We start from the raw sequence: 72,089 nt of genomic DNA, 5'->3' as shown, positions 1-72,089 counted from the left end.
CTGGCAAGTCTGTGAACATGTAGCAGGATATGCAGCTCACCAAATGGCTCCTGGACTCTTCCATGTTCTTATTGTTAATGTTCTGAAAACAGTGAAAAAAGCTTAAAAAAAAAGCTTCAAAATAGTGACATCAGCCCTTTTTAAAGGTAGGTTTTTAGGATGCCCCTACACTGCATTTCCCTGGTCACCCCATGCTTTCTGACTTCAGCTCAATTGAGAGTGTAAAGCTTGTCCGGAAAGACTTGAGATGGACATTTTTATTTAGCAGAGTTGCATGGGCCACAATAAGGATACTGTAGTTAGTACAGCGATTCTCGTAGTTTATATTGAGTATCTTCAGGAGGCAGACATGAACGTAGATAGTGAAAAGTATTTGTATAATGATAAAACCTTGTTTGCCGTCTGTTTAGATAGTGAAAGGATCTTTTTACTTTCATTTGCAGTGGACAGCTTCATTCATCTGGTCTGTAGTTGACTCTGTAAACTGTTGAATTTGTTAGAGCATCTGAGTTTAGTTAGGAAGGATCTTCCAAACGACTTTCTTACTGATGGAGTCATAGGGCTTGTTCAGCTCTCAGCAATATGAGACTTTGATGTTGCTCATAACATTTCTCTTGGATTTTCCATTCCTTGTAGAATGTAGTTCACCAGTTTCCAGTGGTGCTTTTCTTTTGTCAGTAGCCCCTTTCTATTTTTATGTGTATTGACTTGCTTTATCTGTATTAGATGTTTGCTAATTTTGTCTCCATCTTCCTTTTTTGAGGTGTGGCAGGGGTTCAATTGTGGAGGCTCTAGAACTGATTTGCAGTTCTCATAGACTTACAATTTCAATATACTAAATTTACAAAATACAGTAGTCGCTTCACAAACAATTAATATTGCTTGCTAAGGGACCACTGTAATATTAAAATTATATGTGTTCTGGATATATAAGTCTAACCACTCCTGTTAAAATGCTAGATTTTAGTTATGTAAAAATATCATACCAAGAAGAATCATTTCTGAGCTTTTTACATGTGTAATCTCACCTATAATCTGCACAATTCAATTGAAAACAAACTGAAATGACATAGTTATTTACCGGTAATGGGATTTCTCAGAGCTCATGACGGCACCACGGAGAGAGGGGATCCGCCATTCAAGGACAGGAAATCTACAAATAAAAGGGCGGTACCTCTCTCCCGCATCAGTCGTTTACAGAGCATGAGAGGACCACCAGGTTAGTAACACAAAATGTAACATTTTAAGAACTTATAAGAAACACCATGTGGCTACAAACAGGCAACTAATAAGTGTGTGCACCCACACGTGAAGGGAGGGAATGTACGGGTGCCATCATGGGCTCTGAGAAATCCCATTACCGGTATGTAACTATGTCTTTCTCCTTCCCCCATGACAGCACCACGGAGAGAATTGACTCATTAGGGGGGGACCACAGCTTCCAGAACCCTTCTCCCGAAATTATGGTCTGAAGAAGAGGTTAAGTCTAGCCGGTAGTGATTGAAGAAGGTAGAGGGGGAAGACCACGTTGCGGCTCTACATATCTGCTCTATTGTGGTACCGGCCTACTCCTCCCAGGAGGCTGCCGCCGCTCTTGTTGAGTGGGCCTTCAGTTTCTCCGGGGCAGCTTCCCCACATGAGGACTATGATAGTGTGATGGCTTCCCTTATCCATCTGGCCAGCGTGCCCTTAGAAGTTTTTTTCCCTTTACGAGGACCCTGAAAGCAAACAAAAAGAGAACTATTCTCTCTACACACTTGTGACAACACTAGGTAACAGATTAGGCACCTTCTGACGTCTAGCGTATGCAAGTCTCTCTTTTTCGTGTTCCTAGGATTGGGGCAGTGTAGCATCGGCGTCTCTGCCTCCTGCCCGGCAGAGACTCCGCCCTCCGCCTTACCGCCGCCGTCCTGCTCCGCTGTCTTCTGGCCTCCCTGCAGCTGCTGCTGGTGCACACAGCTTCCCCGGCTCTGTGCTTAGGGCGCGCGCACACTTCCTCCCCCTTAAAGGGGCCACGCGCGTCATCCAAAAAGTCCCCAGCCAATTGCCGGAGGACTTCCCCTATAAAAGGCACCTCCTCCAATATGGAGGTGCCCGTGCAAGGTTGTAGCTTTGTGTTTGATACTCTGCTTCAGCCCTCAGGTCCCGCTGCTAGCCTGACTACTAGTCCAGCCCGCCAGCCTGACTTCAAGTCCAGCCTGTCAGCCTGACTTCAAGTCCAGTCCGTCTGCTTGTCTACTCTCCAGCCCGAAAGTCTGTCTACAGTCCAGTCCGCCAGTCTGTATATGGGCTCGGTCCGCCTGCTTACCTGGAAGCACCTGCCTGTTACTTGCCGTGACCACCTGACAGCCTACCTAGAGGCTCCTGCCTGTCACTTGCCGTGCCTGCCTGACAGCCTACCTAGAGGCTCCCGCCTGTTACCTGCCGTGCCTACCTGTCTGCCTACCTGGAGGCTCCTGCTTGTTCCAGCTGTGTTAGCCTGCTTGCCATGCTCATCTGCTGAACCGGTCAGTCCTTGCCATCTGACCCGTGGGAGTCACCTGCTCTCTTGCAAGGTCGTCCCTAGATCCCTAGAGTAGCACCTGGTCCCTCTACTCGGTCCCTCCCTGGACACGGAGTCGATTTAGCCACCGTACGACCTTGGTCGGTCCGAGTTGATACCTAGTTAAGCCCCTCTGGGTCCCTCCTTGCACCGCAGCACAGAGGTTCCACCACCCGGATCCGTAACAGTTTGCACGGGCCATGGAACCCGGTGGCCCCCAGGCCCCTTTGCTTGCTGACCTGTACCAGGAGGTTTCTCGACAGAGATCCCAACAGGAAACCATCCTGAACTACCTGCGGTCTGTCAACACTCGCCTGGACACGCTGTATGTCCCACCTGTGTCCGCCTCAAGTCGAGCGACACCCGCTCCGGCAGCGCTTCTACCCACCAAAACCGTGGCATCCAGCTTAGGACCCCGGCTTTCTGCGCCTCCTCATTTGGGAGGTGACCCCATCCTATGTCGGGGCTTTCTGAACCAGTGCACGCTGCACTTTGAACTTCTGCCTCATCAGTTTCCTTCCGAACGGGCCAAGGTGGCGTTCATCATGTCTCACCTCACCGGGGAAGCATTGGCATGGCTAAACCCTCTATGGGAGAGAGGGGATTCCCTGGTGTCTGACCTTCCGGCTTTTCTCACTGCCTTCCGGAGGGTCTTCAATGAACCCGGACGAAGGATCTCTACTGTCTCCTCATTGCTCCGTCTCCGACAAGGGAGTCTCACCGTGGCCCAGTATGCCATACAGTTCCGTACCCTCGCTTCTGATCTTGCCTGAGACAACGAGGCCCTGGTGTCCACCTTCTGGGAAGGCCTTTCCGGTTGGATTAAGGACGAGTTAGCCGGCCGGGACATTCATACCACCATCGATGACCTGGTGTCACTAGCAACCACAATTGACCTCCGCTTCCTTGAACATGCTAAGGAGACTTCCCGGGAGAGAAGATTTCCTCATCTTGCTCCTGCTTTCCAGAAACCGGCCTCCCAATCAGCAACTCCCCGAGCACGCTCGCCCGAACCTATGCAGATCGACCTGACCAAGATGGTCAAATTTCACCAAGAAACACTCCGAGCCGAGGGGAGCTGTTTCTACTGTGGTAGTAAGGAGCACCTGATTCGTTCCTGCCCGGTGAAGCCCGGAAACTCCAGTGTCTAGGACCGCTCGGAGAGGTCATCGTAGGAAAAAGTAAATCCTCTCCATCCTTGACTTTATCCATCTCTATTTCCTGTGGCGAGAATCGCTTCTTTGAAACCGCAGATCTGGATTCCAGAGCCGCTGGGAATCTCATATCCCAGTCCCTTGTAGAGAAGTATCAGATTCCTACCAAACCTCTGGCCGAACCACTGGCAGTCGCTTCCGTGAATGGAAGGCTCCTTCCGGTGACCATCTTGCTCGTCACAGAAGCCGTAATCCTGCAGGTGGGAATGCTGCACTCAGAGAGGATCTCCTTCCATGTGCTCTCCGGACTCTCTCACCCCCTTTTGCTTGGTCTACCCTGGCTACAGAAACATGAACCCATTCTGAATTGGCAATCCAGTGAGGTGCTCCATTGGGGACAGGATTGCCATGAGACCTGTCTGATCCTGGTTCACCCGGCTCGACCCCCATCTACTCCAACTTATTTACCCGGTCTACCGGCACTCTTGTCTTCGACAAAAAAGAGGCAGAGACTCTGCCACCCCATAGGCCATATGATTGCCCTATTGACCTGCTACCCGGTGCCACTCCACCCCGTGGGCGTATCTACCCATTGTCGTTGGCCGAAACCCGGGCCATGTCGGAGTACATCGAAGAAAATCTGGCTAGGGGATTCATCTGGAAATCTTCCTCCCCGGCTGGGGTCGGATTCTTCCTCGTTAAAAAGAAAGACGGTTCACTACATCCATGTATCGATTATAGAGGATTCAACCAAATCACTGTCAAAAACAAATACCCCCTGCCGCTCATCTCTGAGCTGTTCGACCGCCTTAAAGGCGCGAAGATCTTCACCAAGCTCGATCTTCGTGGGTCGTATAACCTGGTCCGGATGCGCTAAGGAGACGAGTGTAAGACTGCATTCAATACCCGGGATGGTCACTATGAGTACCGTGTGATGCCCTTCGGTCTCTGTAATCCTCCCGCCATCTTCCAAGAATTAGTTAATGACATCTTCCGTGACCTCTTATATTCTTGCGTGGTGGTATACCTGGATGACATCTTGGTCTTCTCTCCGGATCTTCCCACACATCGGAGGGATGTTCGTCAGGTCCTGCTTAGGCTCAGGCAGAATCACCTATATGCAAAATTTGAGAAATTCCTCTTCGAGCAGTCCTCTCTTCCGTTCCTGGGCTATATTATTTCTAAGACAGGTCTATGGATGGACCCTGAGAAGGTCTCTGCCGTCTTAAAGTGGCCCCGTCCGGAGAGCTTGAAGGCAATTCAGTGATTCCTGGGCTTCGCCAACTATTACCGTTTCTTCATCCCACATTTCTCCTCCCGGACTGCTCCCATCTCTGTGCTCACCTGAAAGGGAGCAAGTCCTAAGGAATGGCCGTCCGAAGCAGAGGAGGCCTTCCTCTCCTTAAAACAAGCCTTCTCTTCTGCCCCAGTGCGGCACCGTCCAGATAGCAACAAACAGTTCTTTCTGGAGGTTGATGCTGCCTCTTCCGGAGCCGGAGCGGTGCTCACCCAGAAATCTCCATCCGGGAGGATGGTAACCTGCGGCTTCTTCTCCAAGCTCTTCTCCTTGTCTGAGCACAACTACTCCATAGGGGACTGAGAACTGCTAGCCATCAAATTGGCGCTGTAGGAGTGGCGTTACCTGCTCGAGGGGACTCTGCACCCGGTGGTCATCTAAACTGACCACAAAAACTTGGCATATCTACAGAATGCCCAAAGACTCAATCCACATCAGTCCCGGTGGTCTTTGTTCTTCGCCCGCTTTAACTCTACCCTACATTACCGCCCGGCGGACAAGAACGTTAAAGCAGACTCCTTGTCCAGATCCTTTCTGTCTTCTGATGAAGAGGAGGAGTGTATGCATATCATCGACCCTTCCAAAGTGATGAACGTGGCCCCCTTGGACCTGTCTCGTCTCCCACCCAGTAAGATGTTTGTAGCGGTTCCGGATCGTAAGAAGGTTCTTCACTGGGGTTATTCATCCAAATTAGCCGGCCATGCTGGCCAGAAGAAGACCTTCCTGCTCATTACCCGGCATTACTGGTGGCCTACCCTGCACCAGGAAGAGGTGGACTTCGTCACGGCCTGTTCGCCCTGTGCCCGCAACAAGGTTCCCAGACATCTTCCTGCCGGCCGTCTCCTGCCTCTTCCCGCACCTGCTGCCCCATTGCAAAACATTGCTATGGACTTTATTACGGATCTCCCTGTTTCTGCCGGTTGTACGATCATTTGAGTGGTCGCTGACCGCTTTTATAAAATGGCCCATTTCATCCCTCTGCCTGGTCCCCATCTGCATCTGTGCTGGCTAAGGACTTCATCCATCACATCTTTCTTCTCCACGGCCTACCCCTCCACATTGTGTCTGATCGAGGGGTCCAGTTCACTTCGCGCTTCTGGAGAGCTACGTGTAAGCTGCTGGATGTCACCCTGGATTTCTCCTCCGCTTACCATCTGCAGTCCAATGTCCAAGTGGAACGTATCAACCAGATCCTTACCAGCTACCTCCGACACTTTGTCAACGCTCACCAAACCGATTGGGTGGAGCTCCTACCATGGGCTGAGATCTCCTACAACAACCATGAGAGCAAATCTTCTTCCAAGTCCCCCTTCTTTGTGGTCTATGGTGAACATCCCCGGATTTCATTTCCCGTCTCCACTTCAGTGGACAACCCGGCCACGGAGTCTCTGGTCAGCGAATTTTCCACTTTTTAGGAGGACACTAGATTCGCACTTCTTCTATCCTCCTAGCAGATGAAGAAACATGCATATAAGAGACGTCTGGATCCGCCTGTTCCATCCGGGAGACAAGGTTTGGCTCTCCTCCAAACATCTTCATCTCAAGATACCCTCCTATAAGTTGGGTCCACGGTTCATCTGTCCATTTGAAGTCCTCAAGCAAATCAACCCCATAGCCGACAAGTTAAAGCTCCCGGCCACCTTATGGATTCCCAACTCCTTCCACGTATCTCTCCTCAAACCATTTGTGCTTAATTATTTTTCCGACAATCCAGGTACCTCCCCAGCTCCGGTCTCCGCTGAGGACGTCTATGAGGTAGAGAACATTCTGGCCACCAAGAGGGTAAGAGGAAAAACCTTTTTTCTGGTGGATTGGAAGGGGTTTGGCCCAGAAGAGAGAACTTGAGAACCCAGGGAGAACATCCACGCCCCGCTTCTCCTTAAAAAATTTCTTGCTGGCCTGAAAAAGAGGGGGCGTAAAGGGGGGGGGTTACTGTAGCATCGGCATCTCTGCCTTCTGCCCGGCAGAGACGCCGTCCCCCTTTCCGCCGCGGCCCTGCTCCAGTGACTTCTGGCCTCCCTGCAGCTGCTGCTGGTGCACGCAGCTTCCCCAGCTCTGTGCTTATTGCGAGCGCGCTTCCTCCCTCTTAAAGGGGCCACGTGCGTCATCCTAAAAAGCCCCCCGGCCAATGGCCGGAGGACTTCCCCTATAAAAGGCACCTCCTCCAATATGCAGGGGCTCGTGCAAGATTGTAGCTTTGTGTTTGATACTCTGCTTCAGCCTTCAGGTCCCGCTGCTAGCCTGACTACTAGTCCAGCCCGCCAGCCTGACTTCAAGTCCAGCCCGCCAGCCTGACTTCAAGTCCAGTCCATCTGCTTGTCTACTCTCCAGCCCGACAATCTGTCTGCAGTCCAGTCTGCCAGTCTGTCTATGGGCTCGGCCCGTCTGCTTACCTGGAAGCACCTGCCTGTTACTTGCCGTGACCACCTGACAGCCTACCTAGAGGCTCTTGCCTGTTACTTGCCGTGACCTCCTGACTGTCTACCTAGAGGCTCCTGCTCATCACTCGCCTTGCCTGCCTGACAGCCTACCAACAGGCTCCTGCCCGTCACTTGCCTCACCTGCCTGACAGCCTACCTAGAGGCTTCTGCCCGTCACTTGCCATGCCTGCCTGACAGCCTATCTAGAGGCTCCCGCCTGTTACCTGCTGTGCCTACCTGTCAGCCTACCTGGAGGCTCCTGCTTGTTCCAGCCGTGTCTGCAAGTCCGTCTGTCCGGACCACCCGTCAGCCTGCTTGCCGTGCTAATCTGCTGTACCGGTCAGTCCTTGCCATCTGACCCGTGGGAGTCACCTGCTCTCTTGCATGGTCGTCCCCAGAGTAGCACTTGGTCCCTTAGCTCGGTCTCTCCCTGGTCACGGAGTCGATTTAGCCACAGTACGACCTTGGTCGGTCCGAGTTGATACCTAGTTAAGCCCCTCTGGGCCCCTCCTTGCACCGCAGCACAGAGGTTCCACCACCCGGATCCGTAACAGGCAGAAAAAAGGGAGGGTGATTTCCTGAGACGTGTTGAATCTTGACGCCACTTTTGGCAGGTAGGCAGGGTCCGTTCTCAGAGTAACCCTATTCTCCATGATTTGTGTGAAGGGAGGGCCTGCAGATAGGGCCTGAATATCACTAACCCTACGTGCGGATGTGAGAGCTATTAAAAGCGCTGTCTTGAGGGATAGGATTTTTAGGGACGCTCCTGACAGAGGTTCAAAAGGGGCCTTTGTTAAAGCTGAAAGGACCAAGTTTAAATCCCAAGGGGCAGTATTTCGAGAGGGGATGGGTCGGGATCTGGATGATGCTTTAATGAACCTAGGTGCCCATCTATCCCCAGCCAGATCAAAGTTGTAGAGGGCTCCCAGGGCCGCAACTTGGACTTTTAAGGTACTTGTGGCCAGGCCCTGTTCCAAACCCCTCTGTAAGAATTCCAGGATAGCTGTTAATGGAACCTCCCCTCCTAGCCTGAAACCTGAGACTGAAAGGAACTTCCTCCAAGTTTTCCAGTAAAGTTTGATGGTCATGGGTTTCCTACTTTGAAGCAGTGTGGTGATGAGATTTGGGGAAAAACCTTTGTCCTTCAGAAGAGCCCTCTCAAATTCTAGGCTGTCAAGTGTAAGTTTGATGCCTGAGGATGAAGTACTGGACCCTGTGAAAGAAGGTCCGGTAGCTCCGGAGGAGCCCATGGGTCGAAGATTGACATCATCCTCAGCCAAGAAAACCACGCCCTCCTTGGCCAGAAGGGGGCTATCAAGATTACACTCGCTTTCTCTTCCCTGCTTTGACTCAGAACAGCTGGAATCAGGGCGGTCAGAGGAAAAGCGTAAGCTAGAGGGTGATCATAAAGGCATCTAAAGCTATGGGGTTTCCTTTGGGGTCTAGAGAGCAGAATGAGTGTGTTTTCTTGTTCCGACTGTTGGCGAACAGTTCTACAGAAGGATGTCCCCACATGTGTACAATCTGACAAAAACTGACTGATTTAACTCCCGTTCGCCCTGCTTTTGCTGTGTCCGACTCAGAAAATCTGCCGTGCGATTTTCTATCCCTTTTATGTGTAATGCTGATAGGGACTGTACTACGTTTTCCTTGGCTAAATGAAAGATGACCTCTGTCACCTGCATCAGAGAATGGGACAGGGTACCCCCCTCGTGGTTCAGGTACCCTACTACTACTCGGTTGTCCGAGAACATCCTCACGTGCTGGCCTTGTAGTGCATGTATGAATTCCCGGAGTGCCCACTTTATTGCTAGAAGCTCCTTCATGCTTGAGGAAACTGGCTTCAGATGTTCTGTCCAGACCCCTAAGCTACAAGATTGTTGAGGTGAGCCCCCCAGCCCCCGGGACTTGCGTCTGTGGTAAGGATTTGCGGTGTAGGGATTGTCCATGGAATAACCCGCCGGGTTAGATTGTCTATCTTCCCCCACCACTCTACGGAAGGTGTGGTTTCTGCAGATAGCGTTAGCTGCCCTTCTAAATGCCCTTTTAGGGATTTTTCTGCCTTTAGGTTTTCCCACTGCTGGCCCCTGGTGTGTATTTGGGCCCACTGTACGGCCGGGAAACATGCCGTCAGGGAGCCTAGAAGGGACATGGCTTTCTGTAGGGACATAGATCGGTGGGTCTTTGCCCGCGATATTTGGTCTATGATTTTGTGAATTTTCCCTGTGGGGAGACAACACTCTTGTTTTTTAAATCCAACACGATGCCTAGGTATTCCTGTATCTGGCATGGTTCTGTTTTGGATTTTTTCAGATTCAAAAGCCATCCCAAGTGTGTCAAGGAATCCATGACCTTTCCCAGATGGGTTCTGCAGTTTAGGAAGGAACTGCCTATTACCAGAAAGTCTTCCAGGTATGGAACGACTAGGGTGTTCTGTTCCCTTAGATGTGCCATCACCTCTGCAATTACTTTGATGAATACCCTTGGGGCTATGGCGATGACGAATGGGAGGGCCGTATATTGATAGTATTTGACCACTCCATGTATGGGAACTGCTGCTCTAAGGAATTTCTGGCAATCTTTGTGTATTGGGACTTGATACTGTAATAGGCGTCTTTTCAATCCAGAACGGCCATGAAACATTCGGGAAACAGCATTTTTACTGATTTTATTGTCTCCATTTTGAAGACATCCACCTTCAAAAGCCTGTTCAGCTTTTTTAAATTTATAATCGTCCTGTAAGTCCAATCTGTTTTTTTTCTTAGGAATAGCGGGGAGTAGAAGCCTTCACCTTCCTCCCCTTTCGGGACCTCCTGAAGGACCGCTTTCCCTACCAGTCCCCGGATTTCTTGCTCAAAGGCCAGCTGCTCCTCATTTGAGGACCTTTTGGGGCTTAAAACAAAGTTCGGCTGTGGAAATGAGAGGAACTGAAATTTCAGGGCTGATTGTATTAGGCTCAGAATCCATGAGCTGTTGGATATTGTTTCCTAGGCAGGGAGAAAATCTGATAGCCTTCCCCACACCCGGGGCAAATCCTCATTGGGACGGCTTTCTGCTATCGTTGGGGGGTTTGTTGAATAGGAACACTTTGGTTTTCCTTCTCCTGTCCTCCCACTTATCCTGCTCTTCAGGGAGCTTTCTGTGGATAAACCTTTTGCTCTGAAAAGGCTTCCTGTAAGCAGTGTAAGACAGGATAGGGAACCGCATTTTATTGTCCCTCACTTTCTCTAAGATGTCATCAAGGGTGGGCCCAAAAAGAAATTCGCCCTCATAGGGGATGGAACACAATCTCAATTTTGTTTGTAGATTCCCGGGCCAATATTTAAGCCAGAGGGCTCGTCTGGCCGCGTTATCGAGCCCTGTCGCCCTAGCTCCTAATCTGACGCAGTCCGCCGAGGTGTCAGCCAGGAAGGCCGCTGCTCCTTTCATTACCGGGATGGTTTCTAGTATTGTGTCTCTAGATGTTTTCTGTCGCAGTTGCGTTTCAAGCTGGTCTAACCAGACCATTAATGACCTGGCCGTACATGTGCCAGCTACCGCAGGTTTTAACCCCCACCAGCGGCTTCCCAGGAACCCTTTTGGAAGGTGTCTGCTTTTTTATCCATGGGATCTTTTAAGACGCCCATGTCCTCAAATGGGAGGGAGAACTTCTTTGAGGCTTTGGCAATCGTGACGTCCAGTTTTGGCACTTTCTCACAAAAGGAACCCACAGGGTCATCGAACGGGTACTTCCTTTATGGAGAAAGGAGGCTCTTCCTCGCCGGTCTTTTCCACTCTTTTTTAATTAACCCTAGAACGCATACCTGGGGCCTTTTTGGCCCGCCCTGTTAATTGTTTTCTATTTTCTGCAAGATTACTTTAGTTCGAATTTTGAAACTCTAGGTATTCCTCAGGTATATAGTTGTTTGTCATTTTTGTTTGAGTTATTCCATGTTATTTGCACACGGGCCAAAAAGGCCCAAGGTATGTGAAAAAGTAGATATTTATGGTCATGCGTTCTAGGGTTAAAGAGTGAACTTGCTCATTAAATGGAAAAGATCTCCTCTTTTTTTGTTCTAGACCGCTGAACATTACATCCTGGATAGATCTCTTGGACCGGGGATCTGCTAACCCCATGGTGGACCTGATGGCCTTAATTAGGCTATCTGTTTCCTTGATAGGGGAGGACGGAGCTGTTTCCCTGTCTGTAGATAAGGAAAAGGATGCTGAAGAAATGGACGTGTCCGAATCTCCGCCGTTCTCAGAACTGCTAGACCTGGACTCGGGGGATATGTTTTTAGCTTTTTTAAGTTATACTTAATGGTATGTTCAACCTGCGACTTTATCAGGTATCTAAGTTTTGGGCAAATTTCGGAGATTACTCGCATATGGTCTGCTCAATACAGGAGCTGCAGAGTCTCTTATCCCAAGTAGCGGATAAGACTTCTGTGCATATTGCACAATTCCTATTTTTTGTTTTTCCTGTACTCTTTCTTCCCTAATAAGAGAAAAAAAGAGAGGGGGGTCCTAGTTACAAAGTGGACTTTTGCGAAGATCACTTACCAACCAGACGGAAGAGAGGGTTCCGGTTCAGGAGGCGGAGCCATCTATGTAGACGGAGTCTTCCTGGAAGACGCTGAAGTGGAGTCTTTGCTGCGCTGCGACGATCTGCCGGAGTGCCTGCTTCCACTGTTACAATCCTGGTGTCCTGTCTCTTCCAGTTTCTTCTTGCGCTGAGTTGGCGGCGGCGTTGGCGACTGAGGATGCAGCTCTTGCCCCTCAAGTAACTCCTGGTCACTTATTTCCCCAGAGAGCGTGCCAGAGCTTCAGAGAAGCATTTACTGGTGCCCCGGCTGTCTTTTAAGGCAGTGGGAGTCCCTACCATAGTGCCTGCGGTGTTCTGGTGCACCCCTCCTCTCCTGCACCTGCGGGGGGACGCTCGCGCCTACGCAGACTGGTTTCCCAGTCATGCATTGCGGTGCCACATCATCAGGAGGCGCTCGGCACGGTCGCGCATGCGCGGCAGACCCTGAAGTCTTTTAGATCGCTGCCAGGCAGCACCAAAATCCCACATGCCGCAACCAGGGGGGTCCAGTGCAGCAAGCCTCAGCGGACCCCGACATGCACTGTCCTCTTCGTCTGGACCCCCCGCACACCCTAAAGGCCTCTGACCCCAGCGGTGGCACTTCAGGGCACTACACCTGCCGAGGCAGGGAACCCCTGCTGCCTGAATTCGGACTGGCCAGGCCTGGCATCCCACGACGTCCATCTTCTGGCACCCCGCAGGTATGCCTCCTATAGGAGCTGTAGTATCCCGTCAAGGACAGGAAACCAACTGATGTGGGAGAGAGGTACCGCCCTTTTATCTGTAGGTTTATTGTCCTTGAAGGGCGGATCCCCTCTCTCCGTGGTGCCATCATGGGGGAAGGAGAAAAAAAGAACTAAAACAATGTTGTTGCTTAAATATGCACACCATCAAGCTAATACTTTGTTGAAGATCTCTTCGAATTTATGAGAATTGAGCATTTTTGCCCACTCTTCCTTGCAGTAGCGCTTCAAATCTGTCAGATTGCAAGGACATCGCCTGTGTACAGGCCTCTTTTGGTCAACTCAGATTTTTAATTGGATTCAGGTCAGGGCTCCTGTTGGGCTATTTCAAAACTTTGGTCTTCTTCTGGCAAAGCCATTCTATAAAGTGTTTAAGTACATAAGTGATGCATATACTTAAAACTGAAAAGACCAAAGTGTTTTGAAAATGTTAGTTTTTTTATGAGTTGCATATTTTTAACAAGTCTATCAATCCTATGATTTATTTAATTCCACATCTTTTCCTTCTTGGTGTTGCAGTTTCAATGTTGAGGCAAGTATGTCATTTACATGTTTATCTAACTTACATAAATATATTTATGGAAAAATTACCGTATATACTCGAGTATAAACTGACCCGAATATAAGCCAAGGCACCTAATTTTACCAAAAAAACCTGGGAAAATGTATTGCTTCAAGTATAAGCCTAGGGTGGGAAATGCAGCAGCTACTGGTAAATTTCCCCATCCTGGTATGCATGGCCCCCTCATCCCCAATCCTGGTATGCATGCCCCCCTCGTCCTCAATTCTAGTATGCATGACCCGCTCATCCAAATCCTGGTATGCATGTCCCCTCATCCCAAATCCTGGTATGCAAGGCCCCCTATCCTGGTATACATCGCCCCCCATCACTGCACACATGAAAAAAAACCACTTCTACTTATATTCCTCCCCTCTTCTCCAGCGCTGCATCCTGTTCTGCCAGCAGCTGATTTAAGCATCTGAGCAATGCATGACGTTAGTGCCATGCGCATTCAGATGCTGAGGTGAGCTGTGGGGATATTCACTCCTCTCCACCCCGGGACTATGGGCGTGAAGAGAAGTGAATATTCATTCTCTTTAATAGCTCGCAGTGTCAGCAGCGGCTGCAGCTCCTGCTGCGGCTCAGCGATCCTGCGTGCCTGCTACGCCTGCTACTAAAGAGAATGAATATTCATCTTTCTGCATGCCCATGGGAGGGGGAGTGAATATTCATACTCTCTAATAGTGGGCACAGAGGATCACTGAGTCGCACCAGGAAGCCGGCTGCTGCGACTGATACTGTGCGCGCGATTAAAGAAAATGAATATTCCCTCCTCTCCACTCCCATGGGTGAGGAGGGGAGTGAATATTCATCTTCTTTATAAGCAGGCACACGTGGTAGCTGCAGCAGCCGGCTACTGCCTGTGCACTGCTCCTCTGCCGCCGCAACTACCCCACCACCTTCGACAGCCGGAATGTAAGTATATACTCAAGTATAAGCCGAAGGGGGCTTTTTCAGCATAGAAAATGTGCTGAAAAAGTCAGCTTATACACGAGTATATACGGTAATCAATATTAGAAAGATATACATCTACATGTATTTGCACAATTTTGGGGTAGATGCTAGAGATGAGCAGATCTCGTAAAAATTTTAATTCACCAAACTGTAAGTTATTTACCATGACTTGATGGTTCTTTACAATTCTCTGGTGTCTTTCCAGGCCTAATAAACAGATCAAAATATATACTCTACTTACCACTCATCTTTTCCATCATCCCGCAAGCCAACCATCCGGTCCTCAGCACTTCTTCTTTTTATTTTGATCTGCAATGTGATTTCTTGTCAGCCTTTATCACTACAGGCTGGGGTTTCCAGGTTTGCTAAGCCTCAAATATAACTACATATGCACACCAAGTCTTCATTTAAGCCAAGCATCATAATGTTATGATTAGGGATGGTCGGATCCATGGATGTTCGTCGGGTTCAGTCGAACTGCAGTCAAAAGTTCAGTTTGGGTACCAGTACTTGATCCGAACGTGATCCCAAACCCTAACCCCATAGAATTCAATGGGGAACCGAACTTTTGTGCTACAAAATGGCTGTAAAATAGTCATAATAAGGGATGTTCTGGTGCAAAAGGAAGCAACTTGGGGTTAAGAGCAGGAAAACTTCCCCGCAAGCAAATATGGATAGGAAAATGACTTACAACACTATTGAATAAAAAAAAATAAAATAATAATGTTGACTCAGTAGGCGGAGGTCCAAGTGGAGGAGGAGGTTGAGGTGGAGGTAAACGTGGCGGTGTAGGTTGAAGAGGCAGAGGAGGAGGTAGCCAACACTTATTTGTGTTTTTTTTTGGGGGGGGGTACTCTGCAAAATAGCCTTGTTAGGGGTAATGTGAAAACAGCCTCATTGAGGGTACTCTGCATAACAGCCTTGTTGGGGTACTCTGCAAAACTGCCTCTGTGGGGGTATTCTGATAACTGCCTCGGTGAGGGTACTCTGAAAACTGCCTCTGTGAGGGTACTCTGAAAACAGCCTCTGTGGGGGTACTTTGAAAACAGCCTTATTGGGGGTACTCTGCAGAACAGCCTCTGTGCGTTACTTTGAAAACATCTGCCTCTGTGAGGGGTACTCTTCAAAACAGCCTTATTGGGGGTACGCTGCAAAACAGCCTCTGTGGGGGGTCACTGCAAAACAGCCTCTGTGGTGGGTACTCTGTAAAACAGGCTCTGTGGACGCACTGTGCATAACGGCTGTGTAATAATTGTTTGGCCACTTTCTCTCTGTATACAGGGTGTGTAATATTCTGTACTCTTTGCATAGAATCTGGAGAACATCAAATAGTGGATGTGACCATGCTGTTGCTGGTTGGGTAGCTGCTGCAGGGGGAAGACATTGTCAATCTGTGCCTTTTACATGAGATAATGAAACACCTTCCTCTGGTGCACGCCGGTGAAAGGATGTTCTAATTTTGTAGGTACAAGTACTGCTGGACGAATGGTGTGGCCAGAACAAGTAGAGGCGGTTTTAGATTAGATGGCCCAGCTACTTATTTTGTTTGAGGATGAGTACTTGGGAGGGGTAGTGCAAACGATCAGTGGACAACCGCAGCACACCTCTGATAATGATGATGAAACACAGGTGCCAACTGTTGCAGCTTTCTGCTGTGTGAAGACCGGCAAAGAGGGCAGGGATGAGGATTGGGTGGAAGATCATGGTGGGAATGATGAGGTCCTAGACCCCACATGGAGTCAAGGTCATCGTAGTGATGTGGGCAATTCAGAGGAAGAGGTGGTGGTCACACTGCCTCAGCAGCACAGCAAAGGAGGGAGCAGGGTGCAAAGGCAAATTGAGCAGCCCCTAGCCAGTACGTTGGCTGCTTCTGCCCACCACACAACGAACTGAGCACACCAAAGCCAGCTCAAAGGAGCACCCTGACATAGCATTTCTTCAGGCAATGTGCTGATAACAAGACATGGGTGATATGCACGTAAGTGCTGTCAGAGACTGAAGCAAGGCATAAATGTTCTTAACTTGAGCACCACCTGCATGACGAGGCATCTGAATGCAAAGCATGAGCTGCAGTAGATTACACACCTGAAAAACCAGGAAAGATCTGAGGCTCCTCTTGCTTCCTTTTTTTGCATTGGTCTTGGTCTCCTCCTCCAACAGGGCACCTGGCTCCTCGCAAATAAAGGATGTGACAGAACCACCAACAGCAGTGTCACCGAGTATCTCCACACCATCCCATGGAAGCATTCCGCTGTCCATCCCCCCAAACGCTAGAGAGAAAGAGGAAGTACACCCCTACCCACCCACGAGCTCTCTGGTCATTAATGACAGCATTTCAAAAATTCTGGCCTTTAAAATGCTAGCATTCCGGCTGGTGGAGATGGACACTTTTAAAACGAAAAACTTATTGCGGTGGCTGTCCCACAGTACATGGTTCCCAGCCATCACTACATTTCCAGGCAGGCCATCCCTGCCCGAACATGTTGTGGACAAAATCAGGTATGCACTGTGCAACGCCATCAGTGGGAAGGTCCACATAACCTACAGTATGTGGACCAGTAAGAATGGGCAGGGATGTTATATCTCCCTAACTGCCCACTGGGCAAATGTAGTGGTGGCTGGGCTTGAGGCAGAAAGTGTTTTTGTGCATGTCCTACCATCATTGAGAATTGCTGAACATTTCTCTGTCCATTTTTCCGCTTCCTCCACCATCTCCTCATCTGGTCAGTGTAACACCTGCTTGACCAGCTTCGGCACAGCCTGGAGAAACTACAGCAGGCTGTTCTGACATTCATCTGTTTGGGGGAAATATCCCACAACCGTCAGGAGGTGTGGACGAAGATCAAACAATAGACAGATGAATGATTGGTGCCGCTAAACCTCAATCCCGGCCTAGTGGTGTGCGATAATGGGCGAAATCTTGTAGCAGCTCTGGGTTTAGCCAGTTTGATGCATATTGCTTGCTTGGCACATGTGCTGAATTTTGTTGGTGCAGAGCTTCCTGAAAAATTACAGACTTGTCAGAGCTGCTGCAGAAAGAGTGGGTTGTCTGTGCGCGCTTTTGGTATTCTCACCCTGCTGCTGTGATCTCACTTTTTCCTTCCCACTCATATGCGACGTACCCACAAGGTGGAACTTAACTTTGCATATGCTGGAAAGACTGTGTGAGTAGCAGCAGGTGATAGTACAGTTTCATTTTCAGCACGCATGGCTGAGTTGTCTCTATGCGAGACGTGTGTGCCATGTTGTGCTGGTTTGAGTACTCCACGAACATGGCCAGCGCTGATGACACCATCATTAGCATTACTATCCCACTTCTATACCTTCTTCAAAAAATGCTTCAGAGGATGTTGGATGAGGTGGTGTCACAGAAGGAAAAGGAGGAGGAACCAGGAGGAGGCATTCACACCATTATCCGGCCAGTCATCCACACATGGCTCGGAGGGTGGGTTCCTGTACAAACAGTGGCCAGGTGCACAAATATCCAGCCAGGGGACAGTTTTGGAAGAGGAAGAGGAACCATGTTTTCAGCAGGGTGACAGTCAAATCAGCCCACGGGTATTACCGGAGTGTGGCTGGTAGGATGCAGAAGACACAGACGATACACCTCCCAGTGAGCGAGGAGCACTCTTGGCAGTCTGGCACACATGAGCAATTACAGGCTGCTGTGCCTGCACAATGACCACCGAGTTACTCAGATTTTTATTAGTGCTTATTACTGGGTGCCCATCCTGCTTGATCACTATTACAATTTCAACGTGCCATCTTTATTTCCATCACTGAAGCATGAATGGAAAATTGGAGAATACAAGCTGATAGATGCACTAATGATGTTGTCCCCATCTGACAGAAAGGGCACAGTGGAAGCACAAGGCAGAGGAGGAAGTCGACAATGCAGCTGGGGCACCACCAGCACCACATCGGAAGGGAGGATTAGCATGGCCAAAAAGTGGAAAACCTTCCTCAGCACGCCACAACATCCGGCACCACCATCTGATACGGTTCATATTAGCAGGAGGCAGTGTTTCCACAGCACGATGAAAGAGTATATATCCACACTTCTCCCTCTACTGAGTGATGGATCTGCCCCATTTAACTTCTGGGTCTCTAAATTGGACACATGGCCTGAGCTTGCCCTTAACACCTTGAAGGTGCTGGCCTGCCCTGAGGCAAGTGTGCTCACGTAATGTGAGTTTTGCATAGCAGGGGGTATGATCACAGACAGGTGCATCAGCCTGTCCACAGCCAACATGGACAAGCTCACATTCATTTAAATGAACTAGGCGTGGATCCCACAGAACTTTAGCTGAAGAGCCACACCCAGTTATTATTATACTCCACTGCAGTCTGTTCATTCTCTTTTCCATTCCCAATGTTTTGAGGCATCCCTAAATTAAAAAAAAAACAGCAAGGCTGTTTTGCAGAGTACACCGACAGAGGGTGTTTTGCAGACTACGCCCTCACAGGCTGTTTTGCAGACTATGTCCACATAGGCTGTTTTGCAGAGTACCCCCACAGAGGCTTTTTTTCCGAGTACACCAACACAGGCTGTTTTGCAGAGTACATCCACACAGGCTGATTTGCAAAGTTTTCCCGCATAGGCTGTTTTTCAGAGCACACCCACAAAGGGTGATTTTCAGAGTACAACCACAGACGCTGTTTTGCAAAGTACCCCCACAGAGACGGGTGCAAGTCACCCTCACAGAAATGGTTGCAGGGCACGCCGACAGAGATGAGTGCAGAGCCCCCCCACAAGGGCGGGTACAGATTACCCCCACAGAGAAAGGTGCAGAGTACACTCACAGAGGCTGTTTTGCAGAGTATACCCACACAGGATGTTTGGCAGAGTACACCCACACAGGCTGTGTCACAATGCTGTTGTCTGACAACCTGGGATCAGAGGCTCCCACCCTATCCCTGACATTAGGGGCGCCCTATCTATCACTGTTCCCCAGGTTACATCAGATGGTGAAGATGCTGGGGCCACATACCATGCTGCTCTCCAGAATCAGCCCTTACCCCACCCAGAGAAGTGGGGATGATAGTGCATGTAAATACACCAACCAGACAAATAAGGAAGGATGTACAGGGATAAAATAAAATACCAAACACACAAAATATGCATTCACAGACAACAGAGGAAAACATCAAAGATATGAGGAAGGTAAACAAAATTAGAAGATGATTGGAGTATGCACACAACTAAAACACCAAGCAAACAGTCACAGATCAACTCTCCTTAAACACCTCTACTGAAAACCAAATCCTCCACTCCTTCACCAGGCAGTGCAAGACTTAACACTGACAATAAAGATTTCCAGAGCAGAGACTATATAGGAGAGGGGAGTGGCTGATACTGCTCAGCTGAGAATGTCCAAAAAGGAAGCTACAGAGACTCAAAGCTGAGCAGATTACCTCCTGCAGTGCTGAAAGAAACTAGCACCATTTAATAAGAGGGAGAAGTGCTTCTACTCAATGCAGGCGTATTTAAATTCAGATGCTGCGGTCTTCTTGCTCCTCTCTGTCGTGGTAAACCCGTTACAGGCTGTTTTGCAGTGTACACACACACAGACTGTTTTGCAGAGTACACCCACAGAGGCTGCTTTGCAGAGTGCACAAACAGAACCTAACACTGTCCCTCACTCGAGCTGCATCCTATCTCTATGCTAGTCAGAGCAGAATAGCGGCGCCACCCATGATCCTGTGGTTATATAGGCCGGGTCAAGTGGTGTGCCAGCTAATCACAGCCATGCTCATACTCGGTATGATTGTGAGGGCTGCAGAAGTTCCCACAGCCAAAAAACTGGTTAATTTAGCCAAAAAACTTGTTAATTAAGTCTGCAGCCTTTCAACATGCTTTATTGAGCATTCAAACTCCAAACACTAAAACGAACGTCTGGGAGAAATCCGTTTTCAGAGTTCAGCACCGGACGAGTGTCCGGTATGAACCCCAAACTTTACAGTTTGGGTTCGCTCATCTCTAGTTATGATGTCACGACATACAGTAGGCAGTGATGTAAGAAGCCTACTGTACCGAAAGACAAGGCCTAGAATAAAGAGGGCCAAAGAGAATGCGAGCAATGAAAGAAGAAAAGAAGAAGACGTATCGAGAACTGGATGGAGGTCTAAAGGGAAGAAAGCTACATATGAGCCTTAGGGTATTATATTTTTTGTGTTTTTTTAATTTTTGTCTGGCACTCTACATTTCAGCAAAGAGGCAACTGCAGCTGGCTGATATTTGGTGAATTCATGCAAAGTAAATTGCAAAAAAAATCTGCATTTTAGAGAATACTGATTTTTGTAAAATTTAAGCTAAATTAAATTACACTAGAAAAAATGTGCTCATCTCTTGTAGATTCCAAAAAAGTTGAAGTTTTATAGATAAGACTTTGTGTAAACATCATGAAAGAAGCCAAATTCCAACAAGGTATAACTGTTTATAACATGCGGATATTCCCCTTTATTATATTCTATCAATTGTCACTAAATATGTTGCATGATTCATCAAAGTCCATGTTTTAAAGTAACTAATTTCACCTTACCTTCCATTGATCGCAAAAGAATGATTGCATTAAGCCATGGCAAAATCTGATGAATCATCTCTAATTAATTTATTTTGTATAGGCAGTTTACAAATGGAAACAAAATATAGAAATTAATTTTGTTTATTGATTGTAGAACATAGAATAACATCAACATGAATCCATATCACTAGAGCTTGTTTTAGACAATGAACAATGTTTTATATATTGAAAAGTTGAATAGATCATTTAGGATAAATGAATTGATGTTTACTGTGGAAAACTCAGCACACGTACTATTTTATATCAATGGGTTATTTTTTTTTTTAACAACTATATTATGCGTTTTGTTTATTTTATTTTAGAAATTGACAGGAAAATTGTTTACACTTTAAGGCTGTGTATACTTGTAAATTAAAGTTACATATAGTCACATAGGAAGGAATATCATGTGCATCTGTGGCCCCGGTTGTAAATCACACACATTTATACTGGATAATGTATTAAACTATTAAATCCAAATCATAATGAAAACATATTAAAATGGATATAAAGTCTTTATGGGGATGCCCATCTAGACGCACTGGTTTATCCCTATTATTCTGCAAGATTATTTCCCCCTGCTTGTTAATCTAATTTGGATTTGTCTTTGTAGTTTAAAGCTCTTATTGAATGTAGTTTTACTGTAAATATTATTAAAGGGGTGGTTCAAAGGTAAAGTCATTTTACTTCTAACTTCTTAATAATTTTATGCTATAATCTAAGATATTTTCTAATATACTTGCTTTCAAAATTCCCTACCTTTCCTTAACTACACCATCTAATAGCAATTGTGTTTTTTTCTCTGCTTCCTGTGTGATAATGATTTGTTTGAGTATCCCAGTGCATGCCACTTTGGCATTAAAATGGTGGTCCAAAGGTAAAGTCAATTTGCTCCTAATTCTCTATCTATTTGATGTGATAATCTAAGCTATTTTCTAATATACAGCACAGACCAAAAGTTTGGACACACATTCTCATTTAAAGATTTATCTGTATTTTCATGACTATGAAAATTGTACATTCACACTGAAGGCATCAAAACTATGAATTAACACATGTGGAATTATATACTTAACAAAAAAGTGTGAAACAACTGAAAATATGTCTTATATTCTAGGTTCTTCAAAGTAGCTACCTTTTTCTTTGATGACTGCTTTGCACACTCTTGGCATTCTCTTGATGAGCTTCAAGAGGTAGTCACCGGAAATGGTCTTCCAACCATCTTGAAGGAGTTCCCAGAGATGCTTAGCACTTGTTGGCCCTTATGCCTTCACTCTGAGGTCCACCTCACCTCAAACCATCTCGATTAGGTTCAGGTCTGGTGACTGTGGAGGCCAGGTCATCTGGCGTAGCACCCCATCACTCTCCTTCTTGGTCAAATAGCCCTTACACAGCCTGGAGGTGTGTTTGGGGTCATTGTCCTGTTGAAAAATAAATGATGGTCCAACTAAACGCAAACCAGATGGAATAGCATGCCGCTGCAAGATGCTGTGGTAGCCATGCTGGTTCAGTATGCCTTAAATTTTGAATAAATCCCCAACAGTGTCACCAGCAAAGCACCCCCACACCATCACACCTCCTCCTCCATGCTTCATGGTGGGAACCAGGCATGTAGAGTCCATCCGTTCACCTTTTCTGCGTCGCACAAAGACACAGTGGTTGGAACCATAGATCTCAAATTTGGACTCATCAGACCAAAGCACAGATTTCCACTGGTCAAATGTCCATTCCTTGTGTTCTTTAGCCCAAACAAGTCTCTTCTGCTTGTTGCATGTCCTTAGCAGTGGTTTTCTAGCAGCTATTTTACCATGAAGGCCTGCTGCACAAAGTCTCCTCTTAACAGTTGTTGAAGAGATGTGTCTGCTGCTAGAACTCTGTGTGGCATTGACCTGGTCTCTAATCTGAGCTGCTGTTAACCTGTGATTTCTGAGGCTGGTGACTCGGATAAACTTATCCTCAGAAGCAGAGGTGACTCTTGGTCTTCCTTTCCTGGGGCGGTCCTCATGTGAGCCAGTTTCTTTGTAGCACTTGATGGTTTTTGCAACTGCACTTGGGGACACTTTCAAAGTTTGCCCAATTTTTCGCACTGACTGACCTTCATTTCTTAACGTAATGATGGGCACTCGTTTTTCTTTACTTAGCTGCTTTTTTCTTGCCATAATACAAATTCTAACAGTCTATTCAGTAGGACTATCAGCTGTGTATCCACCTGACTTCTGCACAACACAACTGATGGTCCCAACCCCATTTATAAGGCAAGAAATCCCACTTATTAAACCTGACAGGGCACACCTGTGAAGTGAAAACCATTTCCGGTGACTACCTCTTGAAGCTGATCAAGAGAATGCCAAGAATGTGCAAAGCAGTCATCACAGCAAAAGGTGGCTACTTTGAAGAACCTAGAATATAAGACATATTTTCAGTTGTTTCACACTTTTTTGTTAAGTATATAATTCCACATGTGTTAATTTATAGATTTGATGCCTTCAGTGTGAATGTACAATTTTCATAGTCATGAAAATACAGAAAAATCTTTAAATGAGAAGGTGTGTCCAAACTTTTGGTCTGTACTGTACTTGCTTTAAAAATTCCCTAGCTACACTGTCTAACAGCTATTATATTTTTTTCTTTACTTCCTGTGTGATGACAATTCGTTTGAGTATCCCAGTGCATGCTGGGATACTCAAACAAAGCATCATCAGAGCAGGGGGCAGAGGATGCTGTCACAGTTTCTGCCCCCTCCCTGAAATGAAGTACCATCAGTGATGCTTGTTCCAGGTGTGGTGTTTTCCTTACTTTGTCCCCCGTGAGCTATCTTCCCTGTGTGATGTCCACAGTGCGCTGTCTTCCCCTTGTGATGTGTGCAGCATGCTGTGTCCCCTGTGTGCACTCTGTAGTCTGCTTAGATGAAAAGTAATAAGTCAGGATCAGAGTGGTGTCACTATACCCGGCAGAGACCAGTGACGTCACTTGCGGGGGAGGCGTTAGTTTCCTGCACTGCTGGGAATAGTGACACTGCTCTGTTCCTGGCTTATTACTATTCATCTAAGCAGACTACAGAGTGCATACAGGGAAACAGTGTGATGCGTACATCGCACAGGGAAGACAGTGCACAAGGGACACAGCAGGGACAGCACTACCCCTGAAAAGAGAGTCACTTAAGACGCTTTGTTTCAGGTAGAGAGCAAAGGCTGTGACAGTGACAGCAGCTTCTGCCCCCTTCTCTGATGATGCTTTGCTTGAGTATCCCAGCATGCACTGGGATACTCAAACAAATTGTCATTAAACAGGAAGTAGAGAAAAAAAATACAATAGCTGTTAGACAGTGTAACTAGGGAACGGTAGGGAATTTTTAAAGCAAGTATATTGGAAGATAGCTTAGATTAAAGCATCAAATAGATAGGGAGATAGGAGCAAATTGACTTTACCTTTAAACCACCCTTTTAATGCCAAAGTGGCAAAAGATCTTGGTTTACCTTAGAAAAAATTGCATTTACCTTTGAGTGTCACTTTTATCGATAAAACACAACTCATCCATTGTGTGTTAAGTATATCACCAAAGAGGAGCTTGTGCTTGTCCATATTTAACATTTTAGGTCAGCTTCATTCTTCTGTTCTTGAAAAAGTGTGTGCAGCAATAGACCCAGACATACTTTGGTTAAGTAAACATAACCATATCAGTTATTGATAGGCATCTGGGTTATACCTCTGCAACATTTTTAACCCCTTTACCCCCGAGAGTGGTTTGCACGTTAATGACCAGGCCAATCTGGAACGCTTGAACGGATCCCCCAGATTATGAGATTTTTTTTTTCGTGACATATTGTACTTCATGATTGTGGTAAAATTTCGTCGATATCACTTGCGTTTATCTGTGAAATAAATGGAAATTTGGCGAAAATTTTGAAAATTTTGCAATTTTCAAAATTTCAATTTTTATGCCCTTAAATCAGAGAGATATGTCACACAAAAGAGTTAATAAATATCATTTCCCACATGTCTACTTTACATCAGCACAATTTTGGAACCAAAATTTTTTTGTTAGGGAGCTATAAGGGTTAAAAGTTGACCAGCGATTTCTCATTTTTCCAACAAAATTTACAAAACCATTTTTTTAGGGACCACATCACATTTGAAGTCTCTTTGAGAGGTCTTTATGACAGAAAATACCCAAAAGTGACACCATTCTAAAAACTGCACCCCTCAAGGTGCTCAAAGCCACATTCAAGAACTTTATTAACCCTTCAGGTGCTTCACAGGAATTTTTGGAATGTGGAAGAAAAAAATGAACATTTAACTCTTTTCACAAAAATGTTACTTAGACATAATTTTTTTTATTTTTGCAGGGGTTACAAGAAAAAATGGACCCGAAAATTTGTTGAGCAATTTCACCTGGGCGCGCAGATACCCCATATGTTGGGAAAAACCACTGCTTGGGCGCATGGCAGGGCTCGGAAGGGAAGGAGCGCCATTTGACTTTTTGATTGTAAAATTTGCTTGAATAATTAGCGGACGCCATGTTGCATTTGGAGAGCCCCTGATGTGCCTAAACAGTAAAAAAAACACACAAGTGACCCCATTTTTTAATCTAGACCCCCCAAGGCACCTATCTAGATGCATAGTGAGAACTTGGAACCCCTTGGTGCTTCACAAATTGAAAAAAAAACACTTTTTCATTTTTACAAATCAATTTGTGAAGCACCTGGGGATTCAAAGTGTTCACTATGCATCTAGATAGGTGCCTTGGGTGGTCAAGTTTCCAAAATGGGGTCACTTGTGGGGGAGCTCCAATGTTTAGGCACACAGGGGCTCTCCAAACGCAACATGGTGTCCGCTAACAATTTGAGCCGATTTTCCATTCAATTTGTTAGCGGACACCATGTCGCGTTTGGAGAGCCCCTGATGTGCCTAAACAGTGGAGCTCCCCCACAAGTGATCCCATTTTGGAAACTATACCCCTCAAGGATTTTATTAAGGGGTATAGTGAACATTTTGAGCCCAGAGGTACAACACAGAATTTGATAACAGGTCATTATATTGAATAAGTTGTCATTACTCTTGAGCGCAAGTGCTCGCTACTTGAGTTTGCATCGGGTACTCAGGTATGCACCATGTATCACGGGTGCTCAAGTGAAATGCTCGAGTCCCCGCCCGCATGTTTCACGGTTATTAGACACCCCAAAAAAAACATGCGGGGATCGCTCGTGCATGGCAGGAAATCCCCGCGAGGTTTTTTTGGCCGCGAAGCATATGGGGCGGAGAATCGAGCACCCGCGATACTCAGCACATACCCGAGCACCCAATGCAAACTCAAGTAGCGAGCACTTGCGTTCAACACTAGTTGCCATATCGTCATCTTTTTTTTTTTTTTTTTTTTTTACTTTTGAAAACAAAAACAACCCCAACCCTAACATTAGCACAACCCCAACCCCAGCCGTAGCGTTTATTTTTTACGCCGTTCCTCGTGCGGTATAAGTGATGAGATTACTTTATTCTTCGGGTCGATTGTGATTACAGCGATACCAGAATCATATCGGGTTTTTATGATTGACAGTTGTCACACACTAAAAGACACATATTTTGTAAAATCTAGTTTTTGCATCGCCATATTTTGGCCGACAGTCATGTGATGGCTTGTTTTTTGCGGGATGAGTTGACGTTTTTATTGGTGCCATTTTCAGGCACGTGACATTTTTTGATCGCTTTCTATTCCAGCTTTTGGGAGGCAGAATAAACAAATAACAACAATTCAGGAATTGTGTTTATTTACATTTTTTTATTCTGTTCCGGGTGTGGTAAAATTGATAAGGTAGCTTTATTCTTCGGGTCAGTACGTTTACAGTGGTACCACATTTATATCGTTTTTTATGTTTTGTTTCTTTTACACAATAAAAGCTATTTTAAAGAAAAATTATTTTTTTGCATCGCTTTATTCTGAGAGCTGTAACTTTTTGATTTTTCAGATGATGGAGTTGTATGGCAGCTTGTTTTTTGGGGGACGAGATGAAGTTTTCAGCAATACCATTTTTATTTATATTCGTCTTTTTGATCGCGTGTTATTCCATTTTTTTTTTGGCAGTATGATGATAAAGCATTGTTTTTTGCTTTGTTTTTTTTATTACCGTGTTCACTGAAGGGGTTAACTAGTGGAACAGTTTTATAGGCCAGGTCGTTACTGACGCGGCAATACCAAATATGTGTACTTTTATTGTTTGTTTGTTTTTTTTTCTTAATATTTATTGATGGGAACATTATATTTTTATTTTTAGAGGATTATTTTTTTTTTTTTTTTTTTTTTTTTTTTTACAATTTTTTTTTTTTTTTTTTCACTTTCTGGGAGTTTTTTTTACATTTTTACTTTGTCCCACTTTGGGACTTTCACTTTTTTTATTCTGATCGCCTGTATGGCACAGGAATGCAGCACCATCCCTGTGCCATGCAGGCAGTCAGCGCTGGACAGGGAGAAGATAGTTTGGAGATGCACTGCGCATGTCCAAGCAATCTTACTGCTGTCTGGTGACCCGGATGTTATCTTGACGACATCGGGTCATCATGGCAACACCCGGGAAGCCGCTGCAGACAGCGCTGGAGGCCGGAAGAGGAGGTGAGTATACCAATCACCTCCCCTTGCCACCGCAATGCAGGGATCGACTTCGATCGCAGCATTGCGGGGGTTAATGTGCTGGGAGCGGTGCAGGACCACTCCCTGCACATAGTAACAGGTGTCAGCTGTGACAATCAGCTGACACCCGGCGGCTATCAAGTCCGCACAGCCTGTGTGCGCGCGCGATCGTGATGACGTACTAATACGGGTCAGGCTCTTAAAGCCCAGGGCACTGACGCGTATTAATACATCATGGGTTGTAAAGGGGTTAATATACATATAACAAAATCTAGACACTGTTAGCTTGATGTTACTTAGACATGTTTTTGTATTGCAGAGCTCAAAACTGGTTTAATACACACCTAGAAGATCTCAGACTGTTACATGTATAATTTTTGGGTAATTAGAGGATTTTCAGTATTGCAATCGGCATTCAGCACAAATTACATTTTATGGCAAAATTGAGAAAAGCTAGCAAATTTGAATTTCAAACAATCCGTTCTTCTTTATTGCTAAACATACAATTATTGTCATTGGGGACCACAAAATCTGACTTTTTAGGAGTCAGCCAACAGACTAAACCCTAGGTAAGCTAAATGGGCTTTGTTCTTTTCTAGACTTAATTTTGTGGTGATATTCAGACCTTGTACTATATCACTATATCACTTGTACTATAAGACACTCTCCAAAGATTTCTGGCCGTCTGAGTTTGATCACTTTGAACATCACGAGGTTACCATTATTGCTGAAGGGTATATTTGTGCAAATTGTTTCTCCAGATCTGACAGAACATATTCACACATCTCAAAATTTAGCTTCAGATGTAACTTCTCCACAAAAAATTCTTTATTCTTCCTCATTTTCATCTGCAAATCCTACAGAAGTCTCATGATTCCATACTTGCAGATCACTCCAGTGGCTAGAGACTGTGGAGAATATGTTTTCGACTGTAAAATCTGCACTCAAACCAAAATGCCCCAAACCCATCTACTAGTACTCTGGCCCTTGCTCATTCTTAAGAGTCTTTGGATAAATTTCCCTATGGACTTCATAACTGATATGACATTCTTTAAAGGAATACCAGTTATTTACATAGTTATGGACAGGTTCAGAAGAAAGCATTACTTTTTTACTTTGTCTAAATTGCATAACTCCAAAAAAATCACAGGGAAAAGGGCGGTACTTACCAATACCTGGTCACAATACCAATAATGCCAAATGCACTGCTTATAGATAGAGCGCCTGTATCCTCTTATGACAGCTCACTGATCGTTCAGTCACCTGCCTCCTATTTTACCTAGCCCCGCACTACTAGATGCATTATGTAAAATAGGAGGCAGGTCAGTGAAGGCACAGTGAGCTTTCATAAGAGCATACAGATGAATATATAAGCCAAGCACCACATAGAGTGCCCCCCACAAGCCGCACCGGAGGACAAGCATATCATTATCTCCAAACTGAAAGTAAAGATTAAACAAGAACCACAGGACGGATTTCATCAACAAAGGTATCATTTTAATCAGTGTAATGTCATCTATCTGACAGTGTATGTGGTTTACTAAGCACAATCCTGCTGACAGGTGTGCTTTAATTCCCATTCCTTACTGTATGTAAGATATTGATGAAACATATTGAACATCTGCACTGTATTCTGGAAAATATCATTTACTATCAGGATACTTAGTGGATTTACAAATTCTAGAAGGCATTCTGTAATAGGGAAAATATAGAATTTACTTTTGTTCTGCCTTCCACCCTGAGACCAATTGTCAGAGAGAATGAGTTTTAAATCACTTGTAAAGCCAAATCTAGAATATGGGATCCAGTTTTGGGCATCACATCTTAAAAAGGATATTCAGAAGTTAGATTCTTTTCAAAATCGGACAACTAGATTATTACAAGGGATGGAAGCCCTCTCATATAATGAGAGGTTGGAAAAATTGGTCTTGTTTAGCCAATAAAGATGTCTCAGAGGAGATCTCGTTCATATGTATAAATACATATGTTGTTAATACAAAGAACTGGCACATGACTAATTCCTTCCAAAGACCATATTAAGAACCAGGGGGCTCTCCTTACAGGTGGAAGAAAAGTGATTCCAGCAGCTAAATAGGAAAGGGTTATTAACAGTCAGAGCAGAGGTAGTAATGGCAGACACAATAACAGATTTTAAAAAGGGCTGAATGATTTCCTCAGTACACATAACATTGTGGGTTATATTTTTTTAGTGACAAAATATACAATTGGTGGAGAAAGGTTGAACTTGATGGATCTAGGCTTTTTTCAACTTACAGTATGTAACTATACAACCTAGTAATATCTGCAATGTTTTATTTTTGTGATCATCAGTCTTACTGAGGTGAGCATCTTCGGTTGGCTCAGTTTGCAATTAATAATTAATCTAAAAAATCCATGACAACTTCTCATATTTTTCTGTACTCTTTGGAATCATCCTCATTTGGTTATTTTTCAGCCACCGAGATGGACACACCAGAGGCTGAAAAATCTGTGAATTGTTTAGACCTTATCTAGTTTGCTGTAAGAGAGAATTTTTTAAAAAAGCAAACATTAGACAGACCTATTTTGCTTATATGATTCATCCTTGTTAAGGGGACTGTTTCAAACAACTTTATTATAATGGAACGCAACCGACCCCGGGGTCCACGATGCAGCCTGGTGGACTGCGGCCGAACACCTTCCGGGTGAGAAAGTAAAACAATCAACTTAAATAACAATCCCCTCCGTGTTACAGCACACCAGAGCAGGAATAGGAATTCGCACTCCGATAACTGCACGAGAGATGTGTGATAACTAAAGTGTCTGTAGTCCTGTTACAGCACAGGGACTACACAGTTGGCGCTAGGATGCGTGTGTGACTCACGCCGGCGTATAAGTGCTCTCAGCCGGCGTGCTACTGGACTGAAGAGAATCTCTCCACGTGGCTTACAGGCGGTACCTTGAATACAGCGTCTGTAGAATGCTCAGGGTGTATGGCGACCCCTTAGTCGGAGCCAGACTGTCAGACGAAGCTGCCTGCCAATTTCCACTAACCTGCCTAATTCCACTAAGGCACCCGTGGAGCTCAAATGACCAAGCGTCCACACAACACCATCACTACTCAATGATCAGAGCGCGCCGCCATGTTTGTGGGCGGGCTTTTTAAAGATTAAGCCCTGCCCACCGTCGCACCATTGGTGACGTCACCCGCGACCAATCAGGCAGTGCCAGGTCACCGGATCAGCTGACTCCCAAACCACCAATCACGGTCCGCCATGTCACGGGCATGCTCAGTGCAGAGAATCCTGGACTTAGGCTGTAGCAGCCTTGTTTCCCTAGGCAACCCACGCTTCATGTTGCTAGGGATAAAGACCCAGGAATCAACTTGTCCATCTCGTGCACCAGCTAGCTGTTGGGATTGATGAAAATGCTGAGCAGCATCTGCTCTGGCTAGACCTGAATGGGAGACCACAGAATCCTCTGATGGCTCTGAACCCATTTCAAATCCAGCAAATGCCCGACGCCTAATAATCCTACTGAGCCAACGTTTGGTATTGAGGACAACAAACTCAAATTCTTTCTGCCAAGTGGGGGCACAAATTTAAAGGTCCATATAAAACAAAAAAGAAACCAAATCATAAATACATATATAGGGCCTAATCAAGCTAGACAATCAATTCCTTTTTGGTTGTCCATATAAAATAATTAAGGTCATTAGTGCTGTAGCATTCCATCTGAGACTTACTCCATACTTTCTGATAAATAATATATTTCACAAATCTCTGATTAAAAATATTGATCACCCTGTCAGTGATCCTCCTCAAACTTCAATGATCAGAGGTAAATCAGGGTAAGAAATGCAAATAAATTGATTATCATAAAGTGAGAGGATCCTTTCAGTATATCATGCACTGGAGAAATTATGGTCCATAGTTGAGAGCCTGGGTTCCTTCTAGTAACATCAATGCCAAGAACCTGATCAGGAAATTTCATCTAATTTTCCAGATAAGCATTCTTAAAAAGAATGGGCAGAGTACTGTCATATCTCTTCCTGCACTTGCTCCAGCAATGACTTCTTTAGCTGTAAGGTGATGCTGTATTCACTTTTTACAGGCAGCGCTATTGATGTTGGAGACTTCAGCGACAGTATATTGAGCCTGGATTACTTTTTATTTTTACACTTTTTTTATTTGTGGGTACCATGAGCTAGGGTACATCTTCTTTTGTATTCCCCGGTAATCCTGAACTTTGCCCGTTTTACTATGGTTTGATTAATTAACTGATATCTTACTCAGGCAATTAACCTCACTATACTTTTGTCCTGTTTTTTTCCTTGGTTTTGTCACTCCAGTTAATGACCTGGATAGTTAGGCTACTCTAGCCTCAGGCTTGCTTCTCTGGCCAACAGCTATTCCAGGGACACAACCCAGGAGTCCCCATTGTAAGTAGTGTTGAGCCACTCCCATAGTGTTCGAGTTCAGTTCGGTTCGTCGAACACCCGTATGTTCGCCGAACTGTTCGTCGAACACCGTCGAACACCGTTAAAATCAATGGCAGGCAAAAAAAACCACATAGAAACACATAGAAAACACATAGAAAACACTGCAAAAGGTGTCCAAAAGCTGACAAACTGCTCAGAAGACACAACTAACACATGGAAAAGTGACAAGTACATATAGTCATGCGAAAAGAAAAGAGGTGGAGGAGTAAAAGGAGGGGGAGACACAGATATAGGCATGTCATGCCCTTCTAAAACCAAAAAAGTGCGAAGCCGACACGGCCAGTCCGGTCCTGCCCGTGTGACCTCCGTGTCGCTGGGTTTGTGCCAGAGCAGCGGTGGACCCTGACGGCCAGCCCCCCTCTCCCAATACTGGTGCCTGTCCGCTGGTGGGTCGAACCCCCCCGCGGTGGGGGGGGAGTAACATCTGCAGAAGAAAGACCATCTTCCAGCCAAACTAAGATGTCTACTTCTTTTCGTGGACAATGTGATACGGTCCCTTTCTTACGGACACGCCAATCGCTACAAATTCCAGATGAGGCACAAAAACAGCAGGTGCTTCAACGAATATCAAGTGCTCCTTCAAGTGGGCTCTCCTCCACCTCAACTTCAACATCACAAATACTCCAGTCCTCAGAGGTGTCACCCCAATCGTACTTGCTTCCTCACAGCTCCCAAGTCTCCAGCTGCCCGTCTGAGTATGGGGTAACACAGATGATTGAGTCTGCACAGCTGTTTACTCATACTATAGCCTGGGAAATGGAGGTCTGCTCCAGAGCTTCTGTTAATCCAGACGAGGAAATGATCTGCACTGATGCCCAGAATCTTTATAAGTCAGATCCAGGACAAGATGAAGAAGGTTCTGAGCATAATGTAGACCCTCGTTCCCAAACTGTAACTCCTGTTGGTGGAGACAATGATGATGACGATGATGAGACTCAAATACCTGATTGGAGCGACAACTTGACTTTTCGGTCAGGGCAGGAAGAGGTTGGCTCTGAGGACGATGGGTGTGAGAACACACAGGGTGATGACGAGGTTGGAGATCCCACTTACTGTCTACCCACAGTCAGCCAGTCGATGAGGTCAGGAGAGGAGGTGGAGGAGGATGTGACTAGCCCAGGGGATGGGGATGACTCGGTACCCGGGCCTTTGCCTGGCATTGGAGATGTCGCGGTGGTCAGCTCCCTGGCCCGTACCCTGGGGTCACTCTTTAAAAGGTTGGATAATTGTTAATTTTATAAGAGTTCGTGACGCCACCTGTGGTATCTGGTGAGAAGCACCAGCGCTGCAGCAGTCCATTGAGGCCGGTGATAAGGCACCTCGATGGCATAGCTCCCCACAGGTGGAGCTCTGTCTCAGGGCATATGCATGGGGAATGCAGGACAGGAGAGACCCAGCTGGGTCAGAGCAAGAACGGGAACGGACACGGTAGTCACTTCAGTACCTTTTACTGGTGGAAATTCAGGCACATCCCGGAGCACTGTAGGGTGAAGGGTGCATATCAGGATCCTCCCAAATGAGCGGGTGTAGGGCCTCCTGTTTCTTGCCTCTGCATAGTAAGTTTCTGACGTGCCTGGAGCTAGGCCCAACTTTGTCTCTGTCCTGCGCTGGCTGACCTTGTGTTAGGGCCTTCTCTTGGAGTTCACGCTCCCAGTATGCGGGGCCTAAGCGTCTCCTGGCTCTGTTACGTATCAGCACCTTAGCGATCCTGGGACTTGTAGTTCTCCAGGGATTCCGGTTATGCCTTACTGGGTCATAGAGATCCCGGTAAGCTCGGATCCGGTGTCCGGTAAATGCTTCGGGGTGAGCTGGTTAAGCTCCTCTGCCCCTTATGTACTAACGCGCCACTCGCCTTCGTCCTACTCGGGCCCTCACTAGGCTATACACACTAACGGCAGCTTGCCGCGCTTCACCGATCTTATGGCGCTGGCACTCCTTAAGCTCTATCTGGGCTCCCTGAATCTAGCAAGCAGGAGCCTCGTTCTCCACTGCTGAACTATTAACTGAGTTCTCTAGACTAGACTGATCTGCACTGCAGACTGACCTCTCTTAGGCTTCTCTACTGCAAGAACTCTTCAGAGGAACTGAACTGCCTAGCTCCACCTTCCCTATTTATATCCCTAAAGGGCTCCCTCTCCTGGTCTGAGGTGGAAGGTGGAGATGTGTGAATGTTTATGGCGGCCTCTTGAAGAGGATTCCATCAATGCACTCTTCTAGGATCTGTGATACCAAGTGCAGCGGGGCGTCACAGATGCTATTGACGATGAGGTTAGGTTGCGCCTTCCTGGACAGAGACGGAGTACTGGAAGCACGTCAACAACTGCATCCCCAACCACAACTCTGCCTCTAACCACAAGTCGTAGTGGCTCTTCAGGTCGAATAGGCTCTAAGCCTTGCATAGCCTGGGCATTTTTTCAGATCGATAAGGATTATCCAACTCGTGTTATATGTAATATTTGTCACCAAAAGCTAAGTAGAGGCCAAAAAATCCATAGTTTGAGTACTTCATGCATGTACCGTCACATGGATATGAAGCATAAGTTGCAGTGGGAAGCTCACTGTGCTACAATGCGGCCTAGAGGGCTGGGCCAACCACCGTCGGCCCCATCTTGTGCATCCGCAGCCTCTTCATCCTCTGTGACTGGGGAGACAGCAGTCACACATGTTTTTGGACGCAGACCTGCCACCTCTTTACCCGCAACAGCCAGTGTGATTGACAGGTCGTCAGTTCATTGGGAAGTGGAAACACCTGCTGGTGTTGAGCGCTCTCCGACATCGAGAGCACCACCTTTGGATAAAGGCAACCTAACATGTCTGCCTGCATCTTCCTCACAGACCGGCAGTTTGCCGGGGACACCCTACTCAACCCCGTCTAAGCACAACAGCCAGCCGTCGGTCCCTCAGATGTGGAAAAGTAAAAGACCATTTCCTCCTAGCCATGACAAAGCTAAGAGGTTGAATTTCACCATCTGCAAGCTGTTGGCTACAGAAATGCTGCCGTTTCGCCTGGAGGACACAGAGGATTTTCGAGACCTTATGTCCGTCGCAGTGCCCCAGTACCAGATGCCCAGTCGGCACTACTTCTCAAAGAAAGGTGTGCCTGCACTCCACCAGCATGCCGTACACAACATCACCGCTTCTTTGAGAAACTCTGTGTGTGACAGGGTGCATTTCACCACAGTCACTTGGATGAGTAGGCATGGACAGGGGCATTAAATGTCGCTGACTGGGCACTGGGTAACTATGGTGACAGCAGGACAAGGGGCTGCTGTCCAAGTCTTGCCGTCCCCACGAGTTGTGTGTCAGTCCGCTTTATCTCGAAGTTCCTCCACTGCATCTGCCTCCTCAACCTCCTCTCGGTCCTCCACCTGCACCCAAAACCTGTCTGGTAATGCCACCTGCTTTCTAACTGCGCAGAAGGAATACTGCACACCTCCTTACTATGCTGGCAGCAGGGTTCAACGGCATCAGTGTTTACTTTGAAATGTCTGGGAAATGTGAGTCACACAGCTGAGGAGTTGTGGTCAGCTCTGGAGACCCAGTTTCATGAATGGTTTTCTCCACTGGACCTGCAACCAGGGAAGGCCGTGTGCGACAATGCTGCAAACCTGGGTGTGGCCCTTCACCGGGGCAATGTCACACACGTGCCTTGTATGGCTCACGTGTTGAACCTGGTATTCCAGCAATTTTTAGCCCACTATCCCGGACTAGATGGCCTTCTGCATAGGGCACGGTCGCTGTGTGCTCACTTCCACCGTTCGCATCCCGCAGCTCAACGACTTACATCTCTACAGATGTCGTTGGGCCTGCCAGTTCACCGGCTGAAATGCGATGTGCCGACACGGTGGAATTCAACTCTGCACATGTTGCAGCGACTGTGGCAGCACCGACAAGCCCTGGTGCAATACGTTCTGATGTACTGTATAGCCTGGGCCAACAAGATCCAGAGGTGGGGCAAAACACGCAGCAGGAGTGGTCTCAGATCAGGGACCTATGAAGTTGACGCGCCCCCTGGGCCGTGGGGTACCCGGAGCAGGGCCGGTAGATGCTGGGGGTTGTAGTCACTGTGGCGGTGACCCGGTCCGTGACCCAGGGCGGTCAATCCAAGGGTAATTTGTATATATGGGTTTTATAATGTCCGACTACGCCACCTGGGGAGTACGGCCAAAGGGGCCGCTGCTGCAGAACAGTCCTCTGAAGCTGGTGGATTTGCAGCAATGGTATTATTACTCCCCACAGGAAGAGTGTAGATTCAGGACAGTGTGGGTGGATGATGGTGGTTGTAGTGCAGGGAGTCAGTAATGAACACAGAGTCCGTGTGATGCAGTCCCAAGATCTTTACTCACAGTTGTTGCAGTCCAGATTACAGGTACCAGAGCAATCTCCCCCGTCGTGTTGTGCGTACTCAGTGAGGGGCTCAGTCCACCCCCAGATAGCTCCGAAGTACTTAGCAGGACCCCCTTCTGTGTGTCCTTTCTCTGGCCTTCTCCCTGCACCTCACACCCAGTGACACTTCTATCCGGTTCGTCGAACACCTTCGAACACCGTTAAAACCAATGGCAGGCAAACAAAAACACATAGAAACACATAGAAACCACCTTCAAAGGTGTCCAAAAGCTGACAAACTGCTCAGAAGACATAACTAACACATGGAAAAGTGACAAGTACATATAGTCATGCGAAAATAAAAGAGGTGGAGGAGTAAAAGGAGGGGGAGACACAGATATAGGCATGTCATGCCCTTCTAAAATCCAAAAAGTGAGAAGCCGACATGGCCAGTCCGCTCCTGCCCGTGCCACCTCCGTGTCACCGGATTTGTGCCAGAGCCGCGGTGAACCCTGATGGCCAGCCCCCCTCTCCCAATACTGGTGCCTGTCCGCTGGTGGGTCGAGCGAGCCCCCCTGTGGTGGAGGCAGCTCTAAGCTTTTTAATTTAAATTGTCTCTCTAATTTGAATGAATACACTTTAAATCCATTTACAAGGATCTATTGGAGGGCAAGTCTCATGCCAGCAGCCGCGTAATTCCAGCTCCAGTAGCGTCCACTAAAGCTGCTGCAGTTAAAAAGCTTTTATAAGGATCGAGCTCGGCTGTCCACCGCAAGGCATCCTACTGCCAGTCCCAGCCACTATGCCTTGGGGTGCCTCCTGATGCTCTTCACTGAGTATCCCATGGTCCCGAAGCATTTCCTTTGAAAAAATTAAGTGTCTAAACTACAGGTGGTGTAGCTTGCTTAACAGCCGGGATAATCCGCTGACTAGCAGACACTGCTACTAGGCACAAAGTATTTCCTGGGCTAGATGCAGTTAAAAATTTGTAATTAGATACTCTCGTTGGATGCTGAGAAAGCATTCCATAGAGTCTCCTGGCAGGCCATATATGATTCTCTTAAAAAGCTTGGGGTAGGGGTCTAGGGGACCCTTTTATAGCCAAAATCACGGCCCTGTATCACAATACGTCACCTAGGCTGAAGATAAATGGAACTGTAGCACCCTGAGGGCTCGGTTGCTACAGAGGTATTGCACCTCACCCAGAGGTGTGATATCTCACTCTCAGGTAAGGATGGAGTGTGGATCAGGACCCGACACCTGCATGCATTACACCACATTGCCGTGGGGCAGGGCGACCAATATGCCTCTGAGATGGGCACGACAGTACCTGTCCCTGGCTGGAGTGGGGGGATGGAACACTGAGGAAGGGGAACACTGTAGTGCAGGAGCAGGGAGGAAGCAGTTCCTGGGTGCATTGAGAAGGGAGTATAAAAGGTGGGCACCATCTTAGTTCAGTGCAGAGAAGTCTGAGCAGAAGTGGCAGGGAGCAGGGGCTCTGCATGAGCTCTGCTCCGGAGGCGGACCTAGTAACAGAGGCCCAGGCCTGGAAGAGGGAGAAGGAAGGAAGAGGAGCGGAGAAGGCTCCAGGAACGAGAAATGAAGGGATCCCAGGGGTGCGGACGGGCGAGTCACCACCGCACGCCCGAATCCACCTGCGTGGAGGGGTCAGGCCAAAGGGGGAGACCGGTCCCCGAAACTAGTGGAGGCAGGAAACGACCCTCAGCTAGAAACCGGAGGCTGTGACATTTTATGTGGCGCAGCCCCTCGCTACACCCGCTAGGAAGGCACCACATAGGGTCAGGGAAACTGGCGCCAAGTTTACCAAGAGGAGGCCCGAGGCAGCCGGACATAAGGGTTGGTAAGAAAGGCCAGACAAAGGACACACAAAGGGGGTCCTGTGAAGCGCTCCAAAGTTATCTGGGAGTTGTCTGAGCCCCTCACCTGGTGAGCACAGTACAACGTGGGCAGCCGTTACCTGCAGACGTGGTCTGGATAAGAAGAACTGTGAGTAAAGGCCCTGGACTGCATCACTGACTCCGTGTCATTACTGCTGTTGCCCTGCACCATCACCCCCATCCTCCGCATACACTGCCCTGAGGCTATACTCCTCCCGTGGGGAGTTATGCTGCGCTCTGCTGCACCCACAACACCAGCCTCAGCGGTCTGCCCTGCAGCGGCGGTTCACTCTGACCGCAATCCACGGGTGGCGCAGTCGGACATTTAAACATCAAAACCACATAAATAGTTCCGCCACTGGTTTGACCACCCTGAGCCACGGAACCGGGTCGCCGCCACGAAGACTACAACCACCAGCATCCACCAAAAAGGGTCCGACTCCGGGTGTCCCAAGGCCCAGGGGGTGCATCAGAACATTTTCATCACCTTTCACAATCACCAATGGGACAAGGCAGGGATGTCCTCTGTCCCCTCTCCAATACATCCTAGTGACAGAGCACCTGCTCTCATCAATTCGCCATAACCCCAATATTAGGTGGATTGAGGTGGGAGGCACCAAGTACAAGTGCTCTCTATTTGCTGATGATGTCCTAGTATATATCACTCAATCACATATATCCATCCATGCTGTTATGGCTGAAATAGATCACTTTGTTACATGGTCAAATTTTAAAATCAATGCAGCGAAGTCTGAGGCCCTTGATGTCTCCCTCCCCAAATCCATATAGGATTCCATCCAGTCCAACTTTCCCTTTGCCTGGCCCTCACAGGGTATCAAATACTTAGGAATTCCTATTCATAGAGACCTCTCCCATCTATGTTATCTTAATTTTGGGCCCTTTATTGAACAACTCCATACAGACCACGGTTGGCAAGTAAGAACTGTAAGATTCACTACGTGAACCACTGGTGTTTTGTGGAAAAGCACATGTACACTGCGTTCCAAATTATTATGCAAAAAGTGTTTAGGAGTGATAAGGGAAGAATTTGTTTGTTTGTCAGTTAAACTCATTGATGGTGATGTGTGTCAGGGCTCTTTATATCACTGTAAGCAATTGCAGATACCTGTGCTAATTAGTTTGGCAGGTGTGTCCAATGAAAGGCAAGACTACTTAAGAAGGTTGTCTCACATTATTAAGCAGCCTACATTTTCTGCCAAAATGGGAAAGAAAAAGGATGTGTCGGCTGCTGAGAAGCAACAAATTGTGGAGTGTTTAGGTCAAGGCATGACTACAATCAACATTGTGCGATGATCAGGATGAAGTGTCTTGGCAACCAAGAAGTATGTAGCTGATTCACAGTACACACGTGTGCGTGCTGATAAGGGCAAATTGAGGACTCTTTCCTACAGGCAATTACGTCAGGTTGAAAGAGCAGCGGCAAAAAAGCCTTGTCATAGCAGCAGACAAGTTTTTGAAGCTGCTTGTGCCTCCAACGTCCCCCGAACAACAAGATGCAGGGTCCTTCAGAGGTTTGCAGCTGTGCATACGCCATCCTGTCGACCTCCTCTATCCACTTCACACAAGCAGAAACGGCTCCAGTGGGCCAAACATTACATGAAGACTGATTTCAAAACTGTTTTGTTCACGGATGAGTGCCGTGCAGCGCTCGATGGTCCAGATGGATGGAGTGGAGGATGGCTGGTTGATGGACACCCCACGCAAACACGGCTACAGCGCCAACAAGGAGGAGGTGGAGTAATGTTTTGGGCTGGAATCATGGGGAGAGAGATTGTCGGCACCTTTAGGATCCCTGAAGGCGCTAAAGATGAACTCCATAATGTATGTGGATCTTCTCAAACAGCACTTCCTGCCATGGTTCAAGAAGAAGAACCGTGTATTTCACAGCAAGATCATTTTTCTGCATGATAATGCACCATCTCATGCTGCACATAAAACATCTGCATCTCTGGCTGATATGGGCATAAAAGGGGACAAACTGATGGTGTGACCCCCATGCTCCCCTGACCTGTACCCCATTCAGAACCTTTGGAGCATCATTAAAAGGAGTGTCTATGATAGCGGGAGGCAGTTCACATCTAAGCAACAGCTGTGGGAGGGTATTCTGTCCTCATGCAAAACAATTGAAGCAGAAACCATCCAAAACCTGACAAATTCAATGGACGAGAGAGTTCAGAAGCTCCTTTCGAACAAGGGGTCCTATGTGAAAATGTAACATCACCTAGAATAAAGTTTTGAGTTGAAAACTGTTTGATTTCAGTTTCTAACAACCTGCTAATGCTTATAATTTCAAAAATGACCATTTTTTTGGTCTTTATTAAAATGAAAAGGTTGATCGAAAAGTTTGGGGGATCTAAGAGTGTGGCAACCCAGTAGTCATGATTACTTCGAATTCTGACAATATGAGGGTCATGCTGCAGGTAGTGCAGCAAGAAGGCACTTATGTGTCTTGCGCATCTCGGAGCCCCAAAATTATTTTCCGGGCTAGATGCAGCTAAAAATTATTATTAATTTTAAATCTGGTGAAGCTTTAGTATAGATGGCCTAATAGGATCAGTGCTGCACACTGCTACAAAGCCCAAATTATTTTCCAGTCAAGATACAGATAAACATGATTAGTAATTTTAAATCTGGTGGAGCTTATTATAGATGGCCTAATAGAATCAGTGCTGCACACTGCTACAAAGCCCAAATTATTTTCCAGCCAAGATACAGATAAACATGATTAGTAATTTGAAAGCTTAAAACGGTTGGTAGGGTGATTTTAACCAATCATCAAGCTTTTACTCTCCCCAGGATGACACAGGGGTAGAAAAGTCATTTCGGATCCATGATTTGTTCATCTTTATGAACGTGAGTCTGTCTACATTATCAGTGGAGAGCCGCGTGCGCTTATCTGTCAGCACACCACCAGCAGCGCTGAACACACGTTCAGACAGAACGCTGGCTGCGGGGCATGACAAGATTTCCAAGGCGTAAGTGGCTAGCTCCGGCCATTTATCCAGATTGGAAGCCCAAAAAGAGCAAGGGTCCAGTGACACAGTCGTGGCTTCAATGTTTACTTGGAGATACTCCTGTACCATCGTCTCTAGGCGTTGACTATGTGTCAGACTTCTTGTCTCCTGTGGCCTTGCAAAGGATGGGCTAAAAAAAGTGGTGAAATGATTCCGCAAAATTGATGTTACCAGCAGATACTGTGGTTCTGTTACGGTTTGAGTGCTGAACACTTGACGGTCCCACGGTTGGCAAGTTGGAACTGTGAGATTCACTACGTGCACCACTGGTATTTTGTGGAAAAGCACATGTAAGATTCTGCAACAGTCTCTGCTGATACTCCTGCATGCGTGCATCCCTTTCTATGGCAGGAATAATTTCTGCAAATTTACTTTTGTACCGGGGATCTAACAGTGTGGCAACCCAGTAGTCAGGATTATTTCTAATTCTCACAATTCGAGGGTCATTTTGCAGGTAGTGCAGCAAGAAGGCACTCATGTGTGTTGCGCATCCAGGAGCACCCAGTCCCTGTTGTGTTGGTGGCGAGGTAACAATCATGCTTCCTTCCTCTGTCCTCTCCCCCCAACCTCGCACAACAGAAATGTGATCAAGGTCTCCCTCATCTGATGAGTCTTCCATCAGTTCGTCCTCCACTTCTTCAGGCCCAACGACTTCTGTAGAGATGTAAGTCACTGAGCTGCGGGATGCGAATGGCGGAAGTGAGCACACAGCGACCGTGCCCTCTGCAGAAGGCCATCTAGTTTGGGATAGTGGGCTAAAAATTACTGGACAACCAGGTTCAACACGTGAGCCATACAAGGCACGTGTGTGACATTGCCCCGGCGAAGGGCCGCACCCAGGTTTGCAACATTGTCGCACACGGCCTTCCCTGGTTTCAGGTCCAGTGGAGACAGCCATTCATGAAATTGGTTCTCCAGAGCTGACAACAACTCCTCAGCTGTGTGACTCACATTTCCCAGACATTTCAATGTAAAAACCGCCTGATGACGTTGAGCCCTACTGCCAGCATAGTAAGGAGGTGTGCAGGATCCCTTCTGCGCAGTTAGAAAGCTTGTGGCAAGACCAGACAGGCTTTGGGTGCAGGTGGAAGACCGAGAGGAGGTTGAGGAGGCAGAAGCAGTGGAGGAACTTTGACATAAAGAGGATTGACGCACAACTCGTGGGGACGGCAAGACTTGGACAGCAGCCCCTTGTCCTGCTGTCACCATAGTTACCCAGTGCCCAGTCAGCGACAATCAACGCCCCTGTCCATGCCTACTCGTCCAAGTGTCTGTGGTGAAATGCACCCTGTCACACACAGAGTTTCTCAAAGAAGCGGTGATGTTGTGTGCGACATGCTGGTGGAGCGCAGGCACACCTTTCTTTGAGAAGTAGTGCCGACTGGGCATCTGGTACTGGGGCACTGCGATGGACATAAGGTCTCGAAAATCCTCTGAGTCCACCAGGCGGAAAGGCAGCATTTCTGTAGCCAAGAGCTTGCAGATGGTGAAATTCAACCTCTTAGCTTTCTCATGGCTAGGAGGAAATGGTCTTTTACTTGTCCACATCTGAGGGACCGAGGGCTGGCTATTGTGCTTAGACGGGGTTGATAAAGGTGTCCCCGGCAAACTGCCGGTCTGTGAGGAAGATGCAGGCGGACATGTTAGGTTGCCTTGATCCAAAGGTGGTGCTATCGATGTCGGACAGCACTCAACACCAGCTGGTGTTACCACCTCCAAAGAAAATGATGACCTGCCAATCACGCTGGCTGTTGCGGGTAAAGAGGTGGCAGGACTGCGCCCCAAAACAGGTGTGACTGCTGTCCCCCCAGTCACAGGGGATGAAGAGGCCGCGGATGCACAAGAAATGGCAGACAGTGGTTGGCCCGGCCGGCTAGGCCGCATTGTAGCACACTGAGCTTCCCACTGCAACTTATGCTTCATGTCCATGTGCCGGTTCATGCATGAAGTACTCAAACTATGTATTTTTTGGCCTCTACTTAGCTTTTGCTGACAAATGTTACAGATAACACGAGTTGGGTCATCTTTATCGATCTGAAAAAATGCCCAGGCTATGCAAGGCTTAGCACCCATGCGACCTGAAGAGCCACCACGACTTGTGGTGAGAGGCAGAGTTGTGTTTGAGGATGCAGTTGTTGACGTGCTTCCAGTACTACGTCTCTGTCCAGGAAGGCGCAACCTGACCTCGTCGTCACTAGCATCTTCCTCCACCTCCTCTGCTGACCTCATATCTTGGCTGACTGTGGGTTGACAGTAAGTGGGATCTCCAACCTCATCATCATCACCCTGTGCGTTATCACACCCGTCGTCCTCAGAGCCAACCTGTTCCTGCCCTGACAAAAAACTAAAGTTGACGCTGCAATCAGGTATTTGAGTCTTATCATCGTCTTCCTCATTGTCTCCACCAACAGGAGTTACAGTTTGGGAATGAGGGTCTACATTATGGTCAGAACCTTCTGCGTCTGGTCCTGGATCCGACTCATAAAGATTCTGGGCATCAGTGCAGATCATTTCCTCATCTGGATTCACAGAAGCGCTGGAGTCGACCTCTGATTCCCAGGCTATAGTATGAGTAAACAGCTCTGCAGACTCAACCATCTGTTCTACCTCATACTCAGACGGGCAGCTGGAGATTTGGGAGCTGTGAGGAAGCAAGTGCGATTGGGGTGACACCTTTGAGGACTGGAGTATTTGTGATGTTGAAGTTGATGTGGAGGAGAGCCCACTTAAAGGAGCACTTGATATCCGTTGAAGCACCTGCTGTTTTTGTGCCTCATCTGGAATTTGTAGCGATTGGCGTGGCCGTAAGAAAGGGATGTTATCACATTGTCCGCTAAAAGAAGTAGACATTTTAGTTTGGCTGGAAGATGGTCTTTCTTCTGCAGATGTTACTGTTGCTTTAACACCTACCCCACGGACACAACCTTTTTTCCCCTTCCCAAAACGCCTATTCCCCTTTCCACCAGCAGCAGGCCTTTTTCCACTCATTTTGGTGGTTAACTAATTCACAACTCTGGAGTTGTTTGCACAAAAAAACAATGGATGGGAACCGAGCAGAGCTGAGTGGCCAAACTGTGGTATTAGGCCAAAACTATTGGCTGGGTTAAATGCAGAAAAAAATTATATTCAATTTGCAACCTGATGGAGGTCTGTATAGATGGATTAATAGAACAAGTCCCACACACAGCTAGAAGCCCAATATTTTTTCAGAGGTAGATGCAGAAAAAAATATATTCAGTTTGCAACCTGATGGAGGTCAGTATAGATGGACTAATACATCAAGTCCCACACACAGCTAGAAGCCCAATATTTTTTCAGAGGTAGATGCAGAAAAAAAATATATTCAGTTTGCAACCTGATGGAGGTCTGTATAGATGGATTAATAGAACAAGTCCCACACACAGCTAGAAGCCCAATATTTTTTCAGAGCTAGATGCAGAAAAAAATATATTCAGTTTGCAACCTGATGGAGGTCTGTATAGATGGATTAATAGAACAAGTCCCACACACAGCTAGAAGCCCAATATTTTTTCAGAGGTAGATGCAGAAAAAAATATATTCAGTTTGCAACCTGATGGAGGTCTGTATAGATGGATTAATAGAACAAGTCCCACACACAGCTAGAAGCCCAATATTTTTTCAGAGGTAGATGCAGAAAAAAATATATTCAGTTTGCAACCTGATGGAGGTCTGTATAGATGGATTAATAGAACAAGTCCCACACACAGCTAGAAGCCCAATATTTTTTTACAGGTAGATGCAGAAAAAAATATATTCAGTTTGCAACCTGATGGAGGTCTGTATAGATGGATTAATAGAACAAGTCCCACACACAGCTAGAAGCCCAATATTTTTTCAGAGGTAGATGCAGAAAAAAATATATTCAGTTTGCAACCTGATGGAGGTCTGTATAGATGGATTAATAGAACAAGTCCCACACACAGCTAGAAGCCCAATATTTTTTCAGAGGTAGATGCAGAAAAAAATATATTCAGTTTGCAACCTGATGGAGGTCTGTATAGATGGATTAATAGAACAAGACCCACACACAGCTAGAAGCCCAATATTTTTTCAGAGGTAGATGCAGAAAAAACTATATTCAGTTTGCAACCTGATGGAGGTCTGTATAGATGGATTAATAGAACAAGTCCCACACACAGCTAGAAGCCCAATATTTTTTCAGAGGTAGATGCAGAAAAAAATATATTCAGTTTGCAACCTGATGGAGGTCTGTATAGATGGATTAATAGAACAAGTCCCAGACACAGCTAGAAGCCCAATATTTTTTTACAGGTAGATGCAGAAAAAAATATATTCAGTTTGCAACCTGATGGAGGTCTGTATAGATGGATTAATAGAACAAGTCCCACACACAGCTAGAAGCCCAATATTTTTTCAGAGGTAGATGCAGAAAAAAATATATTCAGTTTGCAACCTGATGGAGGTCTGTATAGATGGATTAATAGAACAAGTCCCACACACAGCTAGAAGCCCAATATTTTTTCAGAGGTAGATGCAGAAAAAAATATATTCAGTTTGCAACCTGATGGAGGTCTGTATAGATGGATTAATAGAACAAGACCCACACACAGCTAGATGCCCAATATTTTTTCAGAGGTAGATGCAGAAAAAACTATATTCAGTTTGCAACCTGATGGAGGTCTGTATAGATGGATTAATAGAACAAGTCCCACACACAGCTAGAAGCCCAATATTTTTTCAGAGGTAGATGCAGAAAAAAATATATTCAGTTTGCAACCTGATGGAGGTCAGTATAGATGGACTAATACAACAAGTCCCACACACAGCTAGAAGCCCAATATTTTTTCAGAGGTAGATGCAGAAAAAAATATATTCAGTTTGCAATCTGATGGAGGTCTGTATAGATGGATTAATAGAACAAGTCCCACACACAGCTAGAAGCCCAATATTTTTTCAGAGCTAGATGCAGAAAAAATTATATTCAATTTGCAACCTGATGGAGGTCAGTATAGATGGACTAATAGAATGATGCTATGCCCAAAAGATTTTACTTCACTAGGTGCAGTAAAAAAATTGGTATTCTATACACAGGTGGTATATCTTGCAACACAGATAGGCTACTCCACTGACTAACACACTCTGCAATAGGCCAAAAAGGATTAGCTTTGCTAGATTCAGCCAAATGCTGTGAAAAAAACTTGCACAGCACTGGCACAGACCTGCCTGGCAAAAACTGATAGGAACTGATGTAACCTAGTCCTGAAAAGGACTCCAATTACAATTAGTCTTTACTCCCACAATCTATCTATTTAAGAGCACAGACCTGCCTGATAAAAGTCGTAGGAAATGCTATAACCTAGTCCTTAAAAGGACTGCAATCACAACTATTCCCTACTCCCAAGCTATCTGTAGATTTGTGCGAAAATTGGCTTGAAATTAACAAGGTATAGCGCACACAGCAACAGCGGTGCCGTCTAACACGCAGCTGCAGCAGTGAGAAAATGGTGGCGACGGGGAAAATGGCTTGGTCTTATAGGGCAAGGACATATGACATACACTGCCAATCACACATGCCCTTGCTTGTGTGAAAAAAAGCACTTCGCTCCGTGTGTGCGCTGCTGATAGGCTGACAGATTGCACCTCCCCACTGCAAATGCGGGAAAGAGAAAAAAAAATGGAGATCTTCATTGTTCCTGCAGAGATCCATCCCCTGCCCCTCCCCCCACCCCGCTGTACACTCAAACTGCGTATTAACATTAATTTTCATCATTACTGAGAAAAAATCCAGTTATGATTATGGTGCACGAACAGTTATCGAACATAACCTCGAACAGCCGAATTTTTCTCAAATTGTTCGTGTTCGCCGAACGGCTCGAACACCGCCCAAAACAGCTCGAATTTGAGATTGGCGAACAGTTCGAGTAGAACAACGCTCATCTCTAGTCCTGAGCCATATGCCTTCCTTACCTTAGGGTGAGATACCACACCTCTGGGTGAGATGCAGTAACTGTGTGGCGACTGAACACTCAGGGGCGCCACACACCCTTCTGCACAGTTTTGAAATTGCGACGAAGATGTTTAGTGCTGACGACGATGCCATTATCAGCATGACTATTCCGGTGATTTACATGCTGGAGCACACATTAAACAGAATTCAGAGTCAGGTGGTGGGACAAATGGAGGTGGAGGAAGTAGAGGAGGAGTCGTATGCGGAAGGGATAACATCTCCAAGGTCCAGACGGTCGGCAACACCAAGGCGGCAGGCATGGGAGGGTGGGGGAGAGGGATTAACCAGGGCGCATGGTAGCAGCCAAATTTTTGAATGAGGTGCAGGAGCCGAGGAAGAAGTGGAGGACGAACTGGCGATGGGCATGGAAGACTCATCAGATGAGTGAGACCTTGATCACATTTCTGTTGTGCGAGGTTGGGGGGAGAGGGCAGAGGAAGGAAGGATGATTCTTTCCTTGCTACCAACACAACAAGGACTTGGTCCTCCTGGATGCGCAAGACACATGAGTGCCTTCTTCCTGCACTACCTGCAACATGACCCTCGGATTGTCAGAATTCAAAATAATCCTGACTACTGGGTTGCCACACTCTTAGATCCCCGGTACAAAAGTAAATTTGCCGAAATAATTCCTGCCATAAAAAGGGATTTACGCATGCAGGAGTATCTGCAGACGCTGTTGCAGAATCTTACATGTGCTTTTCCACAAAACACCAGTGGTGCTCGTAGTGAATCTCACATTTCTAACTTGCCAACCGTGGGACTGTCGCGTCTTCATCACTCAAACCATAACAGTAACACAGTATCTGCTGGTAACAGCAATTTTGTGGAATCGTTTCACCACTTTTTTAGACCATCCTTTGCAAGGCCACAGGAGACAAGAAGTCTGACACATAGTCAACGCCAAGAGAGGATGGTACAGGAGTATCTCCAAGTGATCATCGAAGCCATGACTGTGTCACTGGACCCTTGCTCATTTTGGCATTCCAATCTGGAAAAATGGCCGGAGCTCACCACTCACGCCTTGGAGATCTTGTCATGCCCTGCAGCTAGCGTTCTCTCTGAACATGTGTTCAGCGCTGCTGGTGGTGTGCTGACAGATAAGCACACGCCGCTGTCCACTGAGAATGTAGACAGACTCACGTTCATAAAGATGAACAAATCATGGATTCGCAAGGACTTTTCTACCCCTGTGTCATCCTGGGGAGACTAAAAGCTTGAGGATTTGGTAAAATCACCTCACCAACCGTCTTAAGCAACTGTGGGGCAATTGATGCCACTTAACCCTAGAACGCATGACCATAAAAATCTACACTTTCACATACCTGGGGCCTTTTAGGCCTGTGTGCAAATAACATGGAATAACTCAAACTCAAATGACAAACCACTATATACATGAAGAATACCTAGAGTTTCAAAATTCTAACTAAAGTAATCTTGCAGAAAATAAAAAACAATTAACAGGGCGGGCCTGCGAGGCCCCAGGTATGCGTTCTAGGGTTAAGTGGTGTCTGTACCACAATTTTGGGAAAAAATGGAGACTCTTTTTGGAGTCCCCTTGCTGTGTCTTACGTGACGTTGGCATCGTCAATTCGAGGTGGGTTGCGTCGCTCCCCCCCCCTTTTAACTGTAAGAAACTACATACACTATGGCTTGGCGTAACACAGATGGTTGAGTCTGAAGAGCTGTTTACTCAGAGGTCTGCTCCAAAGCTTCAGTATCTGCTAGTCAACGTAGAATTTTTAACTGCATCTAGCCTAGGTAATACTTTGGGCATAGTAGCCCACGTGCGAAGCAAGCTGCACCGCCTGTGTATCTAATAAGAATTTTTAAATGCATCTAGCCTAGGCAGACTGTGGGGACCCCCAACCAATCCCAGACGCTCAGCCCCCCTACCTCCCCCCTTTCCTTGACAATACAATAATGTAACTCTTACAACTGGATGGGTGAGGATCGGTCACAGCTTTATTAACTCTTTATACTCATTCCATTAGAAAGACATTATATTTCTAAAATAATTCAGCTTGTTGCAGCATGCCCTGGGTCTCCACTCCGGCAAGTTGGCCAACAAGTGTAACTCTCCAACATGTCCTTTCTATTTCCAGGCCACGGAGGATCCTGCGAACTCGTATGCAGGCCTCTGACCCCCACCCATCACTCTTAACGCTTGTTCCACTCCGTCCTGGAGTCCTGACATGAATATGTCCAGTCCAATATCCATTAAGTGAACACCGTCGGGCCGTATAAGGCCTGCTTTATCTCCTTCCAGTTGTCGGTGTCGAATCACTACACTGCCTCTGTCTCTTCTAAATTTTGCCATCCGAATATTTATTACCCGCCTTGTCCGTTCGATGGCCATGATGTCTCGCGCACCTTGCCATACCGCTATCGGCACAATCTCTAACCATACTATAGCTAGTTTTGTGAAAAATTCTCTGAAGCGCTCAGTGTCTAGTTTCATTATTGCCATTAGTTATGCGCTCTTGTGATGACCTAGGTTGTTTCCCACGGCCTGTATTATTAAGATGACCAGACCTCTTGCCTCTCTCCCTACCTTGATTACCTCCATTAGTACCTGTGGCCATAGCAGGCCTCTAATACCTCTCCAGTTGAAATATGTGTTATGAAACTCTAATTTCCTCCCGCCTGGGTGGACTTTCGCCCTTTTTTCTGCCCAATATATATACGAGTGGCCTATCACCCACACTGTTGGCTTAGCGTCACCTGTAAAAGAAACAAACCACGTTAGGATAACAAGTCCGGTCTTATGTATCTCGCCAAACACGTGGATCGCCATCTCCCTATCCTCTGAACTTCCGTTTCTGACAGTCCTGCTCTTGCTGCTTCCGTGGCCGCGCCTATGTGGAATGAATGTGTCCCATAATCTTTGGGGTGGTTCCCTGCCGATGTTATGCATTTATTAAATATAGCTTGGAACTGGTATCTTGATAATGGCGTTCCATCAATGTGTGATAGGAAGAAATTACTTTGTGATCTGATGGATAGATGTTTTTCGTATTGTTACCCGACTCAGTGTACCGTTTGTGGTTTGTAGAAGTACCCAAGTGCCCCTGCCCGCTGGAACCATTTTCGATTGGCGCATGCGTAGACGTATTGCATTATTGGCTATGGCTACGTCCTGGTGTAATAAGCCTCCACTGGTGGTAATTTTGGATTGAGGGACTAATTCGCTTTACTCCCAACCTATCTATTTAAGAGCACAGACCTGCCTGATAAAAGTCGTATGAAATGATGTAACTTGGTCCTTAAAAGGATTGCAATCACAACTCTTCCCTACTCCCAAGCTATCTGTAGATTTGTGCGAAAATTGGCTTGAAATTAACAAAGTATAGCACACACAGCAACAGAGGTGCCGTCTAACACGCAGCTGCAGCAGTGAGAAAATGGTGGCGACGGGGAAAATGTCTGGGAAATGTGAGTCACACAGCTGAGGAGTTGTGGTCAGCTCTGGAGAACCAGTTTCATCAATGGTTGTCTCCACTGGACCTGCAACCAGGGAAGGCCGTGTGCGACAATGCTGCAAACCTGGGTGCGGCCCTTCACCGGGGCAATGTCACACATGTGCCTTGTATGGCTCACGTGTTGAACCTGGTTGTCCAGCAATTTTTAGCCCACTATCCCAGACTAGATGGCCTTCTGCAGAGGGCATGGTCGCTGTGTGCTCACTTCTGCCGTTCGCATCCCGCAGCTCAGCGACTTACATCTCTACAGAAGTCGTTGGGCCTGCCACTTCACCGGCTAAAATGTGATGTGCCTACCCGGTGGAAATCAACTCTGCACATGTTGCAGCGACTCTGGCAGCACCGACAAGCCTGGGCCAACGAGATCCAGAGGTGGGGCAAATCACGCTGGAGGAGTGGTCTCAGATCAGGGACCTATGCACCCTTCTGCACAGTTTTGAAATGGCGACGAAGATGTTTAGTGCTGACGATGCCATTATCAGCATGACTATTCCGGTGATTTACATGCTGGAGCACATGTTAAACAGAATTCGGAGTCAGGTGGTGGCACAAGAGGAGGTGGAGGAGGTAGAGGAGGAGGAGTTGTATGCGGAAGGGCTAACATCTGCAAGGTCCAGACGGTCGGCAGCACCAAGGCGGCAGGCATGTGAGGGTGGGGGAGATGGTTTTACCAGGGCGCATGGTAGCAGCCAAATTAGTGAGGAAGGTGCAGGAGCCAAGGAAGAAGTGCAGGACGAACTGATGGAAGACTCATCAGATGAATGAGACCTTGATCACATTTCTGTTGTGCGAGGTTGGGGGGAGAGGACAGAGGAAAGAAGCATGATTGTTACCTCGCCACCAACACAACAGGGACTTGGTGCTCCAGGAAGTGCAAGACACATGAGTGCCTTCTTGCTGCACTACCTGCAACATGACCCTCGAATTGTGAGAATTAGAAATAATCCTGACTACTGGGTTGCCACACTGTTAGATCCCAGGTACAAAAGTGAATTTACAGAAATTATTCCTGCCATAGAAAGGGATGCACACATGCAGGAGTATCAGCAGAAACTGTTGCAGAATCTTACATGTGCTTTTCCACAAAACACAAGTGGTGCACGTAGTGAATCTCACAGTTCCAACTTGCCAACCGTGGGACCGTCGAGTATTCAGCACTCAAACCGTAACAGAAACACAATATCTCCTGGTAACATCAATTTTGCGGAATCATTTCACCACTTTTTTAGCCCATCCTTTGCAAGGCCACAGGAGACAAGAAGTCTGACACATAGTCAATGCCTAGAGACGATGGTACAGGAGTATCTCCAAGGAAACATTGAAGCCATGACTGTGTCACTAGACCCTTGCTCTTTTTGGGCTTCCAATCTGGATAAATGGACGAAGCTCGCCACATACGCCTTGGAGATCTTGTCATGCCCCGCAGCCAGCGTTCTGTCTGAACGTGTGTTCAGCGCTGCTGGTAGTGTGCTGACAGATAAGCGCACGCGGCTCTCCACTGATAATGTAGACAGACTCACGTTCTTAAAGATGAACAAATCATGGATCCGAAACGACTTTTCTACCCCTGTGTCATCCTGGGGAGAGTAAAAGCTTGATGATTTGTTAAAATCACCTCACCATTTTAAGCTTTAAAATTACTAATCATGTTTATCTGTATCTTGGCTGGAAAATAATTTGATCTTTGTAGCAGTGTTCAGTATTGATTCTATTAAGCCATCTATGCTAAGCTCCACCAGATTTAAAATTAATAATAATTTTTAGCTACATCTAGCCCGGAAAATGATTTTGGGGCTCCTAGATGCGCAAGACACATGAGTGCCTTCTTGCTGCACTACCTGCAACATGACCCTCAGATTGTCAGAATTCGAAGTAATCCTGACTACTGGGTTGCCACACTCTTAGATCCCCCACACTCTTCGATTAACCTTTTCATTTTAATAAAGAACAAAAAAATGGTCATTTTTGTAATTATAAGCATTAGCAGGTTATTAGAAACTGAAATCAAACAGTTTTCAACTCAAAACTTTATTCTAGGTGATGTTACATTTGCACATAGGACCCCTTGTTCGAAAGGAGCTTCTGAACTGTCTCGTCCATTGAATTTGTCAGGTTTTGGATGGTTTCTGCTTCAATTGTTTTGCATGAGGACAGAATACCCTCCCAGAGCTGTTGCTTAGATGTGAACTGCCTCCCGCCATCATAGACACTCCTTTTGATGATGCTCCAGAGGTTCTCAATGAGGTTGAGGTCAGGGGAGCATGGGGGGCCACACCATAAGTTTGTCCCCTTTAAAGCCCATATCAGCCAGAGATGCAGATGTGTTATGTGCAGCATGAGATGGTGCATTATCATGCATGAAAATGATATTGCTGCGGAATGCACGGTTCTTCTTCTTGAACCATGGCAGGAAGTGCTGTTTGAGAAACTCAACAAACATTATGGAGTTCATCTTTACCACTTCAGGGATCCTAAAGGGGCCGACAATCTCTCTCCCCATGATTCCACCCCAAAACATTACTCCACCTCCTCCTTGTTGGCGCCGTAGCCATGTTTGCATGGGGTGTCCATCAACCAGCCATCCTCCACTAAATCCATCTGGACCATCGAGCGTTGCACGGCACTCATCGGTGAACAAAACAGTTTTGAAGTCAGTCTTCATGTATTGTTTGGCCCACTGGAGCCGTTTCTGCTTGTGTGCAGTGGATAGAGGAGGTCGACAGGATGTCTTAGGCACAGCTGCAAACCTCTGAAGGACCCTGCATCTTGTTGTTCGGGGGAACGTTGGAGGCACTAGCAGCTTCTTGTCTGCTGCTATGACAACGCTTTTTTGCCGCTGCTCTTTTAACCTGACGTAATTGCCTGTAGGAAAGAGTCCTCAAATTTCCCTTATCAGCACACATACTGTGAATCAGCTACATACTTCTTGATTGTGCGATGATCACGATGAAGTGTCTTGGCAATGTTGATTGTAGTCATGCCTTCAACCTAAACACTACACAATTTGTTGCTTCTCAGCAGCAGACACATCCTTTTTCTTTCCCATTTTGGCAGAAAATGTAGGCTGCTTAATAATGTGGGACGGCCTTCTTAAGTAGTCTTGCCTTTCATTGGACACACCTGCCAAACTATCTAGCACAGGTGTCTACAATTGCTTACAGTGATATAAAGAGCCCTGACACACATCACCGTCAATGAGTTTACCTGACAAACAAACAAATTCTTCCCTTATCACTCCAAAACACTTTTTGAATAATAATTTGGAACACAGTGTAATATAGATCTTAGGATTTAAGTGTCAAAGGCATGGCAGCTGTTAGTAATGCCGGGTATATGCTGGTAATCACTAGATAGTGGTGCATTCAATTGTATAAATATAATAAATGAATAGTTTCATGCCCAGGCACAGGACACGGGATACCGGAGCTCACAGAAGGGCCATGCATCCACCCCAATGCGCGTTTCGGCGCTGCCTTCTTCAGGGGGTGTGAATCATATAGAGAGGTGTGCCTATTTAAGTAATATATCAACCAATCAGAATGTGTGGGAGGGCCAGCTATGACGCATGTAGCGTCATGGTTGCCGAGTCGACCCGCGACGTCAGCGTCATGCAACGGATGACGTGACGGTCACATGGGCCCATGTGACCATGCAGGTCCTTTCAGGGAGACGCTGAGAATCGTGGGGTGCACCTCAATGGACTGCGTTCCCCCATGGACGCGTTACATTGACGGCACATCCTGCTGATCTGGCAGGGGCCTGTTGAAGTAATGCAGGAGTTCATGGAGTCTCTTAACAACAATAATATGAATATTCATATTACATACTCGTGGGATAGGGATTCAATAAATTTTTGGGATGTGACCCTTAACAGAGACAGGAACAACTTTTTACAAACGAACATTTACAGGAAGGATACTTCCACTAATATGTTGCTCCATGCGGCATCCTCCCATCTCCCACACATGATTCAGTCTGTACCAACTGGCCAATTCCTGGGCTTGCGGAGGATTTGTTCTGATGATATGGAATTTGATAAACAGGTGGAAGACTTGAAAAATAGATTCTATGAGAGTGGGTACAGCAGACGTATGTTAAAGAGAGCATACCATCGCACAAAACACTCTATCCGACATGATCTGCTGTATAGAGATGAGCGTTGTTCTACTCGAACTGTTCGCCAATCTCAAATTCGAGCTGTTTTGGGCGGTGTTCGAGCCGGTCGGCGAACACGAACAATTTGAGAAAAATTCGGCTGTTCGAGGTTATGTTCGATAACTGTTCGTGCACCAAAATCATAACTGGATTTTTTCTCAGTAATGATGAAAATTAATGTTAATACGCAGTTTGAGTGTACAGCGGGGCGGGGGGAGGGGCAGGGGATGGATCTCTGCAGGAACAATGAAGATCTCCATTTTTTTTTCTCTTTCCCGCATTTGCAGTGGGGAGGTGCAATCTGTCAGCCTATCAGCAGCGCACACACGGAGCGAAGTGCTTTTTTTCACACAAGCAAGGGCATGTGTGATTGGCAGTGTATGTCACATGTCCTTGCCCTATAAGACCAAGCCATTTTCCCCGTCGCCACCATTTTCTCACTGCTGCAGCTGCGTGTTAGACGGCACCGCTGTTGCTGTGTGCGATATACCTTGTTAATTTCAAGGGAATTTTCGCACAAATATACAGATAGCTTGGGAGTAGGGAATAGTTGTGATTGCAGTCCTTTTAAGGACTAGGTTACAGCATTTCCTACGACTTTTATCAGGCAGGTCTGTGCTCTTAAATAGATAGATTGTGGGAGTAAAGACTAATTGTAATTGGAGTCCTTTTCAGGACTAGGTTACATCAGTTCCTATCAGTTTTTGCCAGGCAGGTCTGTGCCAGTGCTGTGCAAGTTTTTTTCACAGCATTTGGCTGAATCTAGCAAAGCTAATCCTTTTTGGCCTATTGCAGAGTGTGTTAGTCAGTGGAGTAGCCTATCTGTGTTGCAAGATATACCACCTGTGTATAGAATACCAATTTTTTTACTGCACCTAGTGAAGTAAAATCTTTTGGGCATAGCATCATTCTATTAGTCCATCTATACTGACCTCCATCAGGTTGCAAACTGAATATAATTTTTTTCTGCATCTAGATCTGAAAAAATATTTGGGCTTCTAGCGGTGTGTGGGACTTGGTCTATTAGTCCATCTATACTGACCTCCATCAGGTTGCAAATTAAAAATAATTTTTTTCTGCATCTAGCTCTGAAAAAATATTTGGGCTTCTAGCAGTGTGTGGGACTTGGTCTATTAGTCCATCTATACTGACCTCCATCAGGTTGCAAATTAAAAATAATTTTTTTCTTCATTTATCTCTGAAAAAATATTTGGGCTTCTAGCAGCGTGTGGGACTTGTTCTATTAGTCCATCTATACTGACCTCCATCAGGTTGCAAATTAAAAATAATTTTTTTCTGCATCTAGCTCTGAAAAAATATTTGGGCTTCTAGCAGTGTGTGGGACTTGGTCTATTAGTCCATCTATACTGACCTCCATCAGGTTGCAAATTAAAAATAATTTTTTTCTGCATCTAGCTCTGAAAAAATATTTGGGCTTCTAGCAGTGTGTGGGACTTGGTCTATTAGTCCATCTATACTGACCTCCATCAGGTTGCAAATTGAATAAAAAAATTTTCTGCATCTAGCTCTGAAAAAATATTTGGGCTTCTAGCGGTGTGTGGGACTTGGTCTATTAGTCCATCTATACTGACCTCCATCAGGTTGCAAATTAAAAATAATTTTTTTCTGCATCTAGCTCTGAAAAAATATTTGGGCTTCTAGCAGTGTGTGGGACTTGGTCTATTAGTCCATCTATACTGACCTCCATCAGGTTGCAAATTGAATAAAAAAATTTTCTGCATCTAGCTCTGAAAAAATATTTGGGCTTCTAGCGGTGTGTGGGACTTGGTCTATTAGTCCATCTATACTGACCTCCATCAGGTTGCAAATTAAAAATAATTTTTTTCTGCATCTAGCTCTGAAAAAATATTTGGGCTTCTAGCAGTGTGTGGGACTTGGTCTATTAGTCCATCTATACTGACCTCCATCAGGTTGCAAATTAAAAATAATTTTTTTCTGCATCTAGCTCTGAAAAAATATTTGGGCTTCTAGCAGTGTGTGGGACTTGGTCTATTAGTCCATCTATACTGACCTCCATCAGGTTGCAAATTAAAAATAATTTTTTTCTGCATCTAGCTCTGAAAAAATATTTGGGCTTCTAGCAGTGTGTGGGACTTGGTCTATTAGTCCATCTATACTGACCTCCATCAGGTTGCAAATTGAATAAAAAAAATTTCTGCATCTAGCTCTGAAAAAATATTTGGGCTTCTAGCGGTGTGTGGGACTTGGTCTATTAGTCCATCTATACTGACCTCCATCAGGTTGCAAATTAAAAATAATTTTTTTCTGCATCTAACCCAGCCAATAGTTTTGGCCTAATACCACAGTTTGGCCACTCAGCTCTGCTCGGTTACCATCCATTGTTTTTTTGTGCAAACAACTCCAGAGTTGTGAATTAGTTAACCACCAAAATGAGTGGAAAAAGGCCTGCTGCTGGTGGAAAGGGGAATAGGCGTGTTGGGAAGGGGAAAAAAGGTTGTGTCCGTGGGGTAGGTGCCGAAGAAAGACCATCTTCCAGCCAAACTAAAATGTCTACTTCTTTTAGCGGACAATGTGATAAGATCCCTTTCTTACGGCCACGCCAATCGCTACAAATTCCAGATGAGGCACAAAAACAGCAGGTGCTTCAACGGATATCAAGTGCTCCTTTAAGTGGGCTCTCCTCCACATCAACTTCAACATCACAAATACTCCAGTCCTCAAAGGTGTCACCCAAATCGCACTTGCTTCCTCACAGCTCCCAAATCTCCAGCTGCCCGTCTGAGTATGAGGTAGAACAGATGGTTGAGTCTGCAGAGCTGTTTACTCATACTATAGCCTGGGAATCAGAGGTCGACTCCAGCGCTTCTGTGAATCCAGACGAGGAAATGATCTGCACTGATGCCCAGAATCTTTATGAGTCGGATCCAGGACCAGACGCAGAAGGTTCCGACCATAATGTAGACCCTCATTCCCAAACTGTAACTCCTGTTGGTGGAGACAATGAGGAAGACGATGATAAGACTCAAATACCTGATTGGAGCGACAACTTTAGTTTTTTGTCAGGGCAGGAACATGTTGGCTCTGAGGACGACGGGTGTGATAACGCACAGGGTGATGATGATGAGGTCGGAGATCCCACTTACTGTCAACCCGCAGTCAGCCAAGAGATGAGGTCAGCAGAGGAGGTGGAGGAAGATGCTAGTGACGACGAGGTCAGGTTGCGCCTTCCTGGACAGAGACGTAGTACTGGAAGCACGTCAACAACTGCATCCTCAAACACAACTCTGCCTCTCACCACAAGTCGTGGTGGCTCTTCAGGTCGCATGGGTGCTAAGCCTTGCATAGCCTGGGCATTTTTTCAGATCGATAAAGATGACCCAACTCGTGTTATCTGTAACATTTGTCAGCAAAAGCTAAGTAGAGGCCAAAAAATACATAGTTTGAGTACTTCATGCATGAACCGGCACATGGACATGAAGCATAAGTTGCAGTGGGAAGCTCAGTGTGCTACAATGCGGTCTAGCCGGCCGGGCCAACCACCGTCTGCCATATCTTGTGCATCCGCGGCCTCTTCATCCTCTGTGACTGGGGGGACAGCAGTCACACCTGTTTTGGGGCGCAGACCTGCCACCTCTTTACCCGCAACAGCCAGCGTGATTGGCAGGTCATCATTTTCTTTGGAGGTGGTAACACCAGCTGGTCTTGAGCGCTGTCCGACATCGATAGCACCACCTTTGGATCAAGGCAACCTAATATGTCCGCCTGCATCTTCCTCACAGACCGGCAGTTTGCCGGAGACACCCTTATCAACCCCGTCTAAGCACAATAGCCAGCCCTCGGTCCCTCAGATGTGGACAAGTAAAAGACCATTTCCTCCTAGCCATGAGAAAGCTAAGAGGTTGAATTTCACCATCTGCAAGCTCTTGGCTACAGAAATGCTGCCTTTCCGCCTGGTGGACACAGAGGATTTTCAAGACCTTATGTCCGTCGCAGTGCCCCAGTACCAGATGCCCAGTCGGCACTACTTCTCAAAGAAAGGTGTGCCTGCGCTCCACCAGCATGTCGCACACAACATCACCGCTTCTTTGAGAAACTCTGTGTGTGACAGGGTGCATTTCACCACAGACACTTGGACGAGTAGGCATGGACAGGGGCGTTACATGTCGCTGACTGGGCACTGGGTAACTATGGTGACAGCAGGACAAGGGGCTGCTGTCCAAGACTTGCCGTCCCCACGAGTTGTGCGTCAATCCTCTTTATGTCATTTTTCCTCCACTGCTTCTGCCTCCTCAAGCTCCTCTCGGTCTTCCACCTGCACCCAAAGCCTGTCTGGTCATGCCACAAGCTTTCTAACTGCGCAGAAGGGATCCTGCACACCTCCTTACTATGCTGGCAGTAGGGCTCAACGTCATCAGGCGGTTTTTACATTGAAATGTCTGGGAAATGTGAGTCACACAGCTGAGGAGTTGTGGTCAGCTCTGGAGAACCAATTTCATGAATGGTTGTCTCCACTGGACCTGAAACCAGGGAAGGCCGTGTGCGACAATGCTGCAAACCTGGGTGCGGCCCTTCGCCGGGGCAATGTCACACACGTGCCTTGTATGGCTCACGTGTTGAACCTGGTTGTCCAGCAATTTTTAGCCCACTATCCCAGACTAGATGGCCTTCTGCAGAGGGCACGGTCGCTGTGTGCTCACTTCCGCCGTTCGCATCCCGCAGCTCAGCGACTTACATCTCTACAGAAGTCGTTGGGCCTGCCACTTCACCGGCTAAAATGCGATGTGCCTACCCGGTGGAATTCAACTCTGCACATGTTGCAGCGACTGTGGCAGCACCGACAAGCCCTGGTGCAATACGTTCTGACGTATAGCCTGGGCCAACGAGATTCAGAGGTGGGGCAAATCACGCTGGAGGAGTGGTCTCAGATCAGGGACCTATGCACCCTTCTGCACAGTTTTGAAATGGCGACGAAGATGTTTATTGCTGACGATGCCATTATCAGCATGACTATTCCGGTGATTTACATGCTGGAGCACATGTTAAGCAGAATTCGGAGTCAGGTGGTGGCACAAGAGGAGGTGGAGGAAGTAGAGGAGGAGGAGTTGTATGCGGAAGGGCTAACATCTGCAAGGTCCAGACGGTCGGCAGCACCAAGGCGGCAGGCATGTGAGGGTGGGGGAGATGGTTTAACCAGGGCGCATGGTAGCAGCCAAACTAGTGAGGAAGGTGCAGGAGCCCAGGAAGAAGTGGAGGACGAACTGATGGAAGACTCATCAGATGAGGGAGACCTTGATCACATTTCTGTTGTGCGAGGTTGGGGGGAGAGGACAGAGGAAGGAAGCATGATTGTTACCTCGCCACCAACACAACAGGGACTTGGTGCTCCTGGATGCGCAACACACATGAGTGCCTTCTTGCTGCACTACCTGCAACATGACCCTCGAATTGTGAGAATTAGAAATAATCCTGACTACTGGGTTGCCACACTGTTAGATCCCCGGTACAAAAGTAAATTTGCAGAAATTATTCCTGCCATAGAAAGGGATGCACGCATGCAGGAGTATCAGCAGAGACTGTTGCAGAATCTTACATGTGCTTTTCCACAAAATACCAGTGGTGCACGTAGTGAATCTCACAGTTCCAACTTGCCAACCGTGGGACCGTCAAGTGTTCAGCACTCAAACCGTAACAGAACCACAGTATCTGCTGGTAACATCAATTTTGCGGAATCATTTCACCACTTTTTTAGCCCATCCTTTGCAAGGCCACAGGAGACAAGAAGTCTGACACATAGTCAACGCCTAGAGACGATGGTACAGGAGTATCTCCAAGTAAACATTGAAGCCACGACTGTGTCACTGGACCCTTGCTCTTTTTGGGCTTCCAATCTGGATAAATGGCCGGAGCTAGCCACTTACGCCTTGGAGATCTTGTCATGCCCCGCAGCCAGCGTTCTGTCTGAACGTGTGTTCAGCGCTGCTGGTGGTGTGCTGACAGATAAGCGCACGCGGCTCTCCACTGATAATGTAGACAGACTCACGTTCATAAAGATGAACAAATCATGGATCCGAAACGACTTTTCTACCCCTGTGTCATCCTGGGGAGAGTAAAAGCTTGATGATTGGTTAAAATCACCCTACCAACCGTTTTAAGCTTTCAAATTACTAATCATGTTTATCTGTATCTTGACTGGAAAATAATTTGGGCTTTGTAGCAGTGTGCAGCACTGATCCTATTAGGCCATCTATAATAAGCTTCACCAGATTTAAAATTAAAAATAATTTTTAGCTGCATCTAGCCCGGAAAATAATTTTGGGGCTCCGAGATGCGCAAGACACATAAGTGCCTTCTTGCTGCACTACCTGCAGCATGACCCTCATATTGTCAGAATTCGAAGTAATCATGACTACTGGGTTGCCACACTCTTAGATCCCCCAAACTTTTCGATCAACCTTTTCATTTTAATAAAGACCAAAAAAATGGTCATTTTTGAAATTATAAGCATTAGCAGGTTGTTAGAAACTGAAATCAAACAGTTTTCAACTCAAAACTTTATTCTAGGTGATGTTACATTTTCACATAGGACCCCTTGTTCGAAAGGAGCTTCTGAACTCTCTCGTCCATTGAATTTGTCAGGTTTTGGATGGTTTCTGCTTCAATTGTTTTGCATGAGGACAGAATACCCTCCCAGAGCTGTTGCTTAGATGTGAACTGCCTCCCGCCATCAATGACACTCCTTTTAATGATGCTCCAAAGGTTCTGAATGGGGTAGAGGTCAGGGGAGCATGGGGGTCACACCATAAGTTTGTCCCCTTTTATGCCCATATCAGCCAGAGATGCAGATGTTTTATGTGCAGCATGAGATGGTGCATTATCATGCAGAAAAATGATCTTGCTGTGAAATACACGGTTCTTCTTCTTGAACCATGGCAGGAAGTGCTGTTTGAGAAAATCCACATACATTATGGAGTTCATCTTTAGCGCCTTCAGGGATCCTAAAGGGGCCGACAATCTCTCTCCCCATGATTCCAGCCCAAAACATTACTCCACCTCCTCCTTGTTGGCGCTGTAGCCGTGTTTGCGTGGGGTGTCCATCAACCAGCCATCCTCCACTCCATTCATCTGGACCATCGAGCGCTGCACGGCACTCATCCGTGAACAAAACAGTTTTGAAATCAGTCTTCATGTAATGTTTGGCCCACTGGAGCCGTTTCTGCTTGTGTGAAGTGGATAGAGGAGGTCGACAGGATGGCGTATGCACAGCTGCAAACCTCTGAAGGACCCTGCATCTTGTTGTTCGGGGGACGTTGGAGGCACAAGCAGCTTCAAAAACTTGTCTGCTGCTATGACAAGGCTTTTTTGCCGCTGCTCTTTCAACCTGACGTAATTGCCTGTAGGAAAGAGTCCTCAATTTGCCCTTATCAGCACACACACGTGTGTACTGTGAATCAGCTACATACTTCTTGATTGCCAAGACACTTCATCCTGATCATCGCACAATGTTGATTGTAGTCATGCCTTGACCTAAACACTCCACAATTTGTTGCTTCTCAGCAGCCGACACATCCTTTTTCTTTCCCATTTTGGCAGAAAATGTAGGCTGCTTAATAATGTGAGAGAGCCTTCTTAAGTAGTCTTGCCTTTCATTGGACACACCTGCCAAACTAATTAGCACAGGTGTCTGCAATTGCTTACAGTGATATAAAGAGCCCTGACACACATCACCATCAATGAGTTTAACTGACAAACAAACAAATTCTTCCCTTATCACTCCTAAACACTTTTTGCATAATAATTTGGAACGCGGTGTACATGTGCTTTTCCACAAAACACCAGTGGTTCACGTAGTGAATCTTACAGTTCTAACTTGCCAACCATGGTATGTATGGAATTGTTCAATAAAGGGCCCAAAATTAAGATAACATAGATGGGAGAGGTCTCTATGAATAGGAATTCCTAAGTATTTGATACCCTGTGAGGGCCAGGCAAAGGGAAAGTTGGACTGGATGGAATCCTATATGGATTTAGGGAGGGAGACATCGAGGGCCTCAGACTTCGCTGCATTGATTTTAAAATTTTACCATGTAACAAAGTGATCTATTTCAGCCATAACAGCAGGGATGGATATATGTGATTGAGTGATATATACTAGGACATCATCAGCAAATAGAGAGCACTTGTACTCGGTGCCTCCCACCTCAATCCACCTAATATTGGGGTTATGGCGAATTGATGAGAGCAGGTGCTCCGTCACTAGGATGTATAAGAGAGGGGACAGAGGACATCCCTGCCTTGTCCCATTGGTGATTGTGAAAGGTGATGAAAATGTTCTGACGCACCCCCTGGGCCTTGGGACACCCGTAGCCGGACCCTTTTTGGTGGATGCTGGTGGTTGTAGTCTTCGTGGCGGCGATCCGGTTCCGTGGCTCAGGGCGGTCAAACCAGTGGCGGAACTATTTATGTGGTTTTGATGTTTAAATGTCCGACTACGCCACCCGTGGATTGCGGTCAGAGTGAACCGCCGCTACAGGGCAGACCGCTAAGGCTGGTGTTGTGGGTGCAGCAGAGCGTAGCATATCTCCCCACGGGAGGAGTATAGCCTCAGGGCAGTGTATGCGGAGGATGGGGGTGATGGTGCAGGGCAGCAGCAGTAACGACACGGAGTCAGTGATGCAGTTCAGGGCCTTTACTCACAGTTCTTATTATCCAGACCACGTCTGCAGGTAACGGCTGCCCACGTCGTACTGTGCTCACCAGGTGAGGGGCTCAGACAACTCCCAGATAACTTTGGAGCGCTTCACAGGACCCCCTTTGTGTGTCCTTTGTCTGGCCTTTCTTACCAACACTTCTGTCCGGCTGCCTCGGGCCTCCTCTTGGTAAACTTGGCGCCAGTTTCTCTGACCCTATGTGGTGCCTTCCTAGCGGGTGGAGCAAGGGGCTGCGCCACATAAAATGTCAGAGCCTCCGGTTTCTAGCTGAGGGTCGTTTCCTGCCTCCACTAGTTCGGGGACCGGTCTCCCCCTTTGGCCTGACCCCTCCACGCAGGTGGATTCGGGCGTGCGGTGGCGACTCGCCCGTCCGCACCCCTGGGATCCCTTCATTCCTCGTTCCTGGAGCCTTCTCCGCTCCTCTTCCTTCCTTCTCCCTCTTGCAGGCCTGGGCCTCTGTTACTAGGCCCGCCTCCGGAGCAGAGCTCATGCAGAGCCCCTGCTCCCTGCCACTTCTGCTCAGACTTCTCTGCACTGAACTAAGATGGTGCCCACCTTTTATACTCCCTTCTCAATGCACCCAGGAACTGCTTCCTCCCTGCTCCTGCACTGCAGGGTTCCCCTTCCTCAGTGTTCCCTCCCCCCACTCCAGCCAGGGACAGGGACTGTCGTGCCCATCTCAGGGGCATATTGGTCGCCCTGCCCCACGGCAATGTGGTGTAATGCATGCAGGTGTCGGGTCCTGATCCACACTCCATCCTTATCTGAGAGTGAGATATCACACCTCTGGGTGAGGTGCAATACGTCTGTAGCAACCGAGCCCTCGGTGCTACAGTTCCATTTATCTTCAGCCTAGATGACGTATTGTGATACAGGGCCGTGATTTTGGCTATAAAAGGGTCACCTAGACCCCTACCCCAAGCTTTTTAAGAGAATCATATATGGCGTGCCAGGAGACTCTATGGAATGCTTTCTCAGCATCCAACGAGAGTATCTACTTACAAATTTTTAACTGCATCTAGCCCAGGAAATACTTTGTGCCTAGTAGCAGTGTCTGCTAGTCAGCGGATTATCCCGGCTGTTAAGCAAGCTACACCACCTGTAGTTTGGACACTTAATTTTTTCAAAGGAAATGCTTCGGGACCACGGGATACTCAGTGAAGAGCATCAGGAGGCACCCCAAGGCATAGGGGCTGGGACTGGCACTAGGATGCCTTGCGGTGGACAGCCGAGCTCGATCCTTATAAAAGCTTTTTAACTGCAGCAGCTTTAGTGGACGCTACTGGAGCTGGAATTACGCGGCTGCTGGCATGAGACTTGCCCTCCAATAGATCCTTGTAAATGGATTTAAAGTGTATTCATTCAAATTAGAGGGACAATTTAAATTAAAAAGCTTAGAGCTGCCTCCACCACAGGGGGGCTCTCTCGACCCACCAGCGGACAGGCACCAGTATTGGGAGAGGGGGGCTGGCCGTCAGGGTTCACCGCGGCTCTGGCACAAACCCGGCGACACGGAGGTGGCACGGGCAGGAGTGGACTGGCCGTCTCGGCTTCTCACTTTTTGGATTTTAGAAGGGCATGACATGCCTATATCTGTGTCTCCCCCTCCTTTTACTCCTCCACCTCTTTTCTTTTCGCATGACTATATGTACTTGTCACTTTTCCATGTGTTAGTTGTGTCTTCTGAGCAGTTTGTCAGCTTTTGGACACCTTTGAAGGTGTTTTCTATGTGTTTCTATGTGTTTTTGTTTGCCTGCCATTGGTTTTAACGGTGTTCGAAGGTGTTCGACGAACAGTTCGACGAACAGTTCGGCGAACACACGGGTGTTCAACGAACCGAACCGAACTCGAACACTACGGGGGTGGCTCAACACTACTGCTGTATAAAACTAGGAACCCTAAAATGGAAGATAAAGTGAGATTCATTACACGCTACCACTGACAGTTTGGACGTATGAGGCATTGTTTGATAAGGGCGTGGCCGATCCTGCTGACAGATTCCACTTTAGCAAAAATCTTTCCTGATCAGCCATATATTACTGTGCATCGGTCTAGAAATTTACGTACTCGTACACAGCCACTACTATGAGGAATCCATAAATACTATTTTGGGTGCCACAAGTCCTGTGCCTGGGAGTGTACCATGCAGTCGGTGTGTCACTTGTCCCAATCTGGAAAGAGCCAATACATTTACAGACTCATCTGGTTCAAAAACATATCAAATTAGAAGTCGTATCACGTGCACCTCACGTTATGTAATCTATTACGCCACATGTCCATGTGGGTTGATATACGTTGGCCTAACCACACGCCAACTTAAAGTGAGAATAAGGGAGCATGTGTTGGGTATTATTGCGGCCACTGGCTGCATGGCCATGTCCACACTCAGGACGATACCATGACACTTTAAGTTATTTCATGGGTGTGACAGTTCCCTTTTAAAAGTTAGAGGGATTGACTCACTAAAAATTGGGATTCGTGGTGGCAAGTTGAGCCAGCGTTTGGCTCAACTTGAGTCACGATGGATTTGGAGCCTAGGTATGGTACATCCTAATGGCTTGAATGAGAATCTAAGTTTTGCTCCCTTCCTTTGACCACTCTCTGACTTCTGCATACATGTATATTGTTTTTATGTATTTTAATATTGTTTTATTGTTCACAATTATTATCTATACGTACGTCTCATGAATCAGCTTTTGATGGGTGTGGCCTATGCCGTGCAGGCCATGACGGCTTAAAGTCACAGGCTAAATCTTGAGATAAGAATCTACTTCATCCCGTGGAAGAGCTGTATATCAAAAACTATGGAATGTCATTGTGGTTCTTTTGCTGCGGCAAAATGCAGTTATACTGTAGTTGTTATTAGGATAACCATGTGCTATTCCATTTTTAGTTATCTAAATGATGGCCATACTTGAACAAATTGGATTGTTGGTTTGGCCATGCTTGTGGTGGGCATCATTTTGCCCTTAATGTGTGGCATATATGCATGTCGTCATTGCATGTGTGTATGCACATGCTTATGGGTGTGCGCACCCATATACATGAGCGCATGCACGTGCATACGAGCATATATGCAGGGATATATGTACATAGCCATAGTTTTTTCTGCGGATTGAATGATCAGCTTAGTGATGGGTGGCCTTTAAGTCTCATCAATCTTATTTCTCATGAGTAATGCTCAACATCGGTGGCTATGTAGTACATCACTTCTAATATCATATATTACTATTTGTTTGATAGTTGTATGGTTACTATGTGAGTAGTATATACTAATATTTGATTACTGGCTATGCCATCATTAAGTTTCCATATACACCATAGTGTTCTATTCTCATGAGATTAGCGTTCATTGATTACTATTTATTATATGACTGTGACCATCATACATTACTATCTATGCATTACATTATTGTGAATATGATATATTACTATATGATTGTTCCACCATATAGTCACCATGAGACTATTATATACTAACATTGGCAATACCATCACTAAGTATCTTCATGCATATCCTGGGATTTCATTCTTATGAGATTGTCCTTCATAGATTGCAGTGTATTGTATTGTACATATTGTTGTTTGATCTATTGTTATATGGTCACTTGTGATCACTATGCACCAATACTTGATCTATAGACCATGCTATCATTAAGGGTCTACAATATACAGTACAGGCCAAAAGTTTGGACACACCTTCTCATTTAAAGATTTTTCTGTATTTTCATGACTATGAAAATTGTACATTCACACTGAAGGCATCAAAACTTTGAATTAACACATGTGGAATTATATACTTAACAAAAAAGTGTGAAACAACTAAAAATATGTCTTATATTCTAGATTCTTCAAGGTAGCCACCTTTTGCTTTGATGCCTGCTTTGCACACTCTTGGCATTCTCTTGATGAGCTTCAAGAGGTAGTTACCGGAAATGGTTTTTACTTCACAGGTGTGCCCTGTCAGGTTTAATAAGTGGGATTTCTTGCCTTATAAATGGGGATGGAACATCAGTTGTGTTGTGCAGAAGTCAGGTGGATACACAGCTGATAGTCCTACTGAATAGACTTTTAGAACTTGTATTATGGCAAGAAAAAAGCAGCTAAGTAAAGAAAAATGAGTGGCCATCATTACTTTAAGAAATGAAGGTCAGTCAGTCGGAAAAATTGGGCCATCGATTTATTTTGTGCAACTAGCTAAATACTGTGGATTTGAACCAGTTGAAAATTATAATTATATACATTATCATCGCTGTCACCATTTGGGCTCACAATCTAAATTCCCTATCAGTATGTCTTTTGAGTGTGGGCAGAAACCAAAGAACCCGGAGAAAACCCACAAAAACACTGAGAGAACATACAAACTCCTTGCAGATGGTGCCCTTGGTGGGATTTGAGCCCAGGACCCCAGCACTGCAAGGTTGTAGTGCTAAACACTGAGCCATTCTGCCCATTTAACTTGACTCTGTCATTTTTAACAAAGTTGACAAATAACGTGATTTGTGTCAATAATTTTGTGGTCTCAAAAAAGACCCAGGCTAGTCAACTTAAGACTGGTGAATGTGGCTGGCCAGAGTTGGGCCTGAGGATGTAGTGCTTGTTGTGGTTGCATAACTCTAAGTCTGTGTGTGAAGCCACAATGTAACCTCCTCATTTTCCTCCTCAACCCCCTCCTCTTTTGAGCTACTCAGCTGCATACCTCTGGGCTCACACCAAGTGGGATCTACAACCTCATTGTTATCCTCTCTGTTCTGCCACTCCTCGCCCTGAGAATCACTCTCCTCCTCTTCCTGCTCTGATAAAACAGTACAGTCCATGTGCGCCTCAGGCATCTGAGTCTCATCAGGATCATCACCACCCTCAGGGGTTAGCATCTGGTGACGAGGGTTTGGATTCTGCTTGGATCGTACTTCATCCGGCCCCAGATCAAACTAAAAAAAATGTTGGGAATTGCTGCACATGCTTTACCCCTCTTGAGTTTGTGAAGCTTTGGATCAGACCTCTGATGCCCCGGAATAGAATTTGTTAAATGCTCTGCAGACTCAACCAATCTGTGGTTCCCCATAATCAATTTGACAGTTGGAGAGCTGTGATGTGAGTGAAAGCAAGGTTAATTGGGGTGCCACCTCTGAGGACTTTACTGTGTGTTATGTTAAAATGGAGGAAGAGGAGCAGAGGCCACTTGATGCAGTGCTTGCCATCTACTGGAGCACATGTTCTTTCTTGCCTCCATTTACAGAGCGTACCGCTTTGTGGCTCCTAAAGAAAGGGAGTGGAGTAGTCTGTCCAGTAACAGAAGTTGTCAAAATGCTGCACAATTGCTCACTGCAGCAAAACAAACCTACTTCTCATCTCTCTTATCATACCTGTCTTACAACCCTAAACAGCTATTCAGTACTTTCAAGTCTCTCCTCCATCCACCAGCTCCCCCTCCCTCTCATCTCAGCTGAAGACTTTGCCTCATTCTTCAAGCAGAAGATTGACAGTGTAGGGCAAAACTTTTGATTAAAGTCCCCACAGCCCCTCCTCATAACTACTTAACTCTCCTCCTCCAAAACTAGCTTCTCCATCATCACGGAAGATCACCTTTGCTCTTCAAATCACAACTCCCCACCTGTGAACTTAACACAATAGCGTGACATCTCATTCCCAAATTTACCACAGTCTTCATCCCAAGCCTAACCCACCTCTTCAACCTGTCACTAACAACTGGCGTTTTCCCCTCATGATTCAAACATACCTCGATCACACACATCCTCAAAAAGCCTTTCCTTGACCCATCCTCTGTGTCTAGCTATCGCCCAATCTCAGTTTTCCCCTGTGACTCCAATCTACTGGAATAACACTTCCATTTTTAACTGTCCTCCCACCTCTCCTGCTCTCTCTCTTACAATGTGGCTTCCGACCGCACCATTCCACTGAAACTGCCCTGAATAAAGTCAACAACGACCTACCAACTGCCAAATTCAAGCGATGCTAGTTTATCCTCCTCCTGCACCTGGCATCTGCCTTCAACACAATGGACCATTCCCTCTGACTTACTGATCTCTTGGCGTTACAGATTTGGCCCTTTGTTAGATCTTCTCATACCTAACAGACAGAACATTCAGTGTCTCCTATTCACACACCACCTCCTCATCTCGCCCCCTATGTGTCGGTGTCCCCAAGGATCAGCTCTTCTCCATCTACACTTTCGGCCTGGGACAGCTCATAAAGTCTCATGGCTTTCAGTATCACCACTATGCTGATGACACACAGATCTACCTCTTTGAACCTGATATCACCTCTACAGTGTCCATTTTAGGACATGATCAAATATCAAAATGAAACATCAGAATGATGTAAGTTTGAGGGTAAATACCCTGCCTGACAAGTGATTCTGACAAGTGACTTTTACAACTGTAATAATAAAAAAAGTCACTGTTTGCTGATTGGGCTTGAATCCAAAATTCTGTGTCCAGAAACCAGTGCACTAACTACTGAGCTATTAACTCAGTTGAAGAAACCTAGGAGTTCTATTTGATTATATGATTTTCAGTGCAAACCTGATTGAAACTCATTCGGATTTATGCACAGACTGCAAGCAAGCCAAATTCAAATGATGTTTGATTTTGAGGTGTGAGTCTGATGTGTGACTTTCTTCAAACATCAGAATCAGAATCACAATGACTTTTAGTCACCCTGAGTATTTTCATGGTTTATCTCATAAGACAAGAAAAGCTGTTAGTTACTATTACTTGACTGGATAGTTCAATGGTAAGGCATCAGCCTCTGAAACTACAGTGTCATGGTTCAAATCCAAATAGGAATATTATTATTATTTTTTTTAATTATCCCTGTTTAGCGTACAAACTACAGGGGTGTTTTACTTTTAATATCTGACATCCTGATTGTCATCCTGATGTGTTAAGAGTTTCAGACACGCAGTCTATTTGCATGGTAAATTACATAGCCAAAGTAAATTGGGAGGCACTAATTTACTACATATATATTTCCAAGTGACTGTACATTTGCATAATTTCTCAAAGGGGTCTAACGATAAAATTTCTTTATTGTCAATTTTTCTTTCCATCCACCCAAGAACTCCCAATTTACTTTTGCTATGTAATTATTATTTTATATCACTACCTAAATAATCAAATAATGAACCTATAGTATTATGGTAAGAGATCTGTGTCACATAGTTTTGGTTTGGCCAGGGACGGTACGGATCCAGTCCACAGCTTTTTTTGCTGAGTTGTATTTCACCACAGCCATATTCTTTAGCTTGGTGAAAGGACTTGGGAAATCATATCTATCCAGCTGTCATTTCTCCCAGGAAGTCCTCTAAAGCTGCTTTTCACTTGAAATGTGGCCTTTTAGGCTCGTGGAGGCGGAAGCTTTTCATAATCTCATGCCGGCAGCGGCCGGGTGTCCATACTCGGTCCCCAGCTGCCACTGTTTTTCCTGGTATCGTCTCTGCCTTCCACAAGCACAGGTCCCACAACATTACCCGTGCCCTCCCCAGTGCACTTACTGGAAAGGACCGCCTAACCACAAACACATGGACAGGTGAATGTGGCCAGGGACGGTGCGGAGCCAGTCCACAGCTTTTTTTGCTGAGAGTTGTATTTCACCACAGCCATATTCTTTAGCTTGGTGAATGGACTTGGGAAACCATATCTACCCAGCTGTCATTTCCCCCAGGAAGTATTCTAAAGCTGCTTTCACTTGAAATGTGGCCTTTTAGGCTCGTGGAGGCAGAAGCTTTTCCTAACCTCATGCCGGCGGCGACCGTGTCCATACTCGGTCCCCAGCCGCGACTATTTCTCCTGGTATCATCTCCGCCTTCCACAAGCACGGGTCCCACAACATTACCCGTGCCCTCCTCAGTGCACTTACTGGGAAGGACAGCCTAACCACAAACACTTGAACAGGTGAATGTGGACAGGGATGGTACGGAGCCAGTCCACAGCTTTTTTTGCTGAGAGTTGTATTTCACCACAGACATTAGCTCAGTGAAAGGACTGGCATAGAGGGAAACCGTATCTACTCTGGGTGTAATTTCTCCCAGGAAGTCCTCTAATGCAGCTTGTTGCAGAAGCAAAGGCAGCCCGTCAAACATCAACTCGCACTTATCGGTGGTGCTTTGACACTCAAACATCTTTCTTTGTGCATTTAATTTCATGACTACCGAGATGTGCAATGGCCTGATCTACAATGCGGTTAGAGAAATAACATGCATAAGCACGTCCGATCCACATTAATAAAACAGCAATAGAGTGTCCGGGAACCTTGCCCCACACTTTTCTTAGCCAGGGCTGCTTCTCAGCAGGGATGGACGGACTCAACAGAAAACTGGAGACTCCTCCGGTGGGCCCTGGCTTCTCCTTCAGGAGAGTTCATAGTGCTGAGGTGAGGCCATGATGATGATAGAGACCACCATCTGGTTAGCTTTCTGTTACTTGTAATGCAAGTGCAAGTATGCAGCAAGCCACCCACCCACAGGCCGCAATACCAAACTGCCAGATTTCTGGGCAGCAGGTTGCACTTGAAATGTGTCCTTTTAGGCTCGTGGAGGCGGAAGCTTTTCACAACCTCATGCCTCATGCCTCGTGTCCATACTCGGTCCCC

This window comes from Phyllobates terribilis, unplaced genomic scaffold, assembly GCF_046119375.1.
Source record: "Phyllobates terribilis strain yellow unplaced genomic scaffold, ASM4611937v1 Scaffold_3__8_contigs__length_932513732, whole genome shotgun sequence".
Classification (NCBI taxonomy): domain Eukaryota; kingdom Metazoa; phylum Chordata; class Amphibia; order Anura; family Dendrobatidae; genus Phyllobates; species Phyllobates terribilis.
The sequence above is the reverse complement of the archived record's forward strand: the minus strand, read 5'-3'. Positions refer to the sequence as shown.